The 60,948-nt window shown below is 36.7% G+C and overlaps 1 protein-coding gene across 3 annotated transcripts; it reads left to right on the forward strand.

Moving 5' to 3' along the window:
- The first annotated feature begins 21,241 nt into the window (after positions 1–21,241).
- HSF2 (heat shock transcription factor 2) lies at positions 21,242–59,460 on the forward strand. 3 transcript variants are annotated; one of them, XM_079939232.1, is made up of 13 exons: positions 21,242–21,514; positions 36,996–37,104; positions 37,279–37,406; positions 38,259–38,383; positions 40,568–40,643; positions 43,932–43,993; positions 44,897–44,984; positions 46,517–46,665; positions 47,085–47,324; positions 47,983–48,088; positions 53,706–53,759; positions 56,483–56,564; positions 57,001–59,460. In XM_079939232.1, exons 1-13 carry the CDS (start codon positions 21,422–21,424, stop codon positions 57,291–57,293), a joined length of 1,605 nt encoding a protein of 534 aa, XP_079795358.1. In that variant the 5' UTR covers positions 21,242–21,421; the 3' UTR covers positions 57,294–59,460. The 3 variants fall into 3 exon arrangements, with proteins under 3 accessions (XP_079795358.1, XP_079795356.1, XP_079795357.1); XM_079939231.1 differs by lacking the exon at positions 21,242–21,514 and adding an exon at positions 22,031–22,132; XM_079939230.1 differs by lacking the exon at positions 53,706–53,759 and having other exon boundaries at positions 21,308–21,514.
- Positions 59,461–60,948: the final 1,488 nt, after the last annotated feature.

Consider the following 60,948-nt stretch of genomic DNA (forward strand, 5'->3'; position numbering starts at 1 on the left):
ACAAAGACAAAATTAAAAGGTTGATAACATTCAGTGTTAAAAAAGAAGTGGGAAAATAGGCACTCTAATTCATTGACAACACAAATTACTTCAGTGTTTGGAGGGCTATTTCTCTCAAAAATTTAAAAGGCATCCTTTATAACTCTAAGAACTTGTGCTATAAATTCTCTAACACAAGTAGGCAAATATAATATATGCCTATATATATATACACATATATATACAAATTTACTTACTAAACGTTATTGTGCTATTAAAAATACTATCTAGGAAACAACACAAAGATCAAATAAGAAATAAGTAACCAGTTAAATAAATTATGATGCATCTACACAATGGCACACTGCACTTCAGAAATTAACAAATATATATATATATATATATGATTGATCTATATGTGCTAATATGGAAATATATTTATGATATGTCATTAAGTAAAAAGAAAAGGTTGCTGCAATAACATCAATGAATCTCAAGGGAATTATGCTGAGTTTTAAAAAAAGGCGATCTCAAATGTTTACAAAGTATACAATTCCATTTACAGAACATTCATGAAATAAAATTATAGAGATGAGCAGGTTACTTATTGCCAGGGGTGAGGGACTGTGGGTGTAGCTGTAACAGGATAGCACAAGGGAGCCTTGTGGTGATGGAATAGTTCTGTACTGTAATTCTGGTGGTAACTACAGGAAGCTGCATTTATGATGAAATTGCGTTGAAGTATACACACACGAACACACGAACACACAAATGGGTGCCTATATAACTAGCAAAGTCTGAATAAGCTCTGCGGATTGTACCAATATCAATTTCCTGGTTTCGACACTGTACTACAGATTGAGGAAGTGTAGGCGAAGCGTGCATGGGACCTCCGCATACATATATTTGTCATTTCTTGTGAATATATAATTATGTCAAAATTAAAAAAATTTTTGAATATATAGGCATCCTTTCTGTGTTCACACAAAATATCATATAATAGTGAGTGTAATAACTGTGCAAGTCTTACTAGAATGGAAGGCTGAATATAGTTAGTACACTAAGAGAGAGATCACTTTTGTATAAAGAAGGTTAGAATTACAGAGCATGCTGACATAATCTTATGATCTCTTAATAAACCTTTTAGTAAACAAAAATAAAGAGAACAAGTTGCAAAATAGACAAATTGTTATATCTCATTGGTGTAAAATACAAGAATATTTATGTATTAAAATATCAGGGAATATCCTCATCTAAGTCTTGATACTGGCTACCTCTAGGTAATGTTAGGAAGAGTTGGGGGCAAGCTCTTTATTGTTTTACTTTCTTTTGTATTAGCATGTATTTCATTTATAACTTAAAATTGATCAGGAGGATAATGAGTAGGGAGAAACTGAAAGAGAAAAGAAAGGGAAAGAAGGAATTTTTCTCGTCTGAACCTTTGCTCATCCCATTTCTTCAAGGCCCAACAGAGGGCCTGAGGTCTCAATAGAACTCTGAACTCCAGAGGTATTTTACTTATTGTTTACACCATGTATTTGGGATTTAGAAAAGTCTTCCTTGAAATACTAAACCCTGGGATAGCAGGGTTCTCAAGAAATGTTTATCATGGCAATACTAATACTTTATATTTGCTAAAAATGGATTGTTCACAAAATAGCTGTACCATATTGTCTACCGCAAAGAGAAGAATAAAGAAGATCCTAATTTGAAAAACACAGACCTTAATTAAGTACCATAGTCTTAAACTTCTGGGTCAATTAGTCATCAGAAGAAAACAAAAGGCAACCTTAAAGAATTATTCAGATTTAATAAAGATTTTAAGGGTTATTTGAATACTTCTACTTCTTTTAGAAAAACAACGTAAGTTTTAAAAATTATTAAAACTCAGATTAACACCTATAAAGGAATTCTGTCCAGCCACACCAGTCCAGTGCTCACCAATCCACTGCCATACCATTTCTTGCAAAAGCCTGCCCTGCACTCTTGTGGTGGCTTCTGTCCTATGCAACAGATGGAAGAAAATTAATCCAAACTGTATAAGCCACCGCATTCAGACTTCCTGTATCTTTCATTGATGTTAGGGAAGAGATGGGAATTACTTAATGTATATGAAGGCACAGCAGCAATAAACACCTCTAAGAGCTAATATGAAGTACTTGAATGTAGACTATTTTGCATTTTACATTGATAGTGGTATGGTTAATGATGGTAATGATATTTGAAAATGTACGATTCACTTGAAATAACTAAAAGAAATGGATAGGATATATTAAATTTTTCTTCACTGAGGGCTAGAAATTAATTTTATAATAATACCAAGGAAAAACTTATATCTGCATTTTAGTATACTCCAAGCAGTTATTGTAATCATGCTACTATCTCAAAGATATGACAAAATGTCATCTCAATTATTAAATTATAATAGATAGATAGAGAAGATTTGATTTTATTCAGATGCAAGATACAATCTAGAAAGGCTTTAGTTTTCTATTGATTTTCCAACAACAACAAAAAAAAACTGTGCTTTGTGCACCACCTAGAGGAAATATGTAAAATTTATATCGAACATAGTTGCTTTGGTTATAGAGACTGAAAAATCTCATCATTAGAGTTATAAAATAGAAACTACTTTCATCTGCCTGAGGTGATTTTCAGGCAGTCCTGCTGGAATATGACTTCCAATCTTATCTAGATGATGTAGATGCCAGTTGCAGTCCAGCATAAATACTTATAGTTGCAGTTACTAAAATTTTTCTTGAACATAATTTAAACTCGAATTTCCCTTCGTAAATTGAAAAGCCTACAGCTAGATTTTCTTCTAACATTAAACCAAAGTCTATCTATTTAAAATTAAATGTAACACTTGTGTTACCAACAAATAATTTAAATAACAAGGAAAAACCTCTCTCTCTTTTATTCTCCTTACCAAAAACAAAATAAAACCAACTGTATTACTGAAAGGGAAACTGAAATGTAGATTATAAAAACTTCCAAACCTAAATGTTTTATTACCAAAAAAGAGAAGGAAAAATAACTGAATTTCATGACCATTTTTATCAGATATCTTTCTGGGCCTCATAGCCTCTATGTAGCAAAGTGTGTTCAATTAATAGTTACACTACCCTCTATGAGTAAACATTTTTAATATGCAACTCTGTCTTTATGGCATATATTCAACTTATTTTCTAGAAAAATTATTGATATTACTGATAAACACAATTTTTTTAAATGAGAAGAGGGTCCTTACTATACTATATTGAAAATACTTAATCAAGACTAAAACGCTATGCCTTCAACTCTTCTCACTTATACTCTCTTCCTAATTAGTATCATTCAAAAATAAAGTCTCGGGCTTCCCTGGTGGCGCAGTGGTTGCGCCTGCCGATGCAGGGGACACAGGTTCGTGCCCCGGTCCGGGAAGATCCCACATGCAGTGGAGTGGCTGGGCCCGTGAGCCATGGCCGCTGAGCCTGCGTGCCCGGAGCCTGTGCTCCGCAACGGGAGAGGCCACGACAGTGAGAGGCCCGCGTACCGCAAAAAAATAAATAAATAAATAAAGTCTCAGTTAATAGTTTTACGTTATTGACTCCAAATTAGTATCCGTATACAGTATACAGATCTTACATCTACATATTCAAAAGCCAACTCAGTATCTCTATTTGCATATCTCAAGGACAGTTCAACTCAACCTGTTCAGAACCATTATGTTCTTTCCCCCCCAAGCCTCCTTCTCTTGCAGCTCCCCTTTGTTTAGGCTATGACACCATGAAACTTGAAAGTCATCCTTAAAAACTGCCTCTTCCTTGCTCTTCAAATCTACTCCACTGTCCAAACCACTAAATAACTCTGAAATCTGTTCACTCCTGTCCATGTCCACTTCTGCAGCCCTAGTTCAAACAACCCACACTTCTGAATTGGGCAGCTGTCCTAAGGTCCAAACTCATCTCCCTTCATGACTGCCACCCAGGCTCAGTTTACCACTCAACAGCCAGGCCATTCTCATCACATTGCTCCCACCCCCGAAACCCTCTTACAATCCCTCAGTGGCTTCCCAGTGCTCCTAGGGATCAATACTCCAGTCTTGAATCTACCTAAGAAGGCTAGTTTCACTGATCTTATCTGGCCAGTACCTGCTTTATCCATCTCAGGTCACGCTGCTCCCCTTGTCCTCCACATTGTAGCCACCAGAATTCTTTCAGCTCCTCTAAGTGCCATTCTCTTTTCCCAGCCTGGACCTTTGTAAATAACTTTTGCTTTTTCTAGAACATGCTTCCTCTTACCCCATTTTAATCTAATCACCTCATTCTCAGCCTGTTCCTCAGATCTCAGCTCAAATTCACCTTCTCAGGGAAGCTGCCCTCTGAGATTAGGCCAGATCCCCTCTCTTATCTGCCCCCTTTGGTGTCCTCATGAGCATAGGAAAACTCTCTGGTTTTGCTTATCATTGTATTTTCAGTGCATGGCATAGAGTTATAACAAGCACTTAATATTTCTTGAATGAACAAATAAATACGTGAACGACAAAGGCCATTTTTGTCTTCATTCCAAGAAAAAAAAATCAAGATGAAAGAGTACCTATGTTTATCTCCTCTCTTTCCCAAGACTCAATAAAAATAATATAGAGGTATACACAAAAATGATGTACATGGACAATGAGAAAGAGGATCAAAAGTATGGCACTCACCAAATGATTGCAACAAATTTTGGGAAGACTGAAAGCAGATGATGATGAACTAATGACTGATAAATTAAGGCATAGGAAGATGCTATAAGTATGCACACAGAGTGAGCTGTAGAAGAAAGCTAATCTGCCCGGTGGAATCCAGATGACTGAGAACTTTGAAGTGCCAACTACAGCGGAGAGCAGAAGTGAGGCCTGGGCTATAAACGAAGAGATTAATTGAAAGACTTCAGAGAAAACATGTTATCTCCCCCTACACCCTCCTCTCTCAGACAACATCTTTCTCAGAAGGTCCAATTACCTAGCATTCATCCTCATCCCAAAGCTGGGTGAAAGGAAGAAAGAAAGAAGAAAGAAAGAAGAAGGGAGGAAGGGAGGAAGGAAGGAAGGAAGGTGGGGGGAGGGAGGGAGGGAGAAAAGAAGAAAGGAAGTAGTAAAAGTAGCCATTCTTCTCTATAAAAATTGAATACAGTGCTTGAGAAGAAGTAGGGCAGCTTGTGTAGGAGTTGGAACTCTGACATTTAAGAGTCCCAAATTATAATGTTCATCTTGGCACCCACACACCTTCAACAAGGCTTGTCAGGGCAGTATAGCCTTTGACAAAAACTCGCTCAGCTTTTCTATTACCTCTTTCTAAAATATAAATGAACAAGCAAGAACCACCAAATATCTGAAGAAAAAAAAACCTGCACTATGAATGAGAAAGATCAAAATAAGCAAAAATGGGGCTTCCCTGGTGGCGCAGTGGTTGAGAATCCGCCTGCCGATGCAGGGGACACGGGTTCGTGCCCCAGTCCGGGAAGATCCCACATGCCGCGGAGCGGCTGGGCCCGTGAGCCATGGCTGCTGAGCCTGCGCGTCCGGAGCCTGTGCTCCACAATGGGAGAGGCCACGACAGTGAGAGGCCCGCGTACCACAAAAAAAAAAAAAAGCAAAAATGACTCTAGGAAAAACAGAGGTAGTTCCTCAACAAGGGAATTTTTTAAAAAAAACTTGTATCCTCAGAAATATTCAAGAAGCTACCAAATCTATTGCATGTATAAAGCAAACAAAAAAACAAGAACAGGATACTATTAAAGATTAAATATCAGAAAGCAAATGTGTTACAATATATGTCAAATTAAAATATGAATACTAAAAATCTTCCAGCATAATAGAACTAAAAGTCAGGAAATAGAAAATATAAAACAAGATGCCCAACATTAGAAAGAGAGAACAGATATCATAGAAGAGAGGTGATAATAATAGTAAATACTAATAATCATCCTAGAAGAAATCTCCTACAGCTAAAGTACTTCAGTGAAAGTCTGCTCAATGATATGTCTGGCTCAATTACTAAAAGGAAGACATTCACTGAGTCATAGCATTTTGAAACCTCAAAACAATAAACTAAGAGAATACACTTTAAATTTCTAGTGTGGAAACAAAAACAAATTCCATAAAAAGGAACAAAACACAGACTGTCATCAGAATTATCAGCAGTACCCGATGATAGAAACCAGTGGATGAATGTTTAAAATTCTGAGGGAAAATGATTTTCTACCTAGACGTCTGTATACAGCAAAACCACCCATGAACTGTGAGGGCAGAAACAAGAAATATTTTCAGACATGTATGCAGTCGGAAAGTTCAGCTACCATGGTGCTTTCTGATGAAATTCCTTTTAGGATATATGCCAAAAAAAAGAAGGGATAATCCAAGAAAAAGTAAAATACCAGCAAAGAGTGGCTTCTTCTCAGAAGGGCAGTAAAGGTAAGCCGCAGGATGACAGTGGAGCACCGGAACAGCAAGTCATACTGGCTAATCATGAGGATGATGGAGGGCTCCAAGCAGGAGAGCTTGGCGGGAAAAAAATGTTCACAGTATCATAGACTGCGTGATGGGTAGTTTGAACAAAATGTAAAATACAGTAAAGGTAAATGATCAAGGAAAAAACAAAACCAGTTAGAAACCCTACAAGAAAGAAACAACTGTAAAAGGAAATATAAATAGAATGCACTATTTGCCTCTTCAGTGAATGACATTTATATTTTACACAATCATTAATAACATGAACAGTGTCTACTGAATTTTATATTTTAAAATCAACTTATGGACAAAGTATAAAGTCGTCGTGGTTATAGCGTAGAATGTATGTGGCGTGAACCGTGAAAAAAGTAAAAGTTCAGTGACAAAAGGTGAAGGCGGAAGGGAAACTAGGAAAACTGAAGAACAGGGCTACTGTTTGTGTTTATAGAGAAGTGTCAAAAGATACTCTATAGTTGGAGAAATAAGAAATCAAGATAGTAAAAAAATTATACTAGCTAAACTAAACTAAAGCTGCTACATAGAAGATTAAATTTTTGATAAAAATATACTGAGAAGCAGGGGAATACTGGAAAGCTTGGCAAAAATGAGCTAAATCCTGATCTATCATAGCAAGAAGTCGATAAAGAATAAAACTGATAAATCTAACAATAGATATATAAGCATATTTTAGCGATAGAGATTTACTGTGTGGGAGCTAAATTAACTTAACCACTATGCCTATTTCCTCGTCTGTAAAATAAGAACAATAATAGTACATACCCCATGGTGTTTATTGTGAGGATTAAATGAGTTAATATACGTAAAATCCCTGACCATCCCTCGGTGTCTTCAGGGTATTAGTTCTGGAACCTCCTCGGATATCAAAATCATACTCAAGACACTCAAGTCCCTAATATAAAATGATGTGATATTTGCATATAATCTACCTCATCCTCGTGTGTACTTAAATGATCTCTAGAATACTTATAATATCTGATACAATGTGAAGGCCATGAATATAGTTACGTGTGCATGGCAAGTTCAAGTTTTGTTTTTTGGAATTTTCTGGATTTTTGTTTCTTATATATATATATATATATTTGTTGTTGTTGTTGTTGTTGTTTTCTTTTGTGCAGTACGCAGGCCTCTCACTGCTGTGACCTCTCCCGTCGTGGAGCACAGGCTCGGGACGCGCAGGCTTAACGGCCATGGTTCACGGGCCTAGCTGCTCCGCGGCATGTGGGATCTTCCTGGATCGGGGCACGAGCCCGTGTCCCCTGCATCGGCAGGCGGACTCTCAACCACTGCACCACCAGGGAAGCCCTGTTTCTAATATTTTTGATCTAGGGTTGATTGAATCCACAGATCGTAACATGTGGATATAGAAGGCCAACTGTACTGCTTGGTATATTGTGAGTGCCAAATACAAATGTGTGTGTGTGTGTGTGTGTGTGTGTGTGTGTGTATTTTATGCCTCTTGATGAGTAATACGGGTGGAGATGGGGAAGGGAGCCACAGGGCTTTTAATATTCATTATTTACCCTTCTTATTTTTTATTTTTTATTTTTTCGATATGTGGGCCTTTCACTGTGGTGGCCTCTCCCGTTGCAGAGCACAGGCTCCGGACGCGCAGGCTCAGTGGCCATGGCTCACGGGCCCAGCCGCTCTGCAGCATGTGGGATCCTCCCGGACCGGGGCACGAACCCGTGTCCCCTGCATCGGCAGGCAGACTCTCAACCACTGCGCCACCAGGGAAGCCCTATTTTATTTCTTTTAAGAAGAATAGGTATTGCTCTGATAACAGGAGAAGTACTTGTTTAAAATAGCTTTCAAAATCATGTCTTACCATGGATTAAGGTTAATTCCAAAGCTTAGAAAAGCCAAATTTAAATTTATATGATGAATTTTTAAGCTCTCTCATAATAGTAGTAAACATCTCTATAAAGTCAAATTGAATTAAAGGATTAATATGAGTGCAACTAACCCAAATTCTCACCCTTCTATGATCTTCCAGGCAAAAATGTTTTGGTGCTCTATTCCCCTTTGCTACATACACCAATTGTTCCTTTCTTTTTCCCCTTCATTTCCTTTAATTCCCCACCCCTACCCCTACCCCCCGAACCCACCCATCCCTTTTTCTTTTTCATTGTCTTTTCTCAGTCTATACTGGTTGCCCTGCCTAAGCGTTAGGATGTTAGTGGCCTGTCTTACAGTGCTTACTTATCCCTCTTGGGGGTATTTAATACTCAGTGGATTGGTGACCATGGAAATAGTTTTCTCAGAAATTAAAATTTATATTGATAATATAACATAGTTATTGTAATACATATTATAAATGCAATTTATTCTATATTATAATGCTGGCATCGTTTCCTAGGATCTCAGAAATAACCACACTTTTAAAATGTAAGAAAATAACCTTTTAAAAATGTTTAAATAAATATTAACCATACTCTAAGGGTATTACAAAACTCTATTGTTCTAATGAATCATTGAAATACTCAGAGAAATCATGTGCCTTTAACATCATGTAGACACTTAAAAAAAAAAAAACCTACAAATAGAGTCACTTGCTATGCATTCATGTCTTATCACTAAGTGTAAAACTGATACTAACCAAGGTGAGAAAAATCTGATCCTAGGAAACAACTCTCTGAAGTACAATATTCAGTGATGTGGCTTTGTTAAGAATGAGCAATTTTAGTGCTGGGATAGTGGAACTTAGGAAATTAATCAAATTAAATACCATTTGGGGCTTCTTAAACTGAGATTCATCTTTCTTTAATAGACATTTTTTCTTATAAGTAGCCTTTTTCTGCTGTATGTATTTTTCACCGAGCGGCCAAAAATAACGCGTGGATTCACAGGTCGCAGCAGTAATGCAGCGTGAACAGCAGAGGGAGCTAGAGGCACAGGCCAACCTGGGAATGTCAGTGAGCCTAGTGTCTCACCACTACAGCTGAACCATGCTCGAACTCCTAGGAGGCATGCACATGCAAAACTCCGCACCCTGAGGGCGTACAGTGCGTACTGGTGGAAATAATTGAGAGATTTCTTTACTCTCAAAAATAGTATGAAAATTTCAAACTACCCTTAATGGAGCTCATTCTTGCCAAATATTATTTCTTAGGCAAATATAATTAGGAAATTATATTTTTTAAATATTTTGGAAACACAATTAACAAATATTTCACCACCTCCGTGATCGTCATTGTGAGTATCATCAATCAGTGCAGAGTCTGGGATACTTTTATGAAGACTTGACGCCCTGGGTGGGGAATTAAGCCAAAACAAATCATCTGACTCATGACTTCTACTAAGAAGTACTTGCTAGGATGGCCCAGTTACAGATTTATTCCCACAAATGAGGCAATTTAAAATGCCTATTCACTACTCTCTACTCTATTGTCTCATGTTTTTCTCACTTATTTTTTCATATATTTCTTTTCCTTTGTATTTTACTTCTTTTAATCTTTCTTTCATTTCTACAACTCCTTTTCTCCAAATGACACCTATGTTTTCTTTTCTATTTTTATCCTTTGTTCCAATCACATTTTATTTCAACCCCTATTTTTTTTTTTTTTTTTTTTTTTTTTTTTTTTATCGGTACGCGGGCCTCTCACTGTTGTGGCCTCTCCCATTGTGGAGCACAGGCTCCGGATGCGTAGGCTCAGCGGCCATGGCTCACGGGCCCAGCCGCTCCACGGCATGTGGGATCTTCCCAGACTGGGGCACGAACCCATGTCCCCGGCATCGGCAGGTGGACTCTCAACCACTGCGCCACCAGGGAAGCCCAACCCCTATTTTTATTGCTCTTTAATTTCTTTTTCATAATTTATTCCTTTTTTCTTTCATCCTTTTCTTCCATCTGCAAGCTTCCCCTCTTTTATAATCAGCCATTGTTTCAAAATTTTTCTTTTCCTTTTTCTCTTTTCATATTTATTGAAAAAGTTACCTCTTTTCCACTTTTGTGAAATGGGAAATACAAAATCTGCTGCTGTAATCACTTATTTACTTATTTTATAAATGCTTAAGGCATGCCTACAGTATGAAAAATATGTGGTAGGCAACAAGGTTGCAGGGCGGGGTAGCAATAAGGAATGAATGAAAAAAATGAAAAAGACATTATTCATTTCCTTTGCTGCTCATAATATAATAAGAAATAGACACAAATATCAAGGCAGTATAATATCAGTACTATCAGGAAAATATAATATTTTTCTATGGGGATATAAGGGATTAACATGAAAACTTTCTAAGGACACAACCTCTGAGGAATCTTGAGGGATGGAGGGTTATCAATGAGTGTAAATGGAGAGAACAAAATGAATAATAACGCAAGGTGAGAGAGGGAGAAGTTTAAGCATGTTAAAGAATAACTGGGGGTTTTGTACGTTATTTGTCAAATAACGAGGATGGTCCATCTGCAATATTCATAATAGACTCTCCCTTTCAGTTAACCTCTTCCACCTTCCTGTAGACTTGGTAGGAAAGACTGAATATCACAATTACTAATCCTCAGCCTTCCTTTGCCTCTTTCCCCCTTCATAAAATGGGATTAAAATAGTACTTAATTCATAGGGGTTTGGTGAGAATTGAGTTAATAAATATAAAGCACTTTAATTGTTCCTGGAACATGTTAAGTGCTGTAAAAGTATTTCTTACTGTTGGTGTTTTTATTATATTAAGAGTTAATTGAGGCCAATTCAAATAGTACTCTACACTCTTTCCATGAAGTTTTTTCTAATCTCTCCAACTCATTCTGACTTTTAATTTCACTGTACTCCTAGACACTGTTACCCAGTTAATATTTATTCTCTAATTATTTTATGTATTTTCATTTTGTGTCTTCATTGGATCATAAGTTCTTTTTGGCAGGTCCCACAAAGTATTGTATGCTTGCTTGATTTGTCCATGAAACTAATATAATTGAGGACACCTAAGAGACACTCAAAGAAGCATCAGCTAAACTAATGAACGTATTCCATGTCTTAGAAGTGAATAAGTGACTAGTATCACATGTAAGCCTGCACATTCATTAGTGGAAAGTGAAAATTATAAGTAAGCTCAGAAGAAACCTGAGAACTGCTCAAATAAATAAACAGTATTTCACTGTTTCAGGGTTATTTGACAGTATCAGGGAACATTTGTCAGATATTTACTTTTACATATCTATTTATCCACAATGAATTCATTATTTAATTGAATTTTCACAACCACCTTCTGAGATTTTGTGAGTGAGGCTCAGAAAGGTCTACAGTCACACTGTCATTAATAATGACAGAACTGGGTTCAAATCCGTGTCTACCAAACTCCAAGTATGTGCTCTTCTATAACAGCTTCCATTAATAGACGTAAGATAAATTGGAGAGATAATTTTTTTGGATTAAACAGTCATATTACACAGGCAAAACAACTATGGAAATACCGATAAAGTGAGAATAAAAAATCAAAATGCATATTTCTAGAGTTATCCAAGGAAATTTAGCAAGAATTATCAAACGTCAAAAATTAACTAATATAAAAGATTAGAACTCTGTAAATTTATTGTAAAGTCTCAAATCATTACTACTGAAAAATTTTTTACAAGTGGTATGGAAAATCTTAGATACATGTTTATTGAGGGAACAAGTAATAGCAATACAGTACCTTGATTTGTATTTCATGTTTTTAAGGGTCAACCTAAACTCTTTATTGACCCCATTAGTGGCTCATTTCTTTGATAACTTGGAGTAGGGTTAATACATTAATAAATGGAGACTGTCTTTCTGCCAGTTCCATTTTTTTTCTTTTTACGTATCAAGTATTGCTTATTCATTAAACCTTTTCTAGCTCATGACAAATATCACAGAGTAAGGTGAACTTCTTCCTTACCTGGGCCAGGACTGATGCCCAAGAAAGTGAACTCAAGGAGTAGTTGGGGTGCTGTAATGCTCACCTGAGGTATAGTTTGCTAAAACTGCCATGACAAAATAGCACAAACTAGATGTCTTAAACAACAGAAGTTTATTTTCTCACTATTCTGGAGGCTAGAAGTCCAAGATCAATGTGTTGGCAGGTTTGGTTTCTTCTGAGTCCTCTCACCTTGGGTTGCAGATGGTCACCTTCTCATTATGTCCTCACATGCTCGTCCCTTGGTCTGCGTGTTGTCTGTGTCCTAACCCTCTTCTTATAAGGACACAAGTCATATTGGATTAGGGCCCATCCATCTGACCTTATTAATTACTTCTGTAAGGGCCCTGCCTCCAAACAGTCACATTTTGAGGACCTGGTAGTTAGAATTTCAACATAGAAATTTTTGGCAGGGGCGGTGGGGGAAGATACAATCCAACCCATAACACCTAGCATCAAGATCTAAATCATCTATCCAGTTAAAGCAAGACTTGAACTGTAGCACCCAATTACCTAACTAAGCACTAGGTAAAGCAGGAGAACCAAAACATGTTTTTGTTTGTATTTTGGGGTTTTTGTTTTGTTTTGTTTTTGCAGATTTTGATATTTTTAAAAAGCATCAAAGCAGTCATCATGGAAAAAGCAGAACATTTTTGCATTTTCTTATACTTATTATAACTTATTGTTATATACTTATTATACTTATTGTACTTATGTTATATATACTTATTATACTTATGGTTACTTGGCCTCTAAGGGTCTTAGCCAGTCTGTGGCCAATCCTGGCTAAGGGCTAAGGGAGCAGCCCAGGTAAGTGGATGGGTAGCCAAGGCAGGGCTCTGACCTAACATGGGAATTAGAATGCAAATCAGAAGACTATGACTGAATTCCAGTTATAGGGTCCAGAGGAGTTAAGAGAGTTGAAAGGGAAGGCTGCCACTGTGGACGGGGAAAGCCACACCCTCACTCCACGCACATCAGATAGGAGACCTGGGATACCAGGTTTGGTTTGGATTCCTTTAGAGTCCCCGAAGGGTAAATCCTAAACAAAGTGGTGGAAAGACATCAGCTTTAAAGTGAAAAAGTTCTGAATCAAGACACTAAATATGAATCATACTGTTTGTGAATCTATGAAAATGTGATCACACCTCTTTGGGTCTCAAATTCAGTAAATATCTCCATAAACACTAGTTCTTTTTCTTTACCCTTTTTGCACAGCTGAGTGGGACTGGAGGAGATAATTACCAATTACAAATGTAATCTAGTGAAAAGTAAACCAGAACTAAACTGGGCCGGTAGCAACATGGAATGTATCTTCAGCCACCAGTGTCACAAAGTCACATGTAGTAAATCTACAGTTTCCTGACTTTGCATTAATATGTTATGGAAGTATCTAAGAACAAAGGTATCTTCTTTAATGTCTATCTAATAGTCAAAACTTCCCTGAACACCACATATTAGAGTATTTTCTGTTAAGCTTAAACATTTGCTTATTGCCATAGTAGCGTGGTGTTGACATTTCTGGTTGCTAGGAGCGTCATAGTGTTGGGTACATATACAATAGCATCTGTCAGCTCAGATGTGGGACCTTTTAATCAGCAGGAGTTTCTTTTCCTATGCTGGTACAATAATCGAATGTATAGATTTACCATGCAAATTATACATGAATATCTGAACTCACTAATCCAGAGAAATAAAACACGAGTATTTAATAACTTATATTTAAGGATTTTTTTTAGCATCTTTTAGAGTGAAAGAATAAATAAATAAAAGCCTTGAAACAAAGTGGATGCCCGCCAGTAACATAATGGCTGAATATATTGTGCTGCACACACACCACAGATACCATGGAGTCATTAAAAGAAGTAAATTACAGCTATGTCAGTTGACTTGAAAGAATTTCCATCCTGTGTTGTCAAGTGAGGAAAGCAAAATGCATAAAACTATGTATCTATAGTAATGTTCATAGCAACATTATTCACAATAGCCAAAAGGTGGAAGCTTTTAAAATTTGATTATGTAATTCTTAATATTTTATAACTTTAAAACATATTAATGTAACCTTAATTTTAAATACTTTTACATTTATTTTAAAATACATTTTGTAAAATATATTCAAATTTGGATTTTAAATGCAATCATGCTTTGAATGCAACTACATTTTTAATTATTTGATCATTACCATTAGAACACAGATTATGCAAAAATCTTGATCTTGACAAGATCAAATCTTGACAACCTAACTAATGATTTTGTTGAAATAAAGGCAAGAAGAAGGTTTATAGAATAAACATATGATGATTTATGAATTATATATGTCTTTATTTTATTAGTCATCTAAAGCACTTCCTATTCAATGGACACCAGACAAAACTAATTAAATTTGGTCTTTTGGATATTTTGCCAACTTATTGTCATTATAAAACTGTAGTTTTACATATAACTTTCAAATATTATTATGAAAATATATTTGTCAAGGTAGGAAGATTTCTACCTTGTTTTTAGTTTGTTAACTTAATTTGTGATGTTCAAAGGTTCTAAAATGTGTATGCGGGCCTCTATTTTTACTTTTGACCCAGGCTACCCGAATCTCCTGAATGGGCCTGGAAAGCACTCTGAATACAGGATTTATGAGAGTCCTAAGGTTAGAGCACCCACAGAACGGCAGAGGCTACTGGCTCAAGATATCTTGTTACTCAGTTCAGTTGAGAGTGGAGAAAGCCTATTGGCTTTCTGTTTCTAGCTGATGTTTCTAGTCGATACATGTATCCTGAAGTTCATTCATTTCGCCAAGGAAAAATCACTTCCACATCCATTTTCCTAATTAACAAAACTTTTGGTGTTGGTTAATTTTTTTTTTGAATGAATGAAATTAAGATAAAGCCTTCAGAGAGTGAGCTTTGCTTAAGCTTTCAAGTGCTAACTAACACCCCTGGAGTCTGCATACCTAACTAGGGTGATTCAAATGTTAACTAACTGCCCTTAGGGTGCAAATTACACTGAACTATCACACTATATACCACTGTTTAAATAGCAGTATTTTAAAGTAAATTATAGCAAATGTAACAATCAGCATATATAAGGGCTTTATAATCATGAGTTCTGCCATTAACTAGCAGTTCTTTAATATGTTCTCGCATTCAAACGATGCCCAGACTTTTCTCTGAAAGGTCAGAAGTCATTCAACTCTATCCTAACAGACCTCAATTTGATATCTGCTGTTCAGAACCCACACTGTGAGCCCAGAGACTAGAAAGGACATCTCCCTTTCCAGCTGGTCCCTCGATGATGCTCATAGTAATTGGCTAAACTGTAAACAGGTTAGAAGTGGTTGCCACCTCTCCCTACACACCTCTTAGATCATGGCCCACATCTCTGACAGTGGTACCTCCTCACTGAAGCCAGTTTCTCCAGTTCAATCTTGTGTTCAAGGTATGGGTAAATTTCTGTACACAAGCCATATAACCCAACACATTTAATTATTGAGGGGGCTCAGATCTCCACCATCAAATGATTTGAATAAAATGATCATTTAAACCCCACTATCTAGAAAGATGAAGTCCAAACACCTATCTTGGCTACCACCTCCACGTGGAGCAAAACCAGTCCCAAGGGAATGGAAACCGGACCCCTAGCACGATGCTATTCTAGTGGAAGGCTCACATCACAGGCCATGTCGCCAATCTACTACATTTTTCTAACGCTTCCAGTTCTTTTAAGTTTTCTGGCCTTGAGTTCTCTTCCTTATCAATATCTTTCAGCTTAGATCTGGGCCTCCCCTAGGATATTGGTTTGTGGGGTACATAGATTCCTTCTCTTTATCAGCTATCTGTTGGGGTGCCTGTGAAAGAGTACCTCCACATTGCTTCCAGAAAGGCTAAGAACTGCATTAAAGTTGTAGATCTCTCATTTGTGCTAGCTGCTATACGAGTCACCTGGCTTAGCTTGATAAATCAATGCTTCCTGTCCAACACCAGTAGCTTGAAGAGGCTGGAGTTACGGTGACGAACCATCCTGGTTTGCCTGGGGCTGAGGTAGTACCCGGGACATAGGATTTGCAGTACTAAAATGGGAAAGTCCTGCACAAATCTGGACCAGTTTGTCACTGTCGTTGGGTGATTGGCTGGATTTTAGCACATGTGGCATACAATGGAAGTTTCATGTACAGCAGTGCCAGCCCAAGGCTGGTACAGTGATACTAACACATTTCCTACTTAAAAATCTCCTCCGGCCAGTCCCTTTTACATCCAAGTTGTAGCCTTAGAAAGAAAGAAGATTCTTCTTTGAACTTCCTGAAAATTTTAAGAAATTAACTTTCACAGTCTCCTAGCCCTCTACTTATTCAAAAGCCATAGGGTCTTTAAACATTTTGCTGCTATCGCCAAAGGTTTGTTTGTTTCAAAGACAAATGACCTCAAGCCTGGGACTCTATGACATTCCATCAACGTCTGGCATTTCCAGGATTCTGATACTTATTCCACAAATAGCTCCTCAATCACATACCTTTCAGCTGAGCTATCCTTAAGCTCCCCTTCTCTTCATTTTCTTCTCCTATAAACTAAAAAGTTTGTATGGACTGAGCCCTAATAAGTTGTAAGGTGTTTCTTTATTATTAAGTAGAGTACATTTTATGCAAAATGTATCAGAAACTAAAATTATTCATTAACAAATATTTATTGAGCTGTTGCTATATTATAGCACTGTGCTAACTGCTAAGGATACAAGAGTGAACAACGCAAGCACAATCTGCTAGGCTAGTGAGGGTTGCTGAGAAGTAAATGAGCAATGCAACGTGGCAAATACCATGAGGGTCAAGTTCCACATGCTATGGGGGCACAGGGGAGGAACAAGTCATCCAAATTTGGGGGTCATGGAAGATTAAATGGTTGGTTAGCACTCATCTGTTCACATATTCATTGCTTAATTCAATAAATATTTATTGAGAGTCTTATGTGTGCCAGCACTGTGAGAGCCATTTTAGATGAGAATAAATGTAAATATGACTTAGTCTTTATGCTGAAAGTGTTTCATAGCCTAGTATGAAAAAAACACTTGTAATAAATGACAAGTAGTTATTTATTTAGTTATTAATAAGTGCTATTATAAAGGCCTCCAGGGAGAGTTTGACTGAAAGAGGTGACTTCAGTATGGAATTGTACTTGACATTGAAGGTTAAGGAGGAACTTTCTTTTGGGATAATGGGGAAGAAGAAGGGCTCTCCACACAGAGGCAACAGCTCGTGGACATATGTAGAGGTATGGAAGCACATGATCTGCAAGGTAAGTACAAGATTTGGGTGTGGCTAAGGGTTAGGTGTTTGTGGAGAGTGGTAGACAATGACAAATTGTAGGTGGCATCAGATCACAGAAGGTCATTTTATGCCATCTTTAAGGGGTTTGAATTTATTCTGAAAATAATGGGAAGCCGCTGAACAGTTTTAAGTCAGGAAGTGACCTTTTCAGATTTGTGTCTTGGAAAGATCTCTGTAAAGATTGTGAGCGTGGACTGGAGGAAGAAGCAGTTTATCAAATTCTCAAAACTCACTCTGTGAAGTGAGTATTACAGGTATTTTTACTCACATTTTACATGGAAGAATCTAAGATTTAGAGGTGTCAAGTGATTGGCTTAAGGCCCCATAGGCCATTCCAAAATTGACGAAAATCAACACTTGGTCCAGATAGGAATATAAATAGCTGGAAGCCTCTATGCAGTTAGCCTTTGGCTTCATTCTTGCTATCCTTGAAAATAATAATTACAAGCTAGTTCTGGTTGTAGTGCCGACTCCAAGTAGTTTTGCATAATAGATTAGATAGAATTTATACAATTTGAATCAGACACTTTGAAGTTTCAAAGCACAGCACAGTATGCTTTTCTATTTCCTAGGCAAAGGTCTGGGTCACTCATATTTTCTAATGTTATTCTATATCTTCTAAATCTTACATTCCAGGCTGCAAGTGAGCCATGGAAATATTCCAACTTTTCTAATTTGTAGCCAACAGGAGGCAATTAACTTTAAGAAAGTGACATTTTTATCCTCTAATATTGTAAACATTTCAAAATTGTTGACACTGGCTCAAATATGTTTCTTCTGATATTTGTGGGATATTGTAGGTGGCAAATAATTGTGAATTAGTTTGATTTGGTTTTCTTCCCTTCTCAGTTTTATATTTAGGTGCAAACGAGCCAATAGTGATTTTCTTTTCCCCCAAATGTCTCTAATCAGTACTTAAAGTTTTCAAAGAGTTTATTAATTACAATCAATATTAAAGATTATGTTCATAGAAAAAGAAAACACAGTAGTTTAAATTATTCCTGGAAAGTCTGGATTTTGTTGAGGTGAAGGGTGAGTAGCAATAAGTCTGTAAATGTTAGCAAGGGAAAGTCAGTTTACTAATTTTTCCTATATAACAATGATTCTCAAAGTGTGGTCCGAGGGCCAACAGTTTCTGCGTTACCTGGGAACGCAGAACCCCAGATCTGAACCCCAGATCTACTAAGTGGAGCTGGGGAGTGGGGGAGAAGAAGCAGTCTGTTTTTTCAGAAGCCCTCCAGGTGATTCTGATGTAGGTTAAAGCTTGAGGCACATTGGTATAAAGGAAGAAAGCATATGTTTCAGACTATGAAAGACATGGTTTCCATTCCAACCCCAGACATTTGATTTTAGACACATCATCTATTTCCTGGTGCCATCATCACATTATCTGGTTAATAACCCCATAGCTGGCCTTGTGAGTATTATAAGTGATAACTGATCATCTGTTATATTGACAGTCTTCCGCCTCCAAGTGATTTGGATACATGCTTAAGTTTGAGAACCACTGGTCTATAAGTGTAATATATTGGAAGCAGACCAGCTATGTAATTTGAGAGGCCCAAAGCAACTTGAAGATACAGGGTCCTTTGTTCAAAAACTAAGAATTTCAAGATGGTGACAGCAGAGCATTAAACCAAGTAAGGGGCCCTACTAAGCATAGGCCTACAACTATACAGGTTGAATGCCCAAGAGGAGTTTTTGCTTGTATCTAACCACACCATTTTGTTTTGTTTTTAGATGGAAACAATACAATGCCATGAAAGTGGGCCACATTTTCTCCTCAGACACTACCTCCTGTGCTGTCAATCTCCACAGGCAGACGGTGCTCATTGGCTTCCCCATCTTTGCTCAGTGCTGTTTTCTTTTTAGCTAGCCAAACGCGTTTGTACTTCAAGACCCAACTTAAGGTCCCCATCCTCTGAGAACTCTTCCCTTACGACCTTAACTCACTCAACTCTGTCTTTGTAAATGTTTCAGTACTAGTTATATGACAAACTTAGCTATTTTTAAAATATTAATGATTGCTCATCATTGTGTTCGTCTTGTGTCTTAAGTCAGAGTATAAACATCTTAAGTATTGAGATGGTGTCATCATCATACAACGGAAAGAACATAGGCTTTCGAACTCAATAAAGCCTGAGCGTAAATACCCTCTCTTGTTTACTAGCAGTGATATAGGTAAACTTGCTCTTGAGTCTCAGAATCTTCATTGGAAAAACGGGATAATAAGACCTACTGCACTGGGTTGTTGTGAGGATTAAATGATATAATATGTGTAAAACCCTGGGCATATTTAAGTGCTCATCAAATATTAGTTCATTTATTGGATGTCTCCCACCACACATCTGATTTTGTTTCAGCAAACAGATCATTGCTAGACACAAAGTCAAACACAAATTTCAATAAATATATGCTTGTTGGAAATTGTATGTATTTTATTTTTTATTGTATTAAATTACATGTACCCAGGAGGTAAACCAATCCTATGTTGAATTTCTTATAAAATGTTAATTATTATTTCTGACTTGTTTGTACATTCTTATGTTTACATTCTGACTCATAAAAAATTTTAAATTTTGTACAATTCTTTATATTTTCAAACCTCCTATGTTATTAATGTTATCTTAAGGGATGAAAAGAGAGACAGTTTTATTCCCAATGAGGAGATGGGAAAGACCGGCACAGACAGATTAAGGGATAGCTCTAATTACACACACTACCAGTGTAATTAAATATCCACTAATGTGTCCTTGAAGCTGGGTCTAAACTCATATGCTGACTCCTTGTCCAATATTTTTTCCACTATACCAAATCTGTAAAGGACATACAGTGATAATTATCTTAAGAACATACCTGTAAAGTACCTACAGGAACAATTATTTTAATTGATTAAAACAGGATAAATGATGCTATTTCTTTTTATGCGGCACACATAGTGCGCATTCCATGTCTGTTAAACAGCATGTAAGCTGCCTATTACAGTTCTTGGTTCACTGTAGTACATGCTTAGTAAAGAGTGACTTATTTAAATTCCTCTATTTGATAAATGTGTTTTATAGGAACGATTTTTTTCCTAATGAAAATTTAAGGACAAGGTTCATTATTATTAACACAGTTTCAATTTGGGGCCTAGCAAATCATTCTTGAAAGCTGTTTTTTCCCCCCCCGTGTGAAGTATTACACTCCTTCCTCCTGCCTGACTGGCGCAACCCACACTTTGCCTACCAAACTTATGACTCAAAGGCCCCTGAGGACTTTCTGTAGCCTTCCAGCCATAGCCCAAACATCCAAAGCTGCTTCCACGTGAAACAACCAAACACAGTCCCCCAAGCAGAAGATCCGCTACAGCGAGAGCTCCTATAGACAGGGCGAATGAGAAAGCAGCGTCCCCCTTTGCTCCCACCCCTCCCCATCTGCAGCATCCAATTGCTTTCCTCTGTTGTGCGGTCGGCTCCTGGGATTGGTCGGGAACGGGACCGGCGCGAGACCAGTGAGCACAGGCCGAGCGGGGAGACTGGTCAGTCACGTGCGGCCGCCCGGTTACCCCGCCTCACTGCGCGCCTGGCGGGGCGGGGCGGGGCGAGGTGGGCGGGGCCCGGGAGCTGCTGCGCCTGCGTTGTGGGCGTTTTCGGGGAGCAGCTGCCGCCGCCGCCGCCGCCGCCGCCGCCGCCGCCGCCGCCCCCGCCTCCGCTGCCGACGCCTCCGCCTCCGCCGCTACCGCCGCGTTTGGGTGTAGAATTAGGAATTCCTGCGCCTCGTTAACAATGAAGCAGAGTTCGAACGTGCCGGCTTTCCTCAGCAAGCTGTGGACGCTTGTGGAGGAAACCCACACGAACGAGTTCATCACCTGGAGTCAGGTAAGGGTGAGGGCACGGCGGCCTCCGAACCCCCTAACTAACGTCCTTCTCTCTCGCTCTCTCCCGCGGGGTTGTCTCTCGCGGCCTGCGGCTCAACGCCCTCTGTGAGGCCCGCGGCGCGGGGGTGGCGGGGTGGCATGGGGCTCGGCGTGCAGCCTCGCGGGGGACCCCGGTATTGTTCGCGCGGGGAGCCGCGGGGGTCCCGGCCGGTGCTGCTGGCTCAGGCCGCGGTGGGGGAGGGGCGGCCCGCGCGGGGCGCCGCGGCCCAGGAGACCCCGTAACGGTCCGATCCGGGCGGCGTTCGGAACCAGCCCGGCGGAACGAGGGCGGCCGACGAGCCGAGGGAGCGGGAGCCACGTTACTGCACACTCATCCTCCGTCCTCCCGCCGGGCTCGCGGGCTGCGGCTCGCTGGGGGCACGGGCAGCTCTGGCCGGGATCTTCAACGCGGGGTTTATGTGAGGCAGTCTTTACCTTCACGACCTGATTCTCGCCCCTAAAACAGACACACAGTTCGCCTCGCATCTGAGATCTTTATGACGGCAGTCAGGGAAGGAGGCACATGTTCAAACGCAGGTTACTGCTTATCAGGAGGCTTGAAAATATTATATAGAAAATGGTACGTTATTCTTTCGCGATTCTGAGCCATTTTTATAAACGGATTTTTATTATTTTAATAAAAGTGCCAATAGACAGGTGTTCAGTAACATAATGGAGAGCAAAAACGAATCACTGAATTTCACTAAACAGTTGCCGGCAGTGTGGTGTATAGATGTCTTGATTATTGGTTTGATCCCAATTCTGCCACTAAACAGGCTCCTTATCTCGTCTGACCCAAGTGTCGTCGTCCATAAGATGAATGGGTTACTTAGGTGATCCAAGACCCCCCTCTAGTTCCAAATACTGATTCTAATTAGAATGATTATTACATAAACAGAGCATTTGCGTTACAATACACTTAGGCTATTGGAATCGTTTTGTGAAGGGGAGTGGAGTTCTCTTATTGTAGATGGTCATCTGTTTTGGATATTATCTTGTTTAGAGGCCTGGAAAAGAGTAAGTGAAAACTACCTGCACAGTGCCTGGCACCTGTTAAGTGCTGAGTAAATGTTATCTCCCCTCTTTCTCACTTTCTTTTCTGTTCTGTTTCCTATGCTAGGAACCCTCAGTTTTACTATTTTATCTTAACAGGGAGCACTATATTGAGTACGTGAAGTTTTGACTACTGTAACACCACAGTCTGCCTTATATTGCTGTCATTTGTTTATTTTCTTTATCTCCCTCTAGGACTTAATTTTCTTGAAGGTCAGTAGCATCGAGTGGATATTGTGCATTAGGCATTTGATGAATTCTGTACAGTTGTACAAAGAAGGGGTGGGGTGAAAATAAGGAAGCCAGCCACCAGTATACACTTAAAAATAAACAGATGTCTCATGCTTTTCATCAGTCATAAGGATTAAAAGTTGACAAGGATGGATCAGCACAGACTGCAGTTACTCAGCCTTGTGCATGTGTAAGAGATTGGACTGAGAGTCTCCCCACTCCCAAGCTGACTTTATCACACCTATTTGTCTTGGGTGGGCCTTCTTGTTTTTATTGCCTAGAAATGGTACCTAAATATATTGGAAATTGGTTTTAGTTAAGGGGTATTCTGTCAGCAGGTCTAATAAATTCTCATTAGCCAACATATTTTAATACTACTTTAATTTTATGGGCAGTATCAAATGTGTAGAGTTTCATACTAATCCATAAATGCATCATTTTATGAATTTTAAGCTAAATAAACCACTTAAAAATCATTCTTATTTTTTTTCATTATTAAGTCTAAGCTTATGTTTTGGCTTCTCATTTTTTAATACATAGTGGGAGAATTAAAATATAAATTCAGGGCTTCCCTGGTGGTGCAGTGGTTGAGAGTCCGCCTGCTGATGTAGGGCACACGGGTTCGTGCCCTGGTCTGGGAAGATCCCACATGCCACGGAGCAGCTGGGCCCGTGAGCCATGGCCCTGAGCCTGCGCGTCCGGACCCTGTGCTCCGCAACGGGAGAGGCCACAACAGTGAGAGGCCCGCGTACTGAAGGAAAAAAAAAAAAAAATATATATATATATATATATATATATATATATAAATTCAGTGAGGACGGGGACAGTATCTGTGCCAAGGGATACAGTAGGTTCTTAATAAATGTTTGATTAAGCAGTGAAATCCTTGGACTATGTAATGGAAATGGTAGGAATGATAAAAGTAGAATGATGCCTGAAAACAATCTCAAAGATCATCTGGTTTAGTCTCATTATGTAGATTTGAAGCTTAGGTTAGATTATTTGTCTATAATTACAAAGCTAGCATTATCGGAGGTGGGGCTCTAGCGTAGATTTCTGAGCTCCCAGATCATTCTTCCATCAACGGCCCTACACTTAATACAGGTCGTCACAATATTTAGTTTTTATACCAAAATGTTACTCCTCCACAAGTCAGTGGACAATTCTGGATTAATGTCTTAGGCTATGCTTAGTTGCCTAAGGAAGTTGTCTTACATTCCCACAGATTTTTCCGAAAGCAGTGTTAACAATGAAAGGTAAAACTTTAATTGAACAATGATGTTAGATGGAAAAACCAAAATAATTTACTCTCTTCTTTTAGAAGTTGCTATTTATGGTTGTTTCTGGTTTCCTTCAAATTTGTTTTGCCGGACTTCTGTTGAGGTAATTTAGCATTTATACTCTCTGAGTGAAAATCATATTAAGACCTTTTAGAAGCAGAAGATGTTTTGGAAAGGAGGCAATCTTTTATGCAATTGTTTTCACTTGTGGAAAATAATTTACTCTAGCTAGAGTGTAAGGCAAGGGGAGAAAACTTACCAACTGCAGTTTGAAAAGCTTGGCTTAATATTCCTGAAGACTTATATAACTTTAGTTTTCCTTGAAATTTGTAGTATGACAGAAATGAACTAATACCCCCATTGATGTCATTAATTGTAGAAATATAATATTCTGAACAATCAAAATAATACTGTTATAAACTCAAGTAATAGAAATGTCTTTAGATTCTGAGTGTCTTTAAAACATACAGTACATCCCCCAAATTCCCCACTGATATTTCTTTTTCCTTTCTTTTTTGTCTGTTTTTACATTTCCTATAGCTATTTTGGCTCTGGTAGGCAGTCTGTTACCAGAATCGAGGACAGGGATAGTACTGTTGAACAACCTAAAGCTGTTTTAAATGTAACAGAGTCCTCAACAGAGGGCACAGGTTTAGCTTGGTAGCAACTGGGGAAACTTGATCTTCAGGGACAAGAAGTTGTGGAAGTTGAATGGAAGTTCTTGCCATTGATCGTAAGGAACAGCCTTTACTGTTACTGATATATGATACTCAGTGTATGTTGAAGTGAAGCAATATTAAAAAAAGAAAGAACTGGAAAGTCACTGTTTTACCAGTGTTACTTCCTTTGTCTCAGTTCTTCAGGTTGCTTGAGAATACCAAGAAGTGATTTCCACCAAAGACTTCATACCCATCTGTTCTACCTTTTTGTGCCCTATGGCAGTCTGTACTTCCCTATCCATCTCAAGTCAGCAGAGACAGATCAGGAAATAGGAGGGAAAGGGAGCAAAACCAGAATTTGTCCAGTGTTTTCTAGCTGTTTTGGATGAATTTGAACAGTAGATCTTTAGACTTCCCAGTGTTATGGTATTGTTTTGAATTTCCCAGCAGTACTCTCAAGTGAAAACAAGAAAGGCCAAAAATGTGGCAGAATAGGGGTTAAATCCACTTTAGATGGACCTACAGAAAAGTTAACTGATTCACAGACTAGTATTTTTTATTTGTATACATAAGAGAAAGAGCTAGAGACTCACAAGGAATGGTTGGTAAACATTAAGAAATTATAGACCGGTTGTTTAAAAAAGAGACTTCTATTTTGGAAACTTTTAAAGTAATGGGGCTGAAGTATTAGATTATTATTAAGAGTATTTTGGACGTTTATAACCAAGAGTACCAGTTTGAGCAGAAACAATTACTATTTGGAAGCTTGCTAACATTTATGGGTTAGGCCTAAAGAGAAGCTACCATCCTTCTCACCCTACTGAGTAATAGTGGCTTTTTGTCCCTTATAAAATGCATAGGGAGAGTTCTGTGTTGCAGTGCTTAAGCTTCACAGGTTTAAACAGCAGTAAGGTAGAAATATTGCACTCAAAGAAGTTACTTATTAATTTTGAAGTAGCGAGTGAAGGAATACCATAAGCAGAGACGCAGAACAATATTAGTGAGTTAGGGTTGTGTGTGTTTGAGAGAGAGAGCAATATAAACAAGATGCATTCATCTCCTCATTTGATATATATAATCCAAGAGTTGAAATTCTAAAAATATAATTTGGTCCACTGTGATCAAAGACTCATTTATTGTCACTCACAATAGTTGTGACTCTGTTACAACCAGACAGTGTGCTAGGTAGTAGGAATTCATTCAGTAGTTAACAAAATAGCTGCCTTCATAGATCTTACATTTTAGTGAAGGATACTGATAATTAAAAAGTAAGCAAACACAAATAATATAATTTTAGTTAGTGATAACAAAATAAAGCAGGGTAAAGAGAGAGTGCAATTAGGAGACAGAAATCACACAGTATTTTGAACAGAGAAAGTTTAATAGGATAACTATATTAGGAGAATTGGGGTAAAGAAAACTCTAAAGAAGGTAGGAATAGCAGTTATAAGAAGCAGCCATCACTGGTAGGCCTAAGAGCAAGTGCCCAAATAAGAGCCCTTCCCCGAAGTCTAAGATCTTGTTGGAGAGAGAATGACTATATTTCACTGAATGGCAAAGACTTCGGTGATGCCACACTAGTGGGACTTACTAGAAATCCATCCTTCAGAACTTGCCGGGAAATATGCTTTCTAGGGCAGGGGTTGGCAGATAATGGCCTGTGGGCCAACCATGTGTTTTAAAAGTAAAGTTTATTTGGAATATAGCCATGCTCAGTCTACTTACGTATTGTCTGTAGTTGCTTTCTTGCTACAGGGGCAGAGTTATGACCTGCAAGCCTAAAATATTTATTATCTAGCCCTTTAAGAACATGTTTATTAGCCTATGCTTTAGGGTACCCTAGAAAGCTATTCATGGAGAGATGTCTGGCCAGAGATACTCTGATTTGAAGCCTCCCAAGGGAGAGGGGAGTGTTGGGGGAAGCTGCTGGCCTTAGGGTGCTGCTGCCTTCTGTGCACTGCAAGAGCTAGGTGCTGGAGAACCTGCCTGCACAGCAGGAACCTGCCAAGGACACACTGGAACCAGGAAGGGTAATCCCTTCCTCTTGTAATATCTCTCTAGTATCTTCTATGACAAAGCTTAACACCATGCTCGAAAAGAAAGATATTTAAGACTCAGCTCCATGTTTGCAGAGCAGACATTGAAGAATGAATTTGGCGCAGTAAATTCATAACTAGCATGTAAAATGAGTGGAATCTGTTGTATTTTAGGTAGAGTGACGATGAAGCCTCTTTGGGGAGGTGATATGTGAGCAGAGATCTGAATGATTAGAAAAGATGGATCTGGCAAAGAGGAATGGAAAATGTAAAGACCTTGAGCATAGCATGTTCATATGATTGCAGAAGGCCCATGTAGTTGGATTATCTTTAGATAACATGAGAGTGAGGTCAGAGAGGTAGGCAGAAGCAAATGGTGTAGGGCCTTAGGGCATGGTAAGGAGATTGGAAATGAGGGAAGTAGTTAGAAGACTATCACAGTTTTCCACTATGGTATTGAAAATAGCGTGGTTAAGACTAGGGTAATAACAGTGGAGGTGGTGAGCAGCAGATGTAATATCTACTTTGAAGGCAAGGTCACGGATCTTAATGATAAATTTTCTGGAGTTGGAGGAGAGATAGAAACGAATTAGAATGACTCATGTATTTGGCCTGAGCAACGGATGGATGATGGTACCATTTGCTGAGATGCGGGAAGATTCGGAGAAGTGCAGGTGGGGATTCTGTTTGGCCATGTTAACTTTGAGATTACAAATGGATCGCTAGTATTACTTCAGACGTGTTTTGTTTTGCTTGCATTTCACTGACCACACTTGGTCATATGACGACACCTTATTTCAAAGGAGCTGGGGAAGTGCAGTGCTGGAAAGGAGAACAGCATGAATGACTTCTGTACTCCAAGACCTTCAAGTGGCAATGTTGAATAGGTTATTTAGATAACGTAAGACTGGCATACAAGGTGGAGTTTGGAGCTTGTGAGTGGTAAAGCCATGGGACTGGATGAGATCATCCAGGGAGACAGATGAAGATAGAAGGACCTGCAAGATAGGGTATTCTAATATTTAGAGAGTATGAAGACAAGAAAAAGCCAGCAAGAGAGATTGAGAAGGAACAGTGAGAAAGGAGAAAACACAAGGGAGTGAGGTCATATAAGTTAATGGAAGAAAATGGTTCAAGAAAGAGATGATCAACCATGTCAAATGCTGTTATACTTTTCTTATACACCTCTTCTGGTGTATATAAGCAAAAATTTCTGTAAGGTAGTTACACCTATATTGAGGAGTAGAATTTCTGGAAAATAAGGTATGGCACGCTCAACCTCAAGATCAAATTATTTTCCGGAAAAAATCAGCTTGTACTCCTTTTAGCCATGCATGAGATTTCCCATTAATTTGTCTCTTCAAAACTTGATATTCTCATTCTTCTGAGTTTTTACCAATCTAGTGGATATAAAATATTATATCAATGAGGTCTTAATTTATATTTCCCTGATAATTAATGTGTTCAAACACCTTTTCATATTTATTGGCCATTTGTGTTTCGTATTTTATGAAATGTTTGACCATTTTTCTGTTGGGTGGTTTATCTTTTATTATTTGTAGGAATTCCTTGTAATTCTGCATCTTTTTGGATGTACGTGTTGCCTCTGTCTTCTCCTAGTTGTGGCTTATCTTTTTTACTTTCTTTTGATGAGTATAAGTTCTTAATTTTAGTATAATTTAATATATCAGCCTTTTTTGTGGTTCATGTTCTTTGTTTCTTCAGGATGTTTTTGCTTTCCTACCCCAAGGAGAGAGAAATACTTTTCCATCTCTTTTTTTTTTTTTCTGAAAATTTTAAAGGTTTGAATTTTATATCTAAATCTTTAATTCACTGGAATTGATTTTTGTGTGTGGTATAAGGGATTCTGTTTCATTGTTTTCCATATTTAGTTGTTTTAGCCCCTTTATTGAACATTTTCTTCTTCCTCTAGTGATTTGTGTTGCTACCTCTGTCTTATAAGCAAAATTATATGTAGATTGTGTTTTTGTGTCTAGGTTCTCTATTTTGTTCCACTGGATAATTTATCCTTTTTCTTGTATCACATGTCTTAATTACTGTAGCTCTGTAAAGCTTTTGGGAGGGCAACCTAGTCTTCAGGAGTGCCTTGACTACTATTGGTCTTTGCTCTTCCATATATGTTTTAAAATCAAGTTCCATTAAAGAAAAAAACAAAGCAAACCTATTAGGATTTTTTTTTTATTGGAATTGTACTGAAACTGTAAATCAGATTAGGGAAAATAGGTATCTTTATGATATGATATATTCATGGGAACAAATCATTTTTCTAAATTCATTTTGTTATTTAATAAAATTTTATATTTTTTGCAATTAGATCTTGTACAGCTTTGTTAGATTTTATAGATATTTTAAGTGGTATCCTTTAATGAAAAATAATTGCTGTTGCTGGTAATTAGAAACACAAGTAACGTTTGTATATTGATAATAAACCAGTGAGCTAATCATTTTACTGATTTGGATTCTCAAAGTGTACATCCATAGGTGTCTGGATATGACAGTTTTGTTCTTATTTTGAGAACCTTATACCTTCAGTTTCATTTTTTGCAGTGGCTAAGATACCTCAGGGTGTCAGATAGAAGCAGCAATCATGGGATCCCTTTCTCTTATTTTTAAAGGAAATGTTTTAAATATTTCCCCTTTAAGTTACTAGCTGTTAAAATTGAGAATTTTTAATTTGCCTTTTTGTTATTGATGACAGAATTAATTGGGTAGCTTAGAGGGGACAGGGCATGCCGGGATGGAGAATACAGGAAAAAGTTGACTTTGGAGGAGTAGGATGATGGGTTTGAAATAGACAAGTGAGTGAGTCAAAGAACATTGTGTAAAAATGTTAATGATTGAAAAATTCAAGTGGGAAATTTGAGATGGTCAGGGGCAGAGGCATAGTTGTGATAATCATTATAGATAATAAAGTCAGTAATTAGAGAAATTGGTGTGGATGAGACTGCCTAAGGAAAGAGTATAAAAGGTATCATAATCAAGGATAGAAACTTAAAAAACCCACTACCTCTTGACAGCTGGAAAACAATTGAAAAGAAACATGAGAGATAGGAGACCCATTGTATAGTTTCGAAGCCATAAGAGCAGAGCATTTAAGAAGGGGAGTGTCAGTAGTGCCAAATGAAATGCCACAGAGAGGTGTAGGAAGATGAGGACTGAAAAGAGAGCATTGAATTTGGCATTTGACATTTTAGAAAAAACAGTTTCAGTAGAGGCACAAAAACTGAAACCAAATTTTAGTGAGAGTAAGTAGATGGCCCTGAATTGGAGAAGAGGGCTTTAAAATATTTGTCAAATTTTGCAGTGAATGAAAAGACAGATGGGGTGGATAGATTGAGAGGAAGTAAGGTAGAGGGAAAGTCCTTTTAAGATAGAAAAAGATGTATGCATTTTTAAATTTTAATAGCTACTACCTAATAACCAACAGTGGTTATTTTTAAACTTTAAAAAATTTGCCAATCTAATAAGTGAAATTCATTATTTTACTGTACATTTTATTATGAATGAGATCTGATCTTCTAAATTTCACATTGAGTGTTTCATCTTACTGATAGAAAATTTTTAATTAATGCAGTTAATCATTTGTCATAAATGTTGGATATATTTTTATGTTAGTAAGCTTTCAACTTTATTGAATTTTTTAAATGTCTGTTGTCAGTTAAGTTTAAGTTCAGACACAAGTAATAGAAATCCAGACAACAATGGCTTAAACAAAATAGAGATGTACTGTATAGAGATGTACTCTTACATCTGAAGATGTACTCTTATATCTGAAGATACTGAGTCACCTTCTCAACCTTTCAGCCATACTTAGTTCCTTCTACTTCAGTCATTACTGGAGCTCTAGCCGTTGGCTCCAGGTTCTGAGCAGGAATATGAGATGTAGGAGTTTGACACTTTGAGTCTTTTCCCTTTTAGAAGCTTTTGTGGAAGCTCCGCTCAATCCATTTTGCTTATATCTTGTTTGCCAGATGTGTTATTTGGCCACCTCTGTTTCTAAGAGGGACTGAGAAATGTATTTGTAGCATCAGACAAAATTGTGTTGTTAGTAAGAAATTAGAGGATCATCCATGTTGTTGCAAGTGGCAGAATCTCTTTCTTTTTTAAGGCTGAATAATGTTTCATTGTGTATGTATGTATAAAATATATCAATATATGTATAAAGTATGTATATATCTCACAATTTCTTCTTTCTTTGTTGGACATTTAGGTTGTTTCTGTGTCTTGGTTATTGTGAATAATGCTGCAGTGAACATGGGAGCCCAGATATCTCTTAGAGATACTGATTTCATTTCCTTTGGGTATATACCCAAAAGAGGGCTGCTGGATCATATGGTAGTTCTATTTTTAACTTTTTGAGGAACCTTCATACCATTTTCCATAATGACATTACCAATTTACATTCCCACTGACAGTATACAAAGGTTCCCTTTTCTCTACATCCCTCACCAACACTTGTTGGTTTGTTTTTTTGTTTTTTTAGGAATAGCCATCCTAAAAAGTATGAGGTGATGTCTCATTGTGGTTTTGATTTGCATTTCCCTGATGATCAGTGATGTTGAGCACCTTTTCACATACTTGTTGCCCATTTGTATGTATTCTTTGGGAAAATGTCTAATCGAATCCTTTGCCCTTTTTTTTTTTTTTGTGGTACGCGGGCCTGTCACTGTTGTGGCCTCTCCTATTGCAGAGCACAGGCTCCGGACGCGCAGGCTCAGTGGCCATGGCTCACGGGCCTAGCCGCTCCGCAGCATGCGGGATCTTCCCAGACCGGGGCACGAACCCGTGTCCCCTGCATCGGCAGGCGGACTCTCAACCACTGCGCCACCAGGGAACCCCTCCTTTGCCCATTTTTTAATTGGGTTGCGTCTTTTTGCTGTTGAGTTGTGAGAGTTCCTTATATATTTTAGATATTAATCCTTTATTAGATATGTATTTGCAAATATTTTTATTCCATTAAGTTGTCTTTTCATTCTGTTGATTATTCTTGGCTGTGCAGAAGCTTTTTAGTTTGGTGAATTAGCTTGTAGTAGTCATTTCACTGTGCATGTGTGAATATATGTTAAATCATCATGTACATCTTAAATATATACAGTTTTAGTTGTTTTTTTTGTTTTTTGTTTTTTTTTGCGGTACGCGGGCCTCTCACTGTTGTGGCCTCTCCCGTTGTGGAGCACAGGCTCTGGACACGCAGGCTCAGCGGCCATGGCTCACGGGCCCAGCTGCTCTGCGGCATGTGGGATCTTCCCGGATCGGGGCACAAACCCGTGTCCCCTGCATCGGCAGGCAGACTCTCAACCACTGCGCAACCAGGGAAGCCCCCAATTTTAGTTTTAAAAAATAAAAAAGAAAGTAGAGAAATCAAGATAGAGTAGGCAGCTAGTAGTCTCCGTGAATACATTTATTAATTTTTACCTGTATGACTTCTGGGGTTTTTTATGTGATGCTTTCAAAAGCTTGGTTATAAAGAGTGAGGTAACATTGAGTTAGCATTGAGCTTTTGTTTTTTCCTTCCAAATGGAAAGTTTATTAACTAATCCTTTTCCCTCCTGATTTTTCCTCCTGATTTGAATGCTGCCCTTACTTATTACCTATTAAATTCTCAAATAGATTTGCTTCTGCTTCTGTTCTCTCTAGTCTGTCCATTCGGCTATTTGAGTATCCCTTCTTTAGTACCAAATTCTGTTGTCTGTGTAAGGTATGGTTAACACCTCTCTCTCCATTGTTTTCAGTATTTTCTTACCTATTTGTTACATAATTTTTATGAAATGAACTTTAGTACCTAATATTTGGTTGTGTTAGCATCTATTCACCTTGTCTCCAAAACCTTTTTTTTAATTGAGAGAGAAGTCAACGTACTGGTTAACTTAATTAGACTTGACATCTTTACAACACTGTCTCTCTGTAGTTTAATATTTTCTTAAAGGTCTTGTGTATTCTTAAAATTTATTTTTAGATACTTGATATTTTTCTATTGTTGGAGTTTTTTATTCCATTTTAGTTTTAGGTTTTTGTTGTAAAATACATATATCTTAAGATTAACCATTTTAACCATTTTTACGTGTACAGTTCAGTGACCTTAAGTACATTCACTTGTCATGCAACTGTCACTACCATCCGTCTCCAGAATGTTTTTCATATTCCCAAACTGAAACTTCATACTCATTAGACAGTAATTTCCAGTCCCCTCCTCCTTAGCCCCTGGTAACCATTCTGCTTTCTGTCTTTATGAAGTTGAGTATTCTAGATACCTCATATAAGTGGAATCATACAGTATTTGTCCTCTTGTGACTAGTCTAACTTAGCATAATGTCTTTAAGTTTCATCCACATTGTAGCATGTATTCTTCCTTTTTAAGGGTGAATAATAGTCCATTGTATGTATGTACCACATTTTGTTAATCCATTCATCTGTCAGTGGACGTTTGGGTTGCTTCCATCTTCTGGCTATTGTGAATAATGCTACTATGAACATCGGTGTACAAATATCTTTTTGAGCCCCTGCTTTTAATTCTTTTGGATATATATGTAGAATTTTAGGATCATATAGTCATTATATGTTTAATTTTTTGAGGAACCACTGTACTGTTTTCCATAGCAGCTGCACTGTTTTATATTCCCACCGGCAGTGCAAAAGGGTTCCAGTTTCTCCACATCCTGACCAATACTTATTTTTTGGGTTTTTGTATTTTTGTTTTTTAATAGCCATCTTAATGATTGAAGTGATATCTCATTGTGGTTTTGCTTTTTATTTCCCTAATGATTAGTGATGCTAGGCGTCTTATGTGTTTATTGGCCATTTGTGTATCTTTTTTGGGAAGAAGTATCTATTCAAGTCCTTTACCCTTTGCTGATCAGGTGGCTTGTTTTTCATTGTTGTTGAGTTGAAGTTTTTTTAATGTATGTTATGGGTATTAACCCCTTATCAGATGTATGATTTGCAAATATTTTCTCCGATTTTGTGGGTTACCCTTTCACTCTCTTGATAGTGTTCTTTACGCAAAAGTTTTAAAGTTTGAGGTAGCCTCATTTGTCTGTTTTTGCTTTTGTTGCCTGTGCTTTTGGTTATCCAAGAAATTTTTGCCAAATCCATTGTCATGAAGCTTCTCCCCCTTGTGTTTTCTTCTAAGATTTTTATAGTTTTAGCTGTCCTGTTTAAGCTTTTGATCTGTTTTGAGTTGATTTTTGTATATGGTATAAGGTAAGGAGTCAACTTCATTCTTTTGCATGTGAGTATCCAGTTTTACCAGCATGGTTTGTTGAAAAGGCTGTTCTTTTTCCGTTGAATTGTCTTTTTTTTGGCTGAGTTGGGTCTTCGTTGCTGCGCGTGGACTTTCTCTAGTTGCGGCGAGCAGGGGCTACTCTTTGTTGCAGTGCGCAGGTTTCTCGTTGCAGAGCACGGGCTCTAGGCGTGCAGGCTTCAGTAGTTGTGGTACGCGGGCTCAGTAGTTGTGGCTCGTGGGCTCTAGAGTGCAGGCTCAGTAGTTGTGGCACGTGGGCTTAGTTGCTCCACGGCATGTGAGATCTTCTGGACCAGGGCTCGAACCCATGTCCCCTGCATTGGCAGGTGGATTCTTAACCACTGCACCACCAGGGAAGTCCCTCCATTGAATTGTCTTGGCATCCTTGTCAAAAATTCTTGGACTGTATGTATGAGGGTTCATTCCTGGATTTTCTATTCTGTTCCATTGATTGGTCTGTCTTTATGTCACTACCATATTATTTTGATTATTTTAGAAGGAAATTTCAAATTGTTTATTTTTTATATGGAAATACACTAGTGACTTTATTTTTTTTTAATTTTTTTTCATATTGGAGCATAGTTGATTAACCATGGGTTAGTTTCAGGTGTACAGCAAAGTGATTCAGTTATATGTGTGTCTATTCTTCTTCAATTTCTTTTCCCATTTAGGTTGTTACATAATATTGAGTATAGTTCTCTGTGCTATACAGTAGGTCCTTGTTGGTTATCTATTTTAAATATAGTAGTCTGTACATGTCAATCCCCAAATCCCAGTCTATCCCTTGCCTCCCACCCTTCCCCGTGGTAACCATAAATTTGTTCCCTGAGTCTGTGAGTTTGTTTCTGTTTTGAAAATAAGTTCATTTGTATATTTTTTTGGATTTTGCATATAAGCAATATTGTATGATATTTGTCTGACTTAGTTTACTTAGTATAATAACCTCAGGGTCCATCCATGTTGCTGCAAATGGCGTTATTTCATTCTTTTGATGGCTGAGTAATATTCCATTGGATATATGTACCACATCTTATTTATCCATTCATCTGTCGATGGACATTTAGGTTGCTTCCATGTCTTGGCTATTGTAAACAGTGCTGCAGTGAACATTGGGGTGCATGTAATCCTTTCAAACCATGTTTTCTTCTGGATATATACCCAGGAGTGGGATTGCTGGATCATATTGTAGCTCTATTTTTAGTTTTTTTAGGGAACCTTCATACTGTTTCCCATAGTGCGTGAACCAATTTACATTCCCACCAACAGTGTAGGAGGCTTCCTTTTGCTCCACACTCTCTCCAGCATTTACTGTTTGTAGGATTTTTGATGATCGTCATTCTGACTGGTGTGAGGTGGTATCTCATTGTAGTTTTGATTTGCCTTTCTCTAATAATTAGAGATGTAGAGCATCTTTTCTTGTGCCACTTGGCCATCTGTATGTCTTCTTTGGAGAAATGTCTATATTTAGGTCATCTGCCCATTTTTTGATCGGGTTGTTTGTTTTTTTGATATTGAGCTGCATGAGCTGTTTGTAAATTTTGGAGACTAATCCCTTGTCAGTCGCATCTTTGCAAATGTTTTCTCCCATTCTTTGGTTTGTCTTTTTGTTTTGTCTGTGGTTTTCTTTGCTGTGCAGAGGAGTTTAATTAGGTCCCACTTGTTTATTTTTGGTTTTATTTCCATTACTCTAGGAGATGGCTTAAAAAAGATATTGTTGTGATTTATGTCAAGTGTTTTGCCTATGTTTTCTCTAAGAGTTTTATAGTATCTGGTCTTACATTTAGGTCTTTAATCCATTTTGAGTTTATTCTTGTGTACGGTTTTAAAGAGTATACTAATTTCATTTTTTTACATGTAGCTGTCCAGTTTTCCCAGCACCATTTATTGAAGAGACTGTCCTGTATTGTATAGTCTTGTTTCCTATGTTGTAGATTAATTGACCATAGGTGCATGGGTTTATTTCTGGGCTTTTCTATCCTGTCCCATTGATCTATATTTCTGTTATTTTGCCAGTACCATACCATTTTGATGACTGTAGCTTGGTAGTATAGTCTGAAATCAGGGAGCCTGATTCCTCCAGCTTCATTTTTTCTTTCTCAAGATTGCTTTGGTTTTTCAGGGTCTTTTGTGTCTCCATACAGATTTTAAGATTTTTTTTTGTTCTAGTTCTGTGAATAACGCCATTGGTAATTTGATAGGGATTGCATTGAATCTGTAGATTGCTTTGCGTAGTATAGTCATTTTGACAATATTGATTCTTCCAATTCAAGAATATGTTATATCTTTTCATCTGTGTCATCTTTGATTTCCTTCATCTATGTCTTACAGTTTTCAGAGTACAGGTCTTTTGTCTCCTTAGGTAGGTTTATTCCTATGTATTTTATTCTTTTTGTTGCAGTGGTAAATGGGATTTTTAAAAAATTTTTCTTTCTGACCTTTCGTTATTAGTGTGTCAATTAGTAGCTAGATATCTTACTGAATTCTCTTGTGGTTTTTCAGTTGATTGTACAAATATATAATTATGTTTATTGATAAAATATGACTTTCTTTCAAATTTTATCTTATTTTTGTCTTAATTGCATTGGCTTTAAAACATTGTTAAGTAATTATACTAGCTACATACTGTATTTTATTAGTTTTTGATTAGAAGAATGGAAATCTTTCTAATATTTAACTATAAAGTTTGATGCAGCTTTTGGTTTGATACATACTCCTAAACTTTTGAGATTGACATCAAAAAGTTTAATTGCAGTTTGGAGCTTAATTGAAATTTGTAGCTTAATTGCAGTTTGTTTTTGCTGCTATTAACAGGAATAAAATGATGGTCTGAAGGTGTCATGGAAGGACTGCCAAGTTTTGAGGTTCATATGTATCACCTAATTTCAGAGGATCTTAACTAATTGACGTTTTCAATTTTTTTCAGAATGGCCAAAGCTTTCTGGTTTTGGATGAACAAAGATTTGCAAAAGAAATTCTTCCCAAATATTTCAAGCACAACAACATGGCAAGTTTTGTAAGGCAACTGAATATGTGTGAGTATGGATAGCAGTTTAATTGGAGTACTGTCATCAGTCACTGATTAAACCTTTTCCACCATTAGGATGATAAAGGAAAATATATTCCATAGAAGCACCATTAATTTTTTAAGTTTTTACTTTTGTCTATTTAAAATTTTATTCAAAATCTGAATTTTGAATCTTTTTCAGATGGTTTTCGTAAAGTAGTACATATTGACTCTGGAATTGTGAAGCAAGAACGAGATGGTCCTGTTGAATTTCAGCATCCTTACTTCAAACAAGGCCAGGATGACTTGTTGGAGAACATTAAAAGGAAGGTGAGCTATTGTTAACATGATTTAATTAGGGCGTTAACATGTAGTATACTTGGCCAAGACATATTTCATTTGTTGACATTAAGAAGGTACTGAAATACACAGGTTTTCTTGTTGGGACAACTTAGACTAATGAAGCTTTAATTATTTTGCCCTTTATTTTTTTTTTCCTCTGCGCTCAACTGTATGGAGGGCTCAGTCTTTAAACACTTTTTAGAGGAAAGGAAATGTTTACATTCTGACTTAGGATAAGGAGTCATCTATATGGTGATGGCTCACTCCTTATAATTTAACTTAAAATCATAAGTTCCTACTAGAAAGTCAGCTGTCTGGAGGGCGTTTTTCTTTAGTTCACTGCTGAATATCTAGTGCTCAGAATAAGTCCCTTATATATAGTAGGAATTTAAATAATACATTTTTGAATGGATGATATGTTTTGCTGAAATAAGATATTTTGAGTAAATTCACAAGGTGGGGTGGGGGGCGGTAAAAGGGTAGTGGACCATGAAAGAACATGGTCTTAGTGTGCAACTATTCTGCATAAATTTAATTAAAAGTGGAATGCAATAATAAATAGGCTTGGGGAAATTACTGGGAATTTGACAGAAGAAAATGAAAACAAAAAAAAAAGCCCTTAAGTTGCTCCTGCTTATGGAAACTTTTCCACATTAAAAATAAATAAACTGATTATTCCTTATCCTCTCTTTGAGCTATGAAGTCTATTCTTTTCCTGGGCTTTTGGAACTAAATCTCACTTCCTGGACAGGCTACAAAAACGTCTTATAACAGGGAAGTTTTGAATTATAATCATGGTGTTTAGTATTTGTTTAATTTCCTACATTTACTTTTTGAAAGGTTTCGTCTGCAAAACCAGAAGAAAATAAAATTCGTCAGGAAGATTTAACAAAAATTATAAGTAGTGCTCAGAAGGTTCAAATAAAACAAGAAACTATTGAGTCCAGGCTTTCTGAATTAAAAAGGTAAAGTATTATTTCCAAATATAATCCTAATATGGGGGTTGGTGTGTATGTGTGTGTTGAGGTTTGGAGGTTAGTGCTTTAAGTACCTAGATTACATTGTTGAAGCCAAGATCAAAAGCCTTTTTCTTAAGTATTGATTCCCTTTATTTTTTATTTGTAGCCATAAACTTTACCCCAATATTGTATTTTCATGATGGTGTTGAAAGAATATATAAACCTGGTCCGTCAAAACAATTTGATGCACAAGTGTTACTGATGAAATAATAGATCATTAAGTTGGTGTAGGAAACTATGATTCTACTTAGGTTGAATTTCATATGTTTACACACATATGAGGACCAAAAGCCATACTACAGGGACTTCTCTGGACCCAGTGGACCCAGTGGTTAAGACTTCACCTTCCAATGCCAGGGGTGTGGGTTTGATCCCTGGTTGGGGAGCTAAGATTGCACATGCCTCGCAGCCAAAAAACATAAAAAAACAGAAGGAATATTGTAACAGATTCAATAAAGGCTTCAAAATTAGTCCACATAAAAAAATCTTAAAAAAAAATACAGCATACGCTACCTATCCTTTCTTTTATAGAAGTTTCTTAGGACATTTTCTGTGTGGCCTATCTTTTAGGAAAAAATAGGACACAAAAAATAGGGAAAAAAGGACACTAGAGACTTGTCCTACTTGATACTTACTTTACATAGACTTGGGAAAGTGATATTCAAACCTTTTATCTACAGAAAAGTGCTGTATTTTGTTTTACTACAATTTTTGGCACCATTATCCTAATGCCACAGTAACAACTTGTGTATAGAGTAGACCTATATTTCTCTTCTTAGTAAGTAGTTGGAATTCTCTTATAGTAAATAGGCACCAAGGTCTTAAGAGTATTTATTTTATGTATTGTCTGTCCCATTTCAATTGTGGGACGTTAGTTTAGCTATTCTTAACTCAAGTATCTTCATTGAGAGTAACCTTGGACTTTGATTCCCTTTTTTAATAAGCCTTAATTTGAAGCTTGCTAGTTTTGCATGTTTTATTTAAGCACGTATGTTGGTTTACTCTATGTATCTTGTGTCTGTTGAAGTGCCCTTTGACCCAGTTCCTTGAATCTCAGATTTAGCTTTTAAGGAGTGGGATCTCAAATTCCTCCTGTAAGTCTTAGTGGTAACCATTCTCCTACTTATCTTTAGTAGGCAGATGACGGTATCTTTATATTTCTGAGTCAGAAAAAGTACAGTAGTTATTAAGTATCAAAATCTTATTTTCTGTGCCCTCTATATTTAAATTCAGTCCCTTTTGTAATAGTTTGGATTGAGGAAGATGGCTTTTGTGTAAATTAACAAAAGAGCAAAAATTAGAGCATTTAATAGAGGAATTAATCTTTCAGGCCTTCTCAAAATTATCATTGCTGCTAACATTTAATAACTGCAATTTCAATGGAAGATGGTGAATGAAGGAAAAAAAACTATTACTGCTGGGCATATAATTGGTTTGTCATGTATTTAGATATGCTTTTAAAAAAACACATCTTTTAATATGCTTTAAAAAAACCAAACATTTATATGCGTGTGTTTGAGACAGATCTTTAGACAGTTTTAGAGTCTTACAGACTTCAGCTCGACATCAATACTTAACAAATTGTCTGTGTGATCTTGGGTAAGTCTTCTCAATTCTCTGAGTCTCAGTCTCCTCATCTATAAAATAGAGATAATTCCTTTCTTGACAGATTTTAGAGAAGTTTAAGTAATACACATAAAATGTTTAGAATAGTGCCTGGCATAGCAAGTGTTGGGTAAATGTCATTTCCCCTTTAAGAATTGTTTCCTAAGCACAAGTCCTGAATTCACATGGTAGCCATAGTTGAAAAGTTAGGTTATTTTTTAAACAGGAAGTAATGAAGCAGATTGTCAGAGGAGTAAATGGCCTACTATGTATGGATGTAAGCATAAATCTTAAGTTTTCATGCATACATTGCCATGAGTAGAAGATACTACAGTTATGAAGGAAGGATTCTGGAGTTGTGTCAAGGTTAGTTGCCATTCTGTGTAATTGAACCAAAGTTTTCCTAGTCTCATAAAGATATATAGTAAAAACTAGTTCACGTCTGGTGTTCTTAATTAAAGATATTGAGGTCTGGCTTATCTGACTGAATTTTTTTATTTTTATTTTTCATAAATGATAACATAGTGAGAATGAGTCCCTTTGGAAGGAGGTGTCAGAATTACGAGCAAAACATGCACAACAGCAACAAGTTATTCGAAAGGTAAGCTTTTTTCTCTGTGACTGTAATCTGCATTTGTTTAATGAGTACCATTTGTGACCCCCCCCCCCAAGAAATCTCTATTGAGTAGTCAGTGATTGATCTTAGTTTCTTATGTATTGGGTACACAGAAGTAAAACTATGAAATCAAACAAATTAAGCCAAGTGTTACATATTCTTTGTAATAAAAAAAATTTCTTATTATTACTAAATGTAGTCATTCCATACTTCCAGATAATGTTTCATTAGCTTTTAGTAAAATTTTTTTGCCTGATATAACAACTTTATTATACTTAATTCTTAGGAGTATAATCAATATACTACCAATTTCTTAATATTTTATGTAAAAGACATAGCTTTACTGTGTGGGATTTTTTTTTGTTTTTTGTCTTACTATTTTTTATTCTAAAAGGCATAGATATGGTCTTGGAAGATAAATGACTAATATTTTCAAATCGGTCGATCAAATTATGTGTTCAAAAAATGAGTTATAAGTGTATGCCACTATTCGTATGTGCAGAAAAGCAGTTAATGTAGTGTTGTAAAATAAATCCTAGATTTTAGTATATGAGCTGAAAATTACTGGGGGAACAGAAAATCTCTGCTGCAATTGTGTCCTTGTGATTTAATCTTCTCATATCAGCTTTCATATGTTAATAAGAGGTGAAACATAAAAGTAATTAAGGCAGCTATTTTTTGCTCATGAGTAAACTGGACTAAGTTTAAGCAACAGGTTTTATCAGGGGAGGGAGGGTGGGAGAGCTTCAGTTTGTTCCTAGTCAGAGGCCGTTAGCTAAAAATAGTGTTATGACTGAAAGGATATGGGTGTAGTGGAGCAGGGTTAGAACACAGAGATGAATGGTAGCTGTACCCTTTGGCCCATAGTCAAAATAGGTATACTGATTTTTAAAAATAAGTATGCAAGTGAAGGTTGAATGTAGGATTCAACTTTAAGTGTTTAGTCCAAGTACATGTATTTTTAAAACTTTCATATTTGATTCCAACTTGAAGCCCTGTTTAAGAATACCTGATTTTAAATGATAGGTGTACCTTAACCTGTGCTTTATTTTTAAAATCTGTTAATCTTTTTCAGAAAACAATGTTTTGGTTAAATATCAACTCACAATACTCCATAATTTGTTGGGTTTTTTTTTTTTTGAAAGCAAGGATAGTTGATAAAATACTTATTTAACATTTCAGTTTTTCATGAAATCTAACATTCTTTCTGCTCAAATTTGAGTTTGAATCTGTGTGTTTTAGTGGGGTTAGGGAGTTTACATAATTCATGATGACAGGTGATAATATTTTCTCTATTCCTGGAATTTGTTTCTAATTCTGCCATTTACTGTTTGGCCTTGGATTAATTGGAATAATATATGGGAGGTGTCTTTATAGAACTTGTCAGCTAAAGAAGTCCAATGATGTAAATGTTAAATGCCTCATCTTCTCCTTCAGGAAACGAACTCTACAACATAATGCCAAAGTGTCAGAAGAGAACTGAAATACACAGCAAATTTCAGGAGAAATTTAGCCAGAGATTCATGTTCTTGTAAATTCAGCCAACTAATGTTTTAAGAATTTTCCCTAACACTTTTTTATAAATTAACAAAAGTAATTGGACTATTTCATAGATATCTTTAAGGTTAAATGTTGTCTTTTCATCAGGTGTCAGCATTTTCTTTTGAATAAGCAATTTAGTGGCTAACCTCCTCTTCATAGACTCTAATGCTGTCTAACTCTTCAACTAAAATGTCTATATTTTTCTCCATGGCAAAGTTAATACTGATTATAAGGCAAACCATTTAGTAGCCTCGTTTGGGGGAGAATTACAAAACTAAAGCTATACGGTGTGTATTTTCAATGGACAATTCTCTATTTTAATTGTGTAATTATATTTCATAAAGCTTGTACAAGGAACTCTTCTGCAGAGTCTAAATAGTCATCAGTCACTTGGCCTTTATTCATAACATCTCAGTGATATACTGCTGCTTTTTTTTAAAATAAATTTTTTAAAAAAATATTTATATATCTTTAGCTGCCTTGGGTCTTCGTTGCTGCACGCGGGCTTTCTCTAGTTGTGGCGAGCGGGGGCCACTCTTTGTTGTGATGCTCAGGCTTCTCATTGCGGTGGCTTCTCTTGTTGTGGAGCACGGGCTCTAGGCACGCAGGCTTCAGTAATTGTGGCATGTGGGCTCAGTAGTTGTGGCTCGTGGGCTCTAGAACGCAGGCTCGGTAGTTGCAGCGCACGGGCTTTGTTGCTCCGTGGCATGTGGGATCTTCCTGGACCAGGGCTCGAACCCGTGTCCCCTGCATTGGCAGGCGTATTCTTAATCACTGCGCCACCAGGGAAGCCCCTATACTGCTTTTAATAGTTTACTTTTTTAACTCCTTTAGGCAGTATAATTTCAAGACATACCCTAAACCAGTTCTCACATTCATATCAGTATCACCTGGAGGTCTTGCTAAACAACACATGTTGCTAGACCTCATCCTCAGAATTTAAGATTCAGCAATTCTGGAGTGAGGCAGAGAATTTGCATATTTAAAAAGCTCCTAGGCCAGTGCTGCTGGTCCATGGACCACACTTTAAGAAACACTATCATAAAATATGAAGGATTGTTTGCATATCTTGATCTGTTTAATAGTCTTTTTCTAAATTTAATCAGACTCTGAAGATTAAATCAGCTTCCCGCGATTGTCATCAGGAAGCTTTGACAGATGTTCAGTGTCTCAATAATAATTTTTCTAGAGTTAGCCAATAAACTTTTTCTAACTTGAAAATAGTAAGATCTATTCTGAGAGAGTTGGCAGTTTCTTTTGCCTCTAATTGTATTACCTGGTATAAGAAAAATATCTGTCAAACATCAGTTTTCTTTTCTGCGTCATAATCTTCTTGAAAGAATTTTAAGTAAAAATAGGGATCTGTATCCAGGCATGCTTGGTACTTATCAAGACAAATAATTGAACTGAATATTTGATAGATAAATAGGTGGATGGGTGGGTAGGAAGCTAGATATATAGATAGATAGATGGGTAGATGGATGTCCTAGGTACCTCTATATCTTAGGTAGCAGCAACTTTATCACAGGTTGTTCTTCTGCCTGGATGCTGGTACATTTCTTTAAATATCATTGTAAGATGCATCCAAATTTAAAATGTTAATATGTGAGAAACTATGTGACTTAGAATAGAGGACATACAGTACCTGCATTAATTTTATAAGACTTGTAATATAGACTAAAGAATTAAGAATCTATGATGGAATATTTCTTATTTATATTTTCCTTTTAGATTGTCCAGTTTATTGTTACATTGGTTCAGAATAACCAACTTGTGAGTTTAAAACGTAAAAGGTAAGATTTTATGATAATACATTTTGACCTATCTATAGACAACCAAACGTTAGAATTTAATCATGAATGGTTTACATTTGCTGAGTGTATGCGTGTTGTCCCAGATGAACAGTCCTCCCTTGTTAAATTATACTTCTAACATTTCAAGAGTGGTGGTGTTTCCTACTATTGTCATCTTGCTGTTTTTGAAAGATTAGAATAGGCTAAATGGTCGTTTTACATACATACGGTTTATAAAGAGTTCATCTTTCATTCACATTAGCAAATTATTGTAGCATTAGTCCTCAGTGAGAGAAACTCTTAAAGAGAGGATACATGCTGAAAAAAGCATAAAAAGCTTCTACTTGATATCTCATGTTTAATCCACTCACAAGGGTCTTTAAAAACCTGTACATTGACCATGGGTTGTGATACCCATAAATGTCAGTAACTACCTTTGTCACAATTAAAGCATAAGGAAAACAGTGGACAAAGGAATAGGTAGAAGGAGAAAAAGATTATCTTGTAAGGCAAAGGATTTTAGCAGAGCTTGGTTATACTTACAGCTTATGCTGTAGAATTAACTCTACTTCCATTGAGTCTTTGCGATATTACCTACTTTTTACTATGTAAGAACCATAAAGAGTTATGTAGTTCAGTCAGCAATGAAGTATATTTGGGGAGAGTAATTTATAGTGTTTATTATAACAAAGATAACACAGAAGAATGGAGAAGTAAAAGCCGTGGATACACTATCCCCCATACCCCTCCAAAGAGGTAATCGTTTTTAAGAGTTTCTTGTGTACTGAAATTTTTTATTCATTATTAAAATGAGTGTGTTTATATGTGGCTAAATTATTAGAAGCAATTTAAACTCCATGTATGTTTGCTCACTGAACTTCATGTATATCTTCTGATTTTCAGACCTCTACTTCTAAACACTAATGGAGCTCAAAAGAAGAATTTGTTTCAGCACATAGTGAAAGAACCAGCTGATAATCACCATCATAAAGTAATTTTTAAAATTCTGTTTTATATTTATTATCTCAAACTAAATTTTATTACAGCAGTATGTCATGCATTTGAAAAAGTTTAGTGAATAATCTAACTGTTCATCCTCCAGCTTTTAAATCATGACATTTTTTATCATTTGCTCTAGATTATTTTAAGAGATAAACTATTACAGATACAGTTGTCTCAGTTACCTGTTCCCAAGTTCATTTTTCTCTCCCTCTCCAGTCTCCCCTGTCACCCAGAGATAAATCACTATCTTGAAGTAGTATGTGTCATTCCCATGGCCGATTGATGTGTGAATCCATGAACAATATTTGGTATTATTTTGCATATGTCTAAGCTTTATATAAATGATATTATTTTGTACATATCATTTTGCAGTGTGGCCTCTTTCACTTGGTCTTGCTTTTGAGATTTATTAAACATAGAGATTTAGTTGATCTTAACTACTATATGAGATTAATTGAATATTATGATAATGTAATTATGCACTTGTCCGTTGGTTATTTTAAGTTGTTTCCAACTTTTATTATAAATGTGTACAGACCTAGACTCTTTTACTGTAGCAATTTCAAAAAAATATTTTTGTTTACCTTCATTTTTTCACAAGCTCTCTGGGTAAATTGTCAAACTTATACCCAGTGGCAATTAGTTGAGTCCAGACTTCTTTTAATATCTGATTATCATTGTTACTTTCAAATCTTAGAATTCTAAATACTGCTTTAGATTTGTTATTAAAGTATTGAGATTTTTGTTCTCAGGCAAGTCAGAGTTAACCTGACATCTGGTTCCTCTTCCCACTGTTTAAATTATCAGGCATACCTGTTTTTAGGATTGAAGACTCATGTAAATGGGTGAAGATTTCTTAATTTAACTTGATTTGCATCTTTTGCCTCTATATTATCTAGAGTTGAAATCGATAGAATTTTCTATTATAATAATGACTTTAGTTTGCTTTGGAGAATTGAATGTTTTTTTATTAGTGTAGCCATGGTCTGAATATAGCTGTAGCTGAATTTAAAAAAATAATAATTGCTAAAATGCCAGACTGACATTTAGCTGTGGAATAGTTGAAGTGTTTTTTTCCCCCTTTTAAAGAAACCATTTAATGAGTAAGAATAAAACATGGCGTCAAACAGAGTAGCTTGAGATGAAATAATCCCCATCAGCCCAGTGGCCATCTGGTTATGTTCGAGATTTCTGATGAAGTCCTAAGACTTTTTTACTCTTTGGGTATAAAAAATCTTTAAAATTTGAAGATCTTTTCATAGAAACATTCTGAGGCATGTCATCTTTAATGTCCCTTACAGTAAAAGAAATAGTTAAGTAGCATGCAGACAATACATCTCATACCTCTGTAAATTGGTACTTCTAATACCAATTTAGTGTATAAGTCCCATAAGGGCAGAAAACATATCTGTTTTGCTTACCATCGTATCTCAGTGCCCAGTTAACATTTTTTAAATGGTATGTTGTTTAGTAGTCAAAATAATTTCAGTTTTTTGATATATTTTCTACCTGATTTTTTAGGTTCCACACAGTAGGACTGAAGGTTTAAAGCCAAGGGAGCGGATTTCAGATGATATCATTATTTATGACGTTACTGATGATAATGCAGATGAAGAAAATATCCCAGTTATTCCAGAAACTAATGAGGATGTTATATCTGATCCCTCCAAGTAAGGAGATTGTGAAATACAATTTTTGAAAATATTACTCTTTTTTTATCAGAGATCTAAATTTAAAACTACTTTATTCTTTGATAAACTAATATCTGACTCATATTTTAATTATTGAACTGAAAAATTAAGCCAAATTATTCAAGCACATAACCCCCCTCCCTCCAGCGAAAAGACTCCCAGCAAAAAGTAATGAGAATTCATTCTTATTTTTAAAGTTTGGAGTTAAAGACCTTTAATTGATTCTTTGTGGTCTTATATTATATGAAGTATCAATATTTTCATTAAACTACACACCCAAGAAAAGCCTTTTGACAGGTGGTTTGGGGAGAGAGTTTCCATGGAGAGTGACTGGATAGGGTGAATTTATTGAATTAGTCTGAGAATGTAATTGGTTATTTCTCATATTGCTGATCTAGCTGTAGCCAGTACCCTGATATTGTCATTGTTGAAGATGACAATGAAGATGAATATGCACCTGTCATTCAGAGTGGAGATCAGAGTGAACCAGCCAGAGAATCCCTAAGTTCAGGCAGTGATGGCACCAGCCCTCTCATGTCTAGTGCCGTCCAGCTAAATGGCTCATCTAGTCTGACCACAGAAGATCCTGTGACCATGATGGATTCCATTTTAAATGATAACATCAATCTTTTGGGAAAGTGAGTCTCATCTAAAGGTTGTCTAAGTTTATTTGCTTTCTTTGTTTACTTCACATGTTCTTTTTCTCTTTGAATGATTTTCCTTTCAGGTTATGAACCTATGTAGTCAACCTTTCTGTTCTGGTTAGTGCTGAGCTCTGCAGATGGTATTTTGAGAAAGATTTAATTATCCCAAGAGCAGTCTTGGGATCTTCTTGTCAATTCCTCAGATTTCTGTAATGAAATACTTGGTTTTGAATGTCTTAAAAAAGTGTGTATGATTGTGTGTATTTGTGTTTTTATCAGGACTGTGGAATAATACAATCTCTATGAAGGAACTTATTTTATAGCAAAGGAAAACTAGAAGTTAGTAGCAATATAACCAGTAGTAAAGAGGTTAAACATTTTATAATTTATAGTATAGAGGAAAAAGATAAATCAGACTGGGTTATTGCAGAACCTTTTTTCTTTAAATACTAAAGTTTTGTATAAAGGCTGTGGGTTCTCAATTAACCAAGTTTTTTTGAATCCTAAATAGTGAATAGGATCTCTTAAGGTTAAGAATTGGTAAGGATTCAGCAATTGCTAGGAATATTTTGCCCAGCTAGACTGCAGTGTGATTTTAAACATAAAAGCAAGGAAACCTAATATTGATTTTTTTAAAATCTTTTTTCCTTAGGGTTGAGCTGTTGGATTATCTTGACAGTATTGATTGCAGTTTAGAGGACTTCCAAGCCATGCTGTCAGGAAGACAGTTTAGCATAGACCCAGATCTCCTGGTCGAAGTAGGTACTTTGAATATTCTTTGTTGTACCGGCAGTTTGTGTATTTATGTATAGTATTTATAAATCAGTGCATCATATTCTTGAATTCTACACTGTTTTTGCAGTTTATTTTTTTAAATGAATGGTTTTGTTTATTAGAATGAACAGATGGGTTCAGGAAAGTGAAGGAGGGAGATCACTATTTGTCTCTGAGTAGAAGTTCAGTTAATCCCTGTGTAACAACATATCAACTCTGTTCAACAGTACTATTAAATCCAGGTCTTGTCTGGACTTGTTGCTGTGTATGTTTTGCTCTAGAGTAAATTGTCATTGAATAGAAATCAGTGCAAATAGTGTAAATAATTAGCCAGGAAACAGCATGGAAGCACTTCTTAATACTTTGGGAATTAATGTTTTTCAGTCAAATGTATTATATGTTGTTATATTTAAAAATTTTTTGGATTGAGTCCTAAGATTCCCCTATTCCAGTCCTCACCACCACCTATATGAACTTGATTCCTATGTTGTCTGGACTTTGAATCCTTGTCTATCATTTCTGGTACTAACCTTGCTCTCTTTTCTCTTGTTCCTACCACTCCTCTCTCTCTTACCTAAAGCTTTCTATGTGGCCTGGTTTCATCCAGATGAATCTTGTTCTTTCCCCTATTTCCATTTCCTGTTGTGAACATTTTCTGTTGTGTTATTTTTTTTTTTTGCGGTACGCGGGCCTCTCACTGTTGTGACCTCTCCCGTTGCGGAGCACAGGCTCTGGATGCGCAGGCTCAGCGGCCATGGCTCACGGGCCCAGCCGCTCCGCGGCATGTGGGATCTTCCCGGACCAGGGCACGAACCCGTGTCCCCTGCATTGGCAGGCGGACTCTCAACCACTGCGCCACCAGGGAAGCCCCTGTTGTGTTCTTTTACTTGAAAAGTTTTGTTGTTCTTTGTTTTGCATTTTTTTCCTTAAAATACAGCTTCTCTCACATCAGAGGATTCTACAGTTTGTCAGTGTCACATGACTTATTTTTCCTAAATCATCAGTGCCTCACAGGATGGATTTCACCTTCTTTGAAGATTTCCTTTCCATGTTATTCTCTTAACTGAATTCAACATCCATGTTAATGACCTATTTGGACTTGTTTAACAGTAACTTGACAGCCCTTCTTGATTCTATCAGTCTTTGTCCCCAATCTGAATCCAGAGACCTTTTAGACTATCTCTCCCTTAGATCACTAAGAAGGAAATAAAATCCTGTAATTCTGACTCTACAAATCCTCACAGTCTTCAAGTAGGTCATTTTAATTTAACTTTGGAACAGTTATCACGTTCTTTTGTCCTCACGACCTTATCCAGCCAACACTTCCCTATTCACAGAGCATAATTCACCATGCCCTGATACTCTCATCAGCTGTGGAATCTCATATCCTTTCTTCTTAGAGGAAGTACTTCCTTTTTAAAACCAGTTTGTACACCTGCCCCCCGCTTCTCTGTTTTTCTCTCTCTATCCTTGATCTTTTCCAACTGCCTTCAGTGGGTACAGATCATCTCCATTTTGATGTGTTGCTCTGCTCATTTACCATTCTGCTTCTCCAATCCTTTTACTACAAAACTGTAGAAATGAGTGGCTGTATTCGTTACTTTTTTTTTCACTCTATATTTCCTTTGAAACCCTGGATTGTCTTGCTTATTTACTCAAAGCCTGTGCTGTCTTGGTATATCCACTGTAAGTAGCCTGCAGCTTTTTTTTTTTTTTTTTTTCTTCAAATTAGGCCACTGGGCTAGTGGAAGAAGGTTTGTTTTGAATCAGACAGATTTGGGTTCCATTTTTGGCTCATGTTACTTACTAGCTAAGTTATTAATCTTGGGAAAGTTAACCTCTCTTGCTCAGTTTCCCCATCTGTTAAATATGGCTGATGCCTGACATGAAGGGCTTTTGTAAGGATTATAAGTAATTAACACTATTACTGTTTAACACTATTGATTTTCTACTGTAGAACTTTTCCTGTTGATTTTAAAGGCACTGGACCTCTTTGTTCTCTTCCTATCTCCCTAACCATTCTGTTTCCTCTAAGAGCTTTTCTTTTTCTTGCTGTCTTCTACTTGTGGATATTCCCCAAGGTACCCAGTCTTTTATCCTGTTTTTTCCTACCTCTCTTCTTTTTTCTATCCTGCCTCTCTGGAGGGATTTTAGCTTGTAGGATTGTTCTCAAATGTATATCTCCAGCTCTTAATATTTTTTAAAGTAACCTTTGCTTGAATTCTAATTCCATGCCTTTGGGATCATCAGTTAGATCTTGCCTTAAATTATTTGTTTTTAACACCAAACCTTTGTTTATTTTCTAAACTAGCTACCTTTTTAAGCTTTATTTTCTGTAGTGGTATCAGTCTTCTGTTACCCACACAGGATAGTAATCACAGTAATCTTGGTTTCTTTATCTCCTTGTTCACCAAGCCTGTGTATTTTCCAAAATAACATTCACAAACCATCCCTACTTTCTTTTGGGTTGGCCAGAAAGTGCCTTCGGCTTTTAAGTAAAAATAAGACAATTTTTCATTTTCACCAAGAACTTTATTGAACAATGTATTCACCATTTTGTTCCACTACCTTCTGCCATTTTTCATACACCTTCATAATTCCATCTTCCCAAAACTTTTTATCTTTTTGAGCAAAGAACTATTCCAGGTGCCTTTTACAGTCTTCCAGGGAATTGAATATTTTTCCATTAAGAGAATTCTGTAAAGATCGAAGTAAATGGAAATCTGAAGGTACAATATCTGGAATATGGCTGATGAATCCGAACTTCCCAGCCAAGCTGTAACAGTTTTTGCCTGGATATCAAAGAAACATGTAGTCTTGCGTTATCCTGATGGAAAGATTATGAATTTTCTGTTGACTAATTCTGGATGCTTTTCGTCAAGTGCTGCTTTCAGTTGGTCTGATTGGGAGCAGTACTTGTTGGAATTAATCGTTTGGTTTTCCAGAAGGAGCTCATAACAGAGGACTCCCAATCCCACTATATACACAACATCACCTTTGGATGAAGACAGGCCTTTGGTGTGGTTGGTGGTGGTTCATTTCACTTGCTGCATGATCTCTTCTGTTCCACATTATTGTACAGTATCCACTTTTCATTATTGTATGGTATCCACTTTTCATCACAATTTGTTTGAAAAAGGAATGTTTTCTTTACATTTAAGTAGAGAATCGCATGTAGAAATATGTTCGAGAAGGTTTTTTCACTTAACATATGTGGAACCCAAACTTCTAAGCGATTAACATACATATTAACATAACAAACTTCATAGTGACTTTCAATGCTCAATTTGAATATTTTGAATATGTCAGCTATCTGCCACGTGGTGTAATGTTGCTTGTTCTAATTAATGTCTCGATTTGATCGCTATCAACGTCAACTGGTCTACCCAACCGTGGAACATCGTCCAGCAAGAAATCTCCAGCACGAAACTTTGCAAACTACCTTTGACACGTTCAGTCAGTCACAGCACCTTCTCCATACACTGCACAAATCTTTTTGTGCATTTCAGTTGCGTTTTTACCTTTCTTGAAATAGGGAAGCATAATATGCTGAAAATGTTGCTTTTTTTTCTTCCATCTTCAATATTAAAATGACTACATAAGAATTCACCAATTTTAATTTTTTTTTTAAATGCACGCTGATATGACAGCTGTCACAATACAGTCTAGCAAGATTGTTTCAAATGAAGTTAAAGACAACTAAGTGCTACTAGAGCCATCTTACAGAAAAACCAAACGAACTTCTGGGCCAACCCAATATTTTCACTGTTGCCTCTCATCTAAGACCTTCATTGTTTATTTCATCCTTGAATTTTGGGGTATTGTCATAAAAAATCTACCCATAGGTTGCCTTATTCTCTGAGATGGCAAAGATGGTAAGAACGTGTGTGAGTAATAAGTATGCTGAGAAGCTCATGGGTTCTTGCTGCAGAGTTCAGTACAAGTGACCCAGTGTGGAATCAGTAGGAGAGACTTGACCTTAGAATTCAACTCTGTCAGCTCCTCATACATGATCTATTTTCCTGCTTCAGACCATGCGTCTGCTGGGAATACATGAAGGGATCCCTGAGTCAGTGGGTAGAGGGATTGAGGCAAAGAAGGAGTGAGGAGTTTATACTGCTGGTCCTCCTCAGATGCCACTCTCAGTAGGGACAAAATCTGGTCAGGCCTCTGAGGCAAGTACAAGCTGAACTGGTAGAGATGGGCAGTGATGTATAGTTACCTACTCTTAAGAAACTGAGTCTCTTCCTCTTCATGGATCAGTAGGAGGAAAAGTTATGAAAGGAAGAAATGTTAATGAAAGGAAAAGAAGAGCTGGGGATATTTTTAGGGCCACAATGAATGTGGAACTTTAAGGAAAGGAATCAGTGTTTAGAGAGGGTGGAGGAGCGTCTCTGCATTTCATTCTATCCTGCAAACCATTTGGTGTGCTCATTCTCTTAAAATGCTTTAGTCAGTATATTTCATTACTCAGGCCACTCCCAAGTCTCTTATTGCTGACAGAATGTCCTGTCCATTCATTGGCCTTGCCGTACCTTTTGAACCTTATGTATACAACTTTCTATTCAACTCAGGACTTCTGCATTATTTGGACTTACCATCTTATTTGTAGAACTTACCTCACAACCACTTCTTCCTCTCTGTTGTTGCTAATGCTGTAACAATGTACTCCTTCATCCTCTCCTTTCTAAGTCCTAGCCATTCTCCAGGAACTACATGTCACATAGTTTTATCAAGACTTTTTGTTTCATCTGAGAGACGGGGTGTGTGTGTGTGTGTCTGTTTTCCTTTCTCTTAGCTCCTTAGTACTTTTGAGCCCCACCATCCATTATTATTGTAATACTGGATTGTATCTGATCATATGTTGCTATTTGATGTTATTCTTATTTTGCCTTTTAGATTGTAAGCTCCTGGAGAGCAGGAATAGTGTCTTCATCTTGTATTCTTCATGATGTCATTTATTTCTTAGATGCTCAGTAAATCCCTGTGGACTGGATGACTTTGAAGCTTGTGACATAAACAAAAGTTATGTTTGTAAAGTGGCTGGTCTGAGGAGTGCAGTAAGCAGTAGGCAGTGGTCTTTGCATTTATGGCTTCCCTTGCTAGGTGAGGTGAAAAGAACCAACATGGAGTTAAGCCATTTGGTCGGAGGGCTCTACTTGAGGTGTAATTTAGGAACCACTGTCATAGAGCAGATTCTATAAGTTTATCACATAATTAGCAGGTAGTCAGTGAAGGCTCTTGTCAGGGCAAGGGACTCAGCCCTGGGTGCCATTTAAGGCCAGAGGCTTTTCGGGAGGAAAAAATAAAGGAAATGAAGGAGAGGGGAGGTGGGGAAAACCACTATTTGTCTCAAGTGATTTACCCTACTACTTTATAGAATAGAAATTCTTAAAACAGCTAATGCATGGGCTAGCTTGCTCTGCTTTTGTTCGTTTTTCTTTCCGCTTTTCTCTTCCAAACTTGCTTTACTATATGGAAACTTCCTAGTGCAGGAGCTACATCTTTTCACCCAACATGGCTGTATAGAAATTTTGAACACACAGTTAATTTTTTTAAAATATTTTTTAAACTTATCATCTTTCTTGTTTGGTCTTTCAGCTTTTCACTAGTTCTGTGCAGATGAATCCCACAGATTACATCAATAATACAAAAGTAAGTTTTAATTTGTGTTGCTCAGGACCCGTAGCTGTAAGAATTTGAAAACAGTCCTAGTAAGTAGAGAGCAGTATCACTCCCAGTTACAAAAAGCATTTTATATTCTTACCTAATAAATGTGATCAAGATAATAAAATTCTAGATGAAAAATTAGCTTTTGGTTATGGGGTGAATCATTGCCCAATTCTTCTGTGCCTTGTGCTGTTAAGTACCAGTGTGAAATCAGCCCTCAATGTGCTGGGAGATAAACTGACTAAATTTGGCATATTCAGGTATATCACTGAAAAAAATTATTAGAATATGATTTCTTCATGTTCTGTGTCTTCATTTTACATTCTTATTCCATCTATTAAAAACTTCTCAGCATTTTTTTATTGAAAATTTAAGGGTACCCATATTTTAAAATAAGTTCCTTCATTTTATTAGTATACAGTAAAAGCACAGGGATTTATACTATTTGTAGGTAAGGTGAGTTGAAACAGTGAAGTACGGATTTTGGACTTTTTTTTTAAGTAATTGTTTTATTTTCTTAAATGTATAGTACCTGCAGTTGGGATTAGCAGATGTTAACAAATTCTTCAGAACTGGTTTTTAATGAGTAATAAGAACAGTGTGAAGTTGTTAGAGCAGACCTTTAGAAATCATTCTGTTTCGTTGTATAGCTTATTGTCTTGAGTAGGTATATACTTCATTTATCTTGTATTTATACCAAATTGTTCTGTAATCCCTGTATTTCATTGAATAAAAAGGTAAATCAGGTCCCCTGAAATGTGTACAAATTCTAGATTAGTGGAATCAAAATTTTTATTTGTGTTCTTTATAGTGAAAAATGAACACATATTAAATAAATATGAGGTATTAGAGTGAGGAGGTGGAATTTTTCTGACCATTGTCATGTGTGAGGATGGCCTGACCACATTTTCTGCATTTTCAAAGTTATAGCCTGGGTAACTTAAAGTTGAAGGAATTTGTGAATTTTTGAACTAGAAGGTTGATTATACATTCAGTATTTGGATGATTTATATCAGGGGTTATCATACTTTTTCTGTGAAGACTAAATATTTTTGGTTTTGCATGAAGCCAGGTGTTCTCTGTCACAACTAGTCAACTGCAATTTGTAGTGCAAAAGCAGCCGTAGACAATACATAAAAGAATGAGTATGGCTGTGCTTCTGTAAAACTTTACTTTCAGTAAAGTCAGGATGCTGAATTTGGCATTTGGACTATAGTTTGGCTAGGTTTATATTATAAGAATCTGTGGACCACGTCAGTACTGTGTTTCAGTAAATACATTATTGAATGTGAGACCTTAAGTTGAATGAACCCATATCATGCATTCATTTAGTGAATGTGCTGTACTGTTTGTTTATTGTTAGACATTGAGTCGTTCTCTATTCTTGAATCATCTCCTGTTCCCAGAAGCTTTTAGAAATAGCAGTTAAACAGCAAGTTTACGTATTGCTCTATAGAAAAATTAAAATGGAGAGTGATTCTTTTTATCATAGTTTTAGAATCTAGATTGTTTTTAAATGACACATCAGCTGTCATTCCCTTGCTCATGACAGGTATTATGTGACATGTATTACAGCACTCTTTACTAATGAGTCAGGATGCCTTATACTCCTCACTGTAGCAGTCTAAGTGGTCACTACTAATAAGCGACAGTTTGTATGGGAGATGAAACCCATTTGTCATCCTGGTTCTAATATGCATTTAGAATAACAAGAGTGGCATCCTTGGAAAATACCTATTTTAGGAAGTAGAAAAATACAGAAGGTATTATTTCATTAATGTTTATTTATAGTGAATGCTAAATGAGAAATATTTTAATGTAAATTTTGGTGGAAGTTTAAGTAGTTTTTATTATGTCTTGGAGTCATTATTATCTATGAAGCCTGGAAACTTGTACTGCTTAATTTTGTGATGAATATCAGGGAAATTATAGGAATTAGTATGTTTGTTACATCATATATAGTTTACAAGTGTGCAGATATCTGGGACTTACAGCTATTCAGGAAAAATTGTGAACCTCAGCACCTCAGTTTGAACATCGTTGAAAAGAACACTGAAGAACTTAACATTTAAAGATTAATCCCCTTACAATCAGATGTAAGGAGAGAAGACAGTGGTTGAAAGAAGCAATTTAAATGACAGAAAAGAATTGAAAGAGCCAAAAAGGAAATGAAGAAACACCACCTCAACTTTGAGGCTTCCAAATATAGGGATAACTAGTTTGAAGGATGTTATCCTGAGCTACTGTAAACGTGTTCAGTTACGCTAAATATTCTGTTTGTGAGTGAAAAGAAATGTGTAATACGTTTTAAATCAAAGCTGTTTAAAATGAATTTAATTATTTAAAGAATTATCTCTTCATTAGCAATTAGAAACTAGCCATCTTTGATTCATTACCATCTTCTACTCTTGTCAAATTCTGTCTGTTCTACTTTTGAAATGCTCCCTCCTTTTTGTACTTAGTGTCATCCTAGTTCAGGTTCTTTGTTTCATCCACCTGATGACAGCAGTAGTTTTCTTAGGCAGTTTCATTACCTCTACTCAAATCTCTTTCTCTCCCTAGTTCATCTTTCCTGATGCTCCCCTTTCCTATATATTTCAGAGAACATACCAATATTCTTATATTTTACCAGTTTTTAATTTTTTGCTATTTTTCAGGAACATATAAAATATGAGACAAGTATTTTTATATTATTTTTTCTCTTTTAGTCCGAGAATAAAGGATTAGAAACCAAGAGCAATGTAGTTCAGCCAGTTTCAGAAGAGGGAAGAAAATCTAAACCCAAAACAGGTAGGTATAAATGTAGTATTAGTTTTTTTAAATAAAGATTTCTATGTAGAAACTGTGGGCCAAGGAAGGTTTTGCCATGCTTAACAATTGAACACAGATTTGTATTAGTCTCAGTTCTATGCATAACGTATCAAGGTTCCAGCATATAAAGGAAATTGAATTGGTGTGGTAATAGTTCTTAAAGATTGTCATTTTTTCCCCCCTATTTAACTTCAGGAGAACTGAAAGAACCCTCAGTTCTTAATTGTTGAATAAAAGTGTACATTTTCTGACTTGTACATTTTTAAATTTACTGACACAAAGTGTGATATTTCTTGTTTGGCTGTGTAAGGGTAATGATTGCACATATGCACATCTGCTTCTGTTTTTTCCACCATATAGCTTGAACTCTATATAAGCTGGTGATAAAAGATCAGTCTTCTTATCTTTGTTATAGATAAGCAGCTTATACAGTACACTGCCTTTCCACTTCTTGCATTCCTCGATGGGAACCCTGCTTCTACTGTTGAACAGGGGAGTACAGCATCATCAGAAGTTATGTCCTCTGTAGATAAACCCATAGAAGTTGATGAGCTTCTGGACAGCAGCTTGGACCCAGAACCAACCCAAAGTAAGCTTGTTCGCCTGGAGCCATTGACTGAAGCTGAAGCTAGTGAAGCCACACTGTTTTATTTATGTGAACTTGCTCCTGCACCTCTGGATAGTGATATGCCACTTTTAGATAGCTAAATCCCCAGGAAGTGGACTCTACGTGTATATATTCATCAAAATGATGAACTATTTATTTTAAAGTATCATTTGGTACTTTTTTTTGTAAATTGCTTTGTTTCGTTTAATCAGATACTGTGGAATCAAAAGCACCTTTTGCTTTTCTCACTAACCACACACTCTTGCAAAGCTTTCAAATGTTACTCAGCTACGTAGGTACATAAGATTTGATGCGTTAAATCACAGTATTGGCATATCTTTAAGTTGGATTCAAATGGCCATTTTTCTCCAATTACAGCAAATTGGATTTGTTTTTTACATGTATGTTCATTAACCCCAGTTAAACTTTTTGTTTCTTTGTTTTACTTGTTGATGCTGTCTTGTTTGCATTGAGTGTAAGTCACTATAACTAATGGTAGAACTCCTAAAGCTTTCTCTGTTCCAGTTGCTTTTATTAAGTATTTTTCACTTGACTTCTTTATAAAACTGGGAACATAAAGTGCCTGTATCTTGTAAAACTTCATTTGTCTCTCTTGGTTCAGAGAAGCTCATTCATGTCCAACAGGAAAGGCAACGTGTACTTGAGTGCTTGCTGTCTGAGGCAGTCGCAGCTCCGTGTACATAGAAGGGGGGTGGGTGCCGTCAGCCCGTCCACCTCGCTGGACTAGTTTTAAGTAAAAGTTTTCTGGTTTGTTTGTGTTTTTTTGAAGCATAATATTTAGTAAAATAAATATAATGAATGTTGCGTACTAGTGTCTGTTATGTGTCTTCTTTGGAGGTGACATCCATGTGACAGTTTTTCCTTTTCATAGGAAGTAGACAGACTTAAACTGTAAACTTTGTCTGTTACCCATTATTCTTAATATGAGTCATACCAAGATCTTTGTGCCTCATCTCAGAAGATAGACTGTGTATTGCAACAAGGAAGACATTTAATGCCTCCAAATTTAAAAATTATGCTGGCTTGCTTTCTATGTTGCTAATAAAGAACTGAGAAAAGTATGCTTCCAGTTGTCCCAAATTAGGTAAGAACATTATCACTGGATGCCAAGGGCCTATAATTTTTGCCCTGAGAGAAGATAAGAGAAACAGTTAAATCACTTCTTTCCTTTGGAACACTTGCTCAGAAGAATTAGACTTAATGCAAGGCCAGGGCACTATCACTTGAAGAATTGTACCTTCAAGCAGAGGACTGAAAGCAGTGAGCTAGTATCTGAATATTTTCTAGGGCAGTTGGATGAGCAATTGCCAAGATGGCCTTCCTGTTGGTTATAGTCTCAGTATCTTGGAACTCTCTTACTGTGATGTAAAATTTCAAATAAAGCGTAGCACAGAGGGATAAGAAACCCTTCCTTAGCAGATCCTAAAATACTTGGCTCTGACGGTGGGATCTTGGTGAACTAATTTAAGAACCCAGAACAGTTTTCTGCGTAAGCTTTAGAGGTCACTTTCTTAGAGATTGTTAAGATGTGAAGAGCTTAGAGACTGAGGAGAAGAGAGCTTCAGAGGCTTTTTCTTTTTCGCTTCCCTTCCGCACTGTGGGATATGATTAAGTTTCTTCTCCTTTGGGGATAACTCTAGAAGTATTTAAAAAATAATTTTGAAAACCTTATACCTCCTAGTACTTTTTAAGGTGACATTTAAATTTTTTCATCTTAAGTATTCGGGAAGAGTTTAGGATAGTGTTAAATACTGCCATTTTAAAAAATAGTTGTTACTTGCTTTTAAATGTATTGGAAAGAATCTAAATACCATAGTGATTTGATGTTCTTCATCATCCATTCCACTTCCTCCAAAGAATTTTATCCTACTTTTATTATGCGTGACAGTCATACATTGAAGATAATTGTTGCACTTCTCTGCAACAAAATTTGAAATTTTATTCTGTAACCTTAAGATTCTAAGCATTAAAGTTTGTCTCCAATTATAAATACACAGTTGATTAAAACAGTATAAACGTATGTGGCAGAGACTGTTAACTGATTGCTGAACCATTTCCTATCATGCAGTTAGATTATTTCCACCTTTGTAAACAGGGTAGCTATGTAATTGAATTCTAATAAATCAGGAAAAGTGATGTTCAGAACTTGCAGGTCTGGTCTGTGAACATCTCCCCCATGCAACCCTCCTCACCTTTTACCCATCTACTAGCTTGATGCAGAGGAGTATGTGGCTTCCGAGTATACACAGGAGAAGGGAGAAACCTGGCTTCCTGAATCGCCGCTTAGAGGAGAGCCACCCATCAATCCTGGATATTCATTTAGACTTCAGGTGGGGCAGGGAGGGGGGGGACAAACCTTTATTATATTCTGTCTCTGAATTTTGGGGGACTGATCTGTTAGAGATTTTAGTGTTTGTTAATAGAATATAGTCCAAATTTTGATGAACTGTTAAACATACAAAGTAAAATTTTACCAGAAATACATCTTTTTGTGGGGTGAACAGATCTCAGGGATTTTTTTTTCCCCAGATGTTTTATTATCTGGGGGTAAGTTTATATCAATATAATAAGAGCATCAATTTTTTTTGTTTTTAGAGTCCTAAGAAACTTTTATAATATAAAGAAGAGATTTTGTTACAGCAGTGTCACTCAATTATTTGAAGTCCTTCAGAATTCACTAAGTATTTTAAAATTTATTAGCTGGTAATTTCATTAGATCATCCTGATTCAATTTCATTGAAAGAAATAATCACCTAAAGATTTTTTAAACCAGTGTCGTTCTCTTACCAATATTTAAAATTGTTTCTACTTCTGTGTTTAGCGGTTTTATCCAAAGTGCCTTGGTATTAAGACTCAGAATGAATTAAGAGGTATTATATATCCTTTGTTTTGTCAAATATGAAAAGAGTAATTGTTAAGAGGGATGATGCCTTGTCCTGAGGCATCTTTTCAAGCGCATCAACTTTAGGAAATTTCCATGTACGCATGGAAATTGAACATCTGGAAACTGATTCCTTTAAAAGTAACCTAACTTGTGTTTACTGCAGAAAGTCTGTGTGCTGTTTGGAAAACAAATAGCATAGTATGAATACTTTAGAGGGTACCCCTCATCTTCATCCCACCTCCAAGCTTCTTTTGCCTCAGTGGGATACAAGTAGGCCCACAGGAGAGCCTGTGACTTACAGCTAAGTGTTCTTTTGGGGTGTGTCACTGTATGTTTCATAGGGATGGTATATACTCAGGAATTTAGAGGCTGAAGTGTGAGAACAAAAGGTCCACAGACTGGGAAAATGACACATGATGAACATACATAAAATGCTACATTTGAGAATTAGAGCCTAATTGAAATATCAAGCATACATGAAATATTTTGAGAATCAGTTGCATATTAGGCCATAAAGCAAGTCAAATTTCAGGGAATTGGTTTCAAACAGAGTAACTACAATACAAATAAGCTAGACCTTGACAATTTTGAGGTGTACTGGCATGATATTTTGTAGTGCTCCTCAATTTGGGGTTACCTGATGTTTCTTCCCATTAGACTGGGATTTTGGGTTTTGGGAAAGATCATAGAAGTGAAGTGCCACTTTCAACACATGAAAAGTAAATGCTATCAACCTGATTTTTTCACTGCTGATATTAACCTTGACTTACTAGATTGAGCCCAAAGCTTCTGTAATACCTCTTGTGCAGTCTCAAAACGAACCCAAGCAGCCCGATTTTGGACTTGTCAGC

This window comes from Stenella coeruleoalba, assembly GCF_951394435.1.
Source record: "Stenella coeruleoalba genome assembly, chromosome: 12".
NCBI classification, from domain to species: domain Eukaryota; kingdom Metazoa; phylum Chordata; class Mammalia; order Artiodactyla; family Delphinidae; genus Stenella; species Stenella coeruleoalba.

Coding starts and splice junctions, on each gene's coding strand:
- HSF2 (XM_079939232.1), top strand. CDS start 21,422: ATGAAGCAGAGTTCGAACGTGCCGGCTTTCCTCAGCAAGCTGTGGACG. Junction 38,384..40,567: donor AGGCTTTCTGAATTAAAAAG/GTAAAGTATTAT, acceptor ATGATAACATAG/TGAGAATGAGTCCCTTTGGA. Junction 46,666..47,084: donor GTTATATCTGATCCCTCCAA/GTAAGGAGATTG, acceptor TTGCTGATCTAG/CTGTAGCCAGTACCCTGATA.